Here is a 72089-nt window from a genome sequence, read left to right as displayed (position 1 = left end):
GTCTTTTGCATCCTATATTCGCCTAATCAAATTTTAGGGTTCAGTTTAGAAGTTTGCATTCATCCCGTTGGTCTTAGCCCATTTGTCTTGTCACTCAGTGGAGCTGAGTGAAAGTGGCTTGCTGAGACCATAACCCAAGGCACTCCTGGAAGTGAGCTAAGAAAGGAAGAGCTTTTCCTCCTTTTATCTTTTATTTTCCTTATTGGTCAGGAAATGACTGGTCATTGTACAAAATGTGGAAATCACCAAAAGTACAAAAAAAAAAGCAATAAATAAATTAATTCCACCAGACCCTCAATCAATTTCTATGAACGATTTTATTTTCTTCCAGTCTTTTTCTCCAGGCACATTTTCTCACATAACCTCAACTTCGCATTTTCCCCCAGTATAGTTTCACATTAAAAACTCTTTCTAATCATCTTTTTAATGACCGCACAACATCTCATCATATGGATGCGCCGTCGTTTATTTCATGATTATCATTGAACATGTGGATCGTTTCTAATTTCTCAATTTTAGATGATTCTGTTATAAACATCTTTGTGAATACAGCTTTCACATGTCAGGTTATTTCCTTAAAACAGATCCTAAAAGTGAAATTGCAGAGTGAAAAGTTATGACTATTTCAAAGCTATTGCTACATATAGCCAAGTTACTTTCCAAAAAGACTATACCAAATTATAGTGGCTGTTCCAATGTTCCGGTCTTTATTTGGGAGAAAGAAGTTTTTGCTTAAGGATTGGCAATGTGAGTGTATTTCCATGTGCATGAATATATGTGTATACATGGGTGTGTGCATGTGCGCATTATGCACATGTATGTACATGAATGCATGTATATGTACATGTATGTGTATGTGTGTGTTGAGGTCTTGAGGGGAGCAGCTACTACATATTTGACATATTTGTCTAACTTTAAGAAAGGGAGAGATCCCCATATACCCAGCCAACTCCACTCTGGGCAGGCAGAAGTTTACTCAAAGTCTTAGCTTAGTCAAACCTGTATAAAAATCAGATGTCAGTTGCCTGCTTCCCCCACTCCTACCTCAAACCCTTCTGTACCCCTCAGCCATCTAGTTAAACTTAGCTCAAACCCTCTTGTGACAGCCCAGCCCCGGCTTCCCCTGCATCTCTTTGGGCCCTTCCCCACTGAGGTCTGGGTCTCTTTTGTTCCACAACACCTGCCACACTGGGTTCAGATCCTGGCTCTCAGACATGGAAACAACCTAAGTGCCCCTAGAGGGATGGATGGATAAAAAGAAAATGCAAGGTATACATACAATGGAATATTAATGAGCCATAAAAATAAAGAAATCTTACCATTTGTGACAACATAAATGGAACTTGAAGGCATTATGCTAAGTAAAATAAGCCAGAGAGAGAAAGACAAATATGGTATGATCTCACTTACATGTGGAATCCTTAAAAAAACAAACAAACCCAAACTCATAGAAAAAGAGATCAGACTTGTGGTTACCAGAGGCAGGGGTGGGGAGAGGAGGAATTAGAGGAAAGTGGTTAAAAAGTACAGACTTCTAGTTATGAGATAATAAATGCAAGAATATAATGTGCAAAAAGATAACTGTAGCCAACACTGTGGCATGATATATGAGAAAGTTGTTAAGTGAGTAAATCTTGAGTTCTTATTAGGAGAATTTTTTCCTTTTTTCTTCTTCCTTTTCTTTTTATTGTATCTGAATAATAGATATTAATTGAACTTGTTATATATGTTTCACAATATGTGTAAATCAAACCATTATGCTGTACATCTTCAACTTATACAGTTATGTATGTCAATCATTTCTCAATAAAACTGGGGAGAAAATCCTGGTTTTCCTCCTCCCCCACTTCTTGTGTGACATGGACTAGTTATTTCATTTCCCCATGCCTCAGTTTTTCATCTGTAAGTGGGGATAAAAACCATTTTGACTTCATAGGGCTGTTGCAAGCATTAAATGAGTTAAATGTATATAAAATGCCCAGCTCCGAGTCTGGCACAAAGTAGGTGCCAACTGGTGTTCAACCTATCTGTTTACATCAAGTGAATTTTCATAGACTTTGGTAAAGGTTCGGGTTTTGTTGTGGAGCAAGTGGGTTATCCCCCATTACTCTTTGTGTTATCAGGGATGGAGCCACACCTTTCTACAGTGACTCAGCCTCTGACATTTAGATGGATTACGCAAGCTGTCTGCTACCTCCTGTCTTTCTGAATGAAAGAGTGGCCGCTTAGCCTCACCCAAGGTAGGCTTTGGGGAAGTGGATGGCAGTCAGATGCTCTAGGGAGGCTTCCTGCTTCCTCTAGGCAGAGAGGAAACAGGCTTCTACTGCCTTGAGCTGCCCAGGGAGCAGCCGCTGAGCACTCCCGCCTAGGGTACCAGCACTGTTGTCCTGGCCCTTGCTGAAAGTGGCCTGAAGGCAGGGGCTGCGTTAACTGGATCTGTCCAAGGGATTCAGGTACTCAGGGAATAATGCTCAAGGGTGAGCAATCCCCCAAGCCCTTCAAATGCTCCAGATGGAAGCCAGCCCTTCCCAACCTCCCTTGTATCTCACCTAGAATCAGCCCTCACCTGTCAGGGTTATGACTCTTTTCAGTATCCAAGAAGAAAGGATTTCATATAGGAGATTAAGTAACCGTAACCCTGCTGGCAGAGTCAGAGGATCGGCTCTCCCCTGGACCTGCAGGAGTGACCCTCGTACTTACCGCAGAACTGACCTGGCTGAGGGCCTGCTTCTTTGGCCATCACCTGGAAGGAGACATCAGAATGCCAGCTCTGGAGGCTGGTTCTTAGAACCCGCTTGTTCCTGCTAGACCCACACCAACAGCAACTGGGAGCACTGCACACCGCCTCTCAACACCCACAGAGCCAGTGACTGAAAGCACGAGGTGAGACATTGGACACAGGAAAGGTCCTGCCAGTCACCATGACATTGGGTTTTCTGCTACAGAAAAAGCAGAGCTTCAGGGGCTGAAACACAAATCACACCAGAACTCTAGCTGCAAGGACATCTGAGAAATGTTGAGCTCACAATCTGGCTTCTACAGCATGGGGAGGCCGGAAAGGGTGCCCTTCCCCACACACTTTAACCAGTAAGTTCCATGACCCCCACTGCAGTCTGGCTGAGTTGAACCATGGTGTCCTCTCTGTCTTAGCACATGGGCTATTGGATGTTCAGACTAGCACTTGCTCACGGGGTGGGTGAGATGGTCTTAGGCTCCGGGATGGGGTCTGTACAAGGCATGGTCTTCTTTGCTGAACTCAGGGCAATATTTCTCCCTTTTTCCCATAAAGCACCTTCCCCATATCCAGGCCCCTTAGACTCTTACTTTCAAGACCCAATGCTTTCAAAAACATTTTTTTCCAAATAGAGACAGTGCCATCCCCAAGAGGAATTCTGGAAATGAAAAGATTTTTCCATCTTATTATAGGTATAATTGCTCTTTTCTCCATTTTTTTTTTGGTTTGTTTGCAAGTAGTAAAAATTCACACAGAATGGTTTAAACAAGGAAAGAAAATTATTGGTTCGTAAAACTAAAAAGTCCATTGTAGACTTCAGACATGGCTGGATCCAGGTGCTCCAATGATGTCATGAGATTTTTTTCTTTTCTCTGTTTCTCTACTTTCCTTTGTATTGTTCAGAGAAATATTTTGGCCTTAAGTCGGGGCTGCTATAGCAAAAATACCATAGACTAGATGGCTTATACAACAAATGTTTATTTGTCATAGTTCTAGAGGTTGGCAAGCCCAAGATTAGGGTGCTGGCAGATCTGGTGTTTGGTGGGAGCCTGTTTCCTGGTTTGCAAATGTCCATCTCATATCTTCACATGGTGGAGAGCAGAGAGAAAAGCAAGGTCGCATGTCTTTTCTTATCACGACCCCTGCCTTACAGGTTGTTGTGGGCAGCTCAGCAAATGTGAGGTACAGCCCCCAAGACCCTTTATGGACTTATGTCCCAGATCATGCCTTACTTTCTGCCCTCTCCTCGGTGTTACCTTTGCTGTTCTCCCATAACAGCTAGAGAGACACCTGGTTACCACATCGGAGGCAGGAGCCTTGGCGCCACCATGTAGGGGCTCCACTTGTCATGGCTTTGCTTACACATGGCTTCCTCTGAAAACCTCTCTTTGCATCCAAGCAGTGGTCTGGAGGAAATTTACCAACATTTTTGGCTCTTCCTCACTCTCCTTCACACAGTGCAGAATGCTTTGTCCAAAATGTAGGCATGACCTCATTCTGGGCTAGCACTTTTCCAGGTCTCTCTAGTGTCATGCATCCCAGACCAGCTGTGTTCTGAATCCATCCCTTAGACACTAGCCACTTGCTGAAAATACAGCAAGTCAGGCCCTTCCTGCCTCTGGGCCTTTGCACATCCTGCACCTTCACCTGGGAGGCCCTGGCAAAAGTCTGCTCCTCCTTTAGGGTTCAGTAGAGCCTCCCTGACTTCTCTCCCTCTTGGTCACTTGCTCAGCACTTGCTCTTGTTTCACTGAGAATCACATTTTCTTTGTCTCTCTGTCCCTCTCTCTTGATGATGGTGTTTTAGTTACTGTTGCTGGGTGACAAAACACCCTCAAAATTAGTGGCTTATGACGATAGCAATCATTTTATTATCTTTTATGAGCAGTACCTAGTGGGCAGCTCTAGCTCAAAGTTTCTTATGCAGTTGCTGTCAGATGGAGACGCAAGAGCTGGTGGGGAGACCAGAGGAGCAGGGGGCTGGCGTGTTTCTCTGTGTGGACTCAGGGCCTCTCCACGTGTCTCTGCGCCAGTGTTACCTGGGCTTCCTGTCAGCACAGTGGTCTTGGGAAACCGGACTGCCTATCTAGGGGCTCAGGGTTCCAAGATGCCAGGCAGATGGCGTAGCACCTTAGAAGTCACAGAACACATCACTTCTGCTGTACCTGTTGGTTAAAGTAGCGGCAAAAACCCAAATCGCAGTCACTTGCAGGGAGAGCTTGTAGAACAGGAGATCTTGTAGGATACACCTGCACAAGTGAGAGAGAGGGGACCCATCTCTGGGGCCTCCAGCAGCATCCAGCACAGAGTCAGGCCCAGGTGTGCTCAGGGGATTCTGTTTTTTTCCATAAGGAAATCACAGTTTCACCTCAGTCAAATGTACCTTTTATGAACCCCTCTGTCCCTCCCTGACCTCCCACTAGAGCTGGTTCTTTGCAGCCCTAAGGAGCAGAGCTGGAGGGAGTTTCCTTAATGTCATTCCAGTGTGGCTATTCCTGCCCCCCAGGAGATCAGAGAGAGCTGTGTGGCCCTAAGCACAGTGGGAGCACAGAGTACTTGGCCTTGTCCTGTGTGGATCTTGGCCTCACTGCTTTGGAGCTGGGAGACCCTGACACACAATTTAACCCAAGTCTCCATTTCTGCACTTGGAAAATGGAGATAATAATCTCCTCTCAGAGCCAAGGCCAGGATCGATGGAAATAATAGATGAGAAAATGCTTAGCTAGAGAGAAATTGCAGTAACATAAGAGGAGTTCTTACCTAGAGTTCCTCCCACCTCCTTGTAGGATTAAATGAGAGCTGGCTGCTCCCTGGGATCTTTAATTAATTGTCCCGGTCCCACAGCCCCAGTGCCAGCAGATTAAACCCTTCCTCCAAGGAAGTAGGCTGTAGATTGATTTGGATGCAAATGCCTAAAGGGGAGGATTTCTGCTAGTCGAAGGGCTTACTGGGTGATTTCAGAGCAGCTGCATTCCAGCTGTCCCAGGGGTAAGAGCCTCCACACCATCAGCGATCCTCAGCAGAATTAGCCGTAGCCAGGGGGTGCGCTAGCCATCTCAAATTCTCTGGGGGTAAGTTGGGGATGGATACTGCCTGCCAGCCCCGCCTGCCCAGTCACCTCCAGCCCAAGCAGAAAGATGAAAACAGTTCAGTTCCACAGTGGGCTAGGCTGGGCCATCCCAGGCCAGGTCCGTAGCCAGCAAGCTTTCTTCAGGTATGCCTCCAGATAACCCTCCAGGTACATGCTAGGGACCCCTCCTGGTGCCATCCAGGTACCCTTCATGTACCCCTCCAGGTACCCTCCAGATAATCCTCTAGGTACACTCCAGTTAACCCTCCAGTTACCACTCAGGTATTCTTCAGGTAATTCTCCAAGTATCTCTCCAGGTTAGGTACACTCCAAGTACCCCTCTCTAGGTACCTTACAGGCACTCCGGTGGCTTTGTTCCTGAAGACTGAGGCCTGGACCACTGTGCCCTTCAGTTCTGGCTGCTTTGGGTCCTGGGCTTTGCTGTCCCTCTTCTGGGATGCTCTCTCCTGGCTGTTACATCAGGGTAGTTTGCTCTCCAGCTTCTGGGTCTCCATTTAAGTGTTTTCTCCTTTGTCCCCCTTAGGCTGCCCCTCCATGCCCCTTGGCCTCCAGCACCCTAATCCTGTCCTCCACAACCCTCAGTGTGGGAAGCTATCTGGGCTCAGGGCTTTTCTGGATCTCTCTAGTGCCATGCACCATAGGCCAGCTCCTGGGCCTGAATCTATGTTGCTTGGCCTTGCTCATTAATGGTCCGCCAAGTGGAGGTGTGGCCACAAAACATGCAGCAGGCTCCTCAGGAGGGCTCTGGCCCAGGACTGCAGCAGGGAGGGCGGAAACAGGAATGGGCAGAGGAGATGCCAAGTGGCTCGGGGCCTGGATTCAGGGCAGGCCCCAGAGCTTTCCTGAGTCAGAGTGGCCAGGACTTGAGGCACCTGCATGAGTGACAGAACCTGGGAAGACCTGTGGGGTCTGAAGCTGAGGTGACACTATGGTCAACTGTGGACAACCCTCGGCAACTGGGGCAGCACATCCATTAAAGAGGGAGTTTGGGGGCACATTCCTGTGGCCACTGCAGGAGGTAAGTAGGACACCTGAACCTGTAAATAGGACAGAGTGCTTGTCACATGGTGAGAGCTTGGTAACTATTTGGCAAATAAACTACTGAATCAGATATGGTCCCCATGAAGCATCCCAACTCTGAAACCCTTTTGCTGCCCATGTCCTCGACTGAGGTCTGATCCAGATCTCTTTGGTCTGGCACTGATGAGCTGGATTTGGGGATTCTTTCCTTAGCCCCCGGCCTGAGCTCAGCTGGGCACCCCTTGGGTGCACTATCTCCCCAGGACTCTTGTGCTTGTGCCTGGGGCAGACAGTAGACAGTATCATCTTTAGTATTTGCATCTTCAGTGACGGTTCAAACCTCCAGGAAACCCCATGCCCCTCCTTGGGCCACTGTGAGTCACACCAAGAAATAATTACAGAGGTACCATCACACATTTTTGAGCACTTACTGTATGTCAGCTTCACTCTTTACACACAGGGATGTGTGCAGCCCTCACAATAGCATTGACAGGGCCTACTGGTGCTAAGCCTGCATTCTTCACCAGTCACCACCAAAGCACAGCACTGCCTAGTCCCTTGCTCTGCAGCAGCAAAGGGTACCTGGGAGCTTTAGACCCCAGAATCACCATCACTCCTCAGACTTTCCCAGATGCCAGCCTCACACTCCTGCCTGGCCGTTCTGGAGCCACCAACGCTGAGAACACCAACATGGCTGAAACACCATCTTTGACATTCAGAAGTTCACACCCAGAGTTGTTTTCTGTAAAAAACAAAGTCAGAATCTCTGTCTCCATGTAAACGTTTTACTAACGTTTGAGGACAGATCGACTATACTAGGGTTCTCCCTCACAAGTGCTTTAAAGTACTTTTATTAATATAGAATTCATATACTACAAAATTCACCTTTTTAAAGTATATAGTCAGTGGCTTTTTTGCAACCATCCCGATATCCAATCTCAGAACATTCTGTCATCTCAAAAGAGAAACCCTGCACCTATCAGCAGCCACTCTCCACTCCCTCTTTCTCCCAGCCCCTGGCAACTACCAAGGTACTTTCTATCTCCGTAGATTCACTATTCTGGACATTTCGTGTAAAAGGGATTCATTTCACACAATTTTCCTTTAGCCATCACATTGCTTTCAAGCTTCTCCCATGTGTGGTGTATATCAGCACTTCATTCCTTTTTATGGCTGAGTAACATTCCATTGTATGAGTATGCGACACTGTATTCATCAGTTATCTATTCATCAGTTAATAAACACTTAGGATGTTTTCACTGTTTTCACTTATATGTCCTTACAAGCTTTTTAATGGATCTCTGCATGAGCATTTTCCCCCAATACCTCTCATTTGAAACACTATAATGTGTGTGTATATATATATCTATATATGTATATATAGATATAGATATAGATATATACAGATATAAAGATAGATTCTTTACTTATCTATACATAAAATATCTATAAATACACACATACACACATGGTCATATATTCTTTAAACATTTGCCTTTTTTCACAATCTCTTCAGGTCACAAGAATGCACAGCTCAGTGAGAAATCATTGCTATGAGATCCACCCAGGATTTGCCACCAGGGGTGGTACTCAAGGGACCAGAGGAAGGCGTGCTAATTCCCTAAGCATCTGACTGGTGTTCTCCTCCACCAGTGCCTGAGCCCTAGATCTCATAAGTTCAGTGGACTTGGGCCCCAGCAGCCCCTGCGCAGCTCACCCTGGCCGTGAAGAGGAGGGAGAGGGACCAGTGAGGAAACACACTCACCTGAGAAGCATTTCCATTCCTTAGGCTGGAGCTTTCAGGACAACAGCTGTATTCACAATTCCAACATAGTTGAGGCACAAGAATATTGATGCTAGTTTTGCAGATGGGGAAATTGAGACCAAGGCAGATCCAGAGGTAGCAAGAGGCAGAGCTGAGATGTGCCTCCAGGACTTCCTGGTTGCTTCCTCCTGTGTGAGGCTGCCTCATGCAAAGCTTCACAGCCTGGCTCTTGTAGGAAGGTTATAAATGGACCCTCAGCCTTGAAGGAGAATCAGCTAATAAACATACATCTCCTCTTCTCCACCTCCCCTCACTGAGGGAAAAAACTGAATCTTCAGACATAAAGACAACTTAAGGACAGGCTAATAAAAAGCGTTTAGCTGCAATAGATGGGGGACTGAGAGCGATTTCCCAATTCACACTCTTCTATGGTCCCAGGTCTGGAGAGGAAGGGGTGTATGTGAGGAGGATGTGGAGCAGGGTACAACCACTGCCCCCATGGAGACTCAGGGGCTTGAGAGCCGAATGCCATTTACACTCAGAGGTGGGAGTGGAAGTGAGTACATCATCATCACCGCCTTCATTTCCATTATGATTCTGTGGGTGTGTTCCACTGTACAGTGTTTACACTCTTAATCTTCTTGACAATTCCAGAGGACAGGCATTATCATCCTCAGTCACAAATGAGGAAACTGAGCCTTCGATGTTAGACACCTCCATTGCTTTTGACCGTCGGTCTTGAGGGTAGGGAAAGTCTAGCGTGTCTCATGCCCAGCACAGACCTGCACCCAGAAGGGGCTGTACCAATCTTCTTGAGTGCAGGAATGACAGAATGAGCGAAGAACGAATGCATGAAAGTTCAAGAACAGCCTACGACTAAGACTTGGGTTGCTAGACACCCAAGCTAGTGCTCAGAGGAGCAGATAGAAGGGGCTTTCCTTTGGCTGGATCCACTTCAGCACCTATCAAGTCCATGAGGTCCTTCTGGGGACCCAGAAGGTACATACGGGCTCAGGCGTGGCCTCCAAAAGTTTACACTGTTTCTGGGAAGTCAGGCAGGTGGGACGTGGAATCAAGGATCTTCATCAGAGCAGATGGGAAGGGGTGGTGATGATGCCTACCACGCTCCCCAGCCCAGACTAGACTAGGAAGCACTGTTCTGAAGAAGGGCTAGCTACAGGACAAACCTTCCCCTGGGGTTTGTCTGAATCTTAGGCTCTTGGGTTTTGTCAAAGGTCATCAGAAAACTGATGACACGAAAAATGTCTTCACATTTTCTATTAAACAGCATCAAAAACACTATCCATTCTGTGTTACCCATGAGAAATGGATTTTAATTTACTGACAGGAAAAATAATATTACCCCATTGAGATTTTATGTTTTCTTTTAGTTAGCAAGTACTGTGCTGCTTAATAAAGAACCAAGCAAATAAATGTATTCGTTTACCAAACATTTGTTAAAGAACCGCTTGGGCTAGAATTAGGCCCAACACTGAGAACACCAACATGGCTGAAACACCATCTTTGACATCCAGAAGTTCAGAGTCTAGTTTCACACTTTACTCTGGCCACTAGGCTGAAAATGTCTAAGCCTCAGAATTGAAACATTTTCCCCTTTTTCTTTTGTCAGTCCTGACTTTCTACTTATATTTTAATTGTATTCTATATATATCATTTGTTATTAGCTATTATAACATATTTTTAACATAGGGGTAAAAAAGGAAAAGATATAGATGACAAATAGATTAAGTACATACTGTCCCTCCCCCCGACATCATTCCAAAACCCTGGAAATGACAGATATCTTTCTCTGTCTCTCTCATTCCCTATCTTCCCCACTTTTGCATGAGTCTAGAATAGCTCTAAAAAAAAAATGACAAAAAAAGTAAGTGGAGAAATATTTTGAGGAAGTCCTGAGAGTCAGAATTCAGAGGGGCTGGATTGATGAAGGACGTTAAACATGCTGCCCCAGATGTAAGATATCTTGAGGTCACCTCAACTCAGGGGCCATAGACACATGAGGTGGGGTGCTGTGAATTTTGCTAAGGCGCCTGGCTGCAAAACCAGATTCTGAGTAATTGGCAGAACTCCCCATGTCCCCTGCCTTCCAACATGGGTCAAGAAGAGCCCCGCGGAGGTTCACTTCATGATGGAGCAGAGGAGTGGCTGTTTAAAAGCACTCAGATGATAGGTGGGTGTAGGAGAAAAGGGAAACAAGTCATAGTCACCCCAGAAGGTCACCTGTCCTGTACCCTAGTTGCCACAGTAAACAGAAGCAGCATCTACCAGTTGGTATCTTGTATCCGAATATGAGCAGCCATCCAAGAATCATGGAAGCTGTGAAGAAAACTCATCCTAACAAAGGAGCACTGCACTCAACAGATGGAAAACAACCCCCAAGAGATGCAGTTAGTAGAGCAAAGAGGAAAACTTAAAAAATAGAATTCTTATCTTCAGAGGGATAAGGACAGAATTATATTAATATGAAAAAACACAGTCGTAGATCTTGAAACTATAATCATTAAGATTAAAGTTTAGTAGATGGGCTGAATGGCAAATGGATTCCTCTGAAGGTGACTTGATGAACAGGAAGATGGAGGTGAAGACTATTTGCATAAAGAGATGGCAAGAATGGAAGGAAAGTTGCTGGGCCTTTTCCTTTTTCTAAGTGCATTAATAAGCATTCTACATAGAATGTGTTTGTGATTCAGGATATCTGGTCAAACTATGGGTCATATCTACAACATACTTAAAGGACTGTGTATTGCTCAGAGACTTGGGATTTGGGGTGGCAGGCAATATCTCAATGTGACTTTGGGTCTCCCTTTGGGGAGAGGAGTATATTTTAAATTTATGTGGGATAAAAGCATAATTTAAGCAAGGGGCAATTGGGGATTTAATGTATACTGGGAAGCATGTGTTTCTCTTCTGAGCAACCTAGGAGTGGATTGTAGTGGGCTGCTGCAGCTCTGGTTTTTCTCCTTTGAGACTGCTTGCTGTCTCTCTCTTTTTTTTTTTGGTAGTAATAGCATTTCTTGTCTTGGGAACTCTTCCTCTGTTCCATGTGGTCCAGATGAACCTGCCAATCTATGTCCACTCCTTAACAACTGCCACATACACAGGCACTGTTATAGTCACATGACCCTGGCTAGAAGCTCATGACAACCTGTGGCTTGGTATGTAACTGATCCTGCAGTTGAAATGCAATCCAAAGTGGACCATCAAATATTCTCTCTGGAAAAACTGTGTGAGTATGGTGAGATAAAAGTACTTTTTCTGATGAAATTGTATGTTTGGGGCTGCCAGTGGCCATTTTCCCTGATACTTATAAAATTCCTGTCTGGAGAATAGAGCCAGACAAAGACAGGCAGAGACACAGATGGACAGGAAAATTAAAAGATGTTTTGGTATCATTGGAGGCCCTGGAGCTAGCTGTGCTGAACGTAGAACCATCTGCAAGGCTGTCTAGTTAATGTAGGAAAACTAAACAAAACTTTTAGCTTTAAACCATTTTGAGTTGTGTGACCCTTATACCTGGCATTCTGACTTATATAGGATCTTTGGCAATCATGATATATTTTTACATTAATAGTATATCAATATCTTCTGATTGTTCTTCTTAAATTTTCTAGAGAAGATTGTAGTTTTAAAACTGCAGAGATTACAGTTTTATTTTTTTTCTTTCCAATGTTTATATCTTATGTCTTTTTCCTATTTATTGCTATGTCTGAAATCCCCAGGACAATGTTGAATAATAATATTAAGAGTGGGCATTATTGATTTATTTCTGTTATTAACTCACTCATTATTTATTCAACATTTGCTGTGTGGAGGAAATCCCTTTGCTCCATGGAAATGCAGATGTGACCAAGATGGACAAAGTCCATCAGAAAGTTTTGAACAGAAATAAGGGTGGAGTGAAAGTGTTATCAAAGAAACTGAATGCAGCTCTGCCTTCGAGAACCATATAAATCGTTCCTAAAGAACATTTCAATAAAATGCCCTTTGTCTTTTATGATGAAATTAGATCTTTGCTATTTATTTTAATATATTTTATTTTATAATTATAGTTGACATATAATATTACATTAGTTTCAGGTGTACAACATAGTAATTAGATATTTATATAACTAATGAAGCGATCCCCCAATAATTCTAGTACCCACCTGACACCATACGTAGTTATTACAATATTATTGACTATTTTTCCTATGCTGTACTTTATATCACCATAACTGGTTTTATCACTGTCAGTTTGTACATCTGAATCCCTTCCCCATTGTCACCCACCCCCCAATTCCCCTTTCATCAGTCAACCTCAAAATGTTCTTTATATAATGAGTTTGTTACTGTTTTGTTATCTTATTTTGTTTTTTAGATATCACATATGAGTGAAATCATATATTTGTCTTTCTCTGACTTATTTCACTTAGCATAATACCCTCTAGGTTCATCTATGGTATTGCAGATGGCAAGATTTTATTTCTTTTTTTTTTTTTATGTCCGAGTACTATTTCATTGTATATGTGTACCACATCTTCTTTCTCTGTTTGTCTACCAATGGACACTTAGGGAGCTTCCATATCTTGGCTATTGTCAATAATGTTGAAATGAACATAAGGATGCATATGTCTTTATGAATTAGTATTTTAGATTTCTTCAGATAAATACTCAAAAGTGGAATTGCTAGGTCATATGGTGGTCTTCTTTTTAATTTTTCTGAGGAATCTCCACTCTGTTTTCTAGAGTGGCTGTATCACTTTACAATCCCACTAATAGTACATGAGGGTTTCTTTTCCTCCACATCATCACCAACACTTGTTATTTGTTGTTTATTGTTGATAGCCATTCTGATGGGTGTAAGGTGATATCACACTGTAGGTTTAATGTGCATTTCCCTGATAATTAGTGATGTTTAACATCCTTTCATATGTCTATTGGCTGTGCGTATGTCCTCTTTGGAGAAATGCCTATTCAGGTACTCTGCCTATATTTTAATCAGATTGTTTGCTTTCGCTGTTAAGTTGTATGAGTTTCTTATATATTTTGGATATTAATCCCTTATGAAATGTATCATTGGTGAACATCTTCTCTCATTCGGTAGGTTGTTTTTCATTTTATTGATGGTTTACATCACTGTGCAGAAATTCTATAGTTTGGTGTAGTCTCATTTATATATTTTTTCTTTTGCTTCCCTTGCCTGAGGAGACATGTCTAAAAAATATTACTAAGAATGATGTCAGAATTTAATAACTATGTTTTCTTTTATGAGTTTATGGTTTGGGGACTTACATTTAAGTATTTATTTAATTCATTGTGAATTTATTTTTGTATATGATGTAAAAAAGTGATAGTTTCATTTTTTTTGCATGTGTCTGTCTCGTTTTCCACTTATTGAAGAGATTATTTTTACCCCATTGTATATTCCTGCTTTATTTGTCATAGACTAATTGACCATATACAAGTGGGTTTATTTCTGAAATTTCTATTCTGTTCCATTGATCTATATGTCTGTTTTTAAGTCACTACCATGATGTTTTGATTACTATAGCCTTGTAGTATAGTTTGATATCAGGTAACATGAGACCTCCAATTTTATTATTCTTTCTCAAGATTGGTTTGGTTATTTGGGGTCTTTTCTGGTTCCATATAAATTTTAGAATTATCTGTCCTAGTTCTGTGAAAAATGTTGTTGGTGTTTTGAGAGGGATGGCATTGAATCTGTGGATTGCTTCGGGTAGTATGAACATTTTAATGAAGTTAAGTCTTCCTGCTCAAGACTACAAAATATTCTTCCACTTATTTGCATCTAATTCAATTTCTCTTGTCAATGTTTTATAATTTTCCAAGTATAGGTCTTTTACCTCCTTGATTAAATTTATTTCTGGGTATTTTATTTTTTGATGCAATTGTAAATAGTATTGTTTTTAATTTCTCTCACAAATAGTTCATTATTGATGTATAAAAATTTCTGAATTTTAATTTGTACGTTGCCATTTTACTGAATTTATTTATCAGTTCTAATAGTTTTTGGTGGAATATTTAGCATTCTCTATATGTAGTATCATCTTATATGCAAATAATGACAGTTTTGTCTTCCTTTCTAATTTGGTTGCCTTTTATTTCTGTTTCTTCTCTAATTGCTGTGGCTTGAACTTCCAATACTCTGTTGAATAGAAGTGGTGAATGTGGACATCCTTGTTTTGTTCCTTATCTTAATTAAAATGACTTTAGTTTTTCAATTTTGACTATAATGTTAGCTGTGGATTTGTCATATATGGCCTTTATTATGTTGAGATATGGTCCCTCTATTCTCACTTTGCTGAGAGCTTTTATCATAAATGGATGCTGAATTTTGTTCAATGCTTTTTCTGCTGTAATTTATATGATCATATGATTTTCATTCTTCATTTTGTTTAAGTGGTATATCACATTAATTGTTTGCAGATATTGAACCAATATTGAATCACGGAAATAAATCCAGCTTGATCATGCTGTATTGTCTTTTTAATGTCTTTTTGAATTTTATTTGCTAATATTTTGTTGAGAATTTTTGCATCTTTGTAATGTCCTTGTCCAGTTTTGGAATCATGGTAACTTTGGCCTTGTGAAATGAAATTAGGTGTCTTCCTTCCGCGTCAATCTTTTTGGACTTTTTTTTTTAATAATAGGTCTTAATTTTATAAGTGTTTGTTGATGAAATTCACCTGCGAATCCATTCAGTTCAGTACTTTTGTTTATTGGAAATTTTTTGATTATTCATTCAATTTTATTACTAGTTATTCATATGTTTAGGTTTATGTTTTTTCTTGATTCAGTCCTGGAAGATTGTATGTTTCTAGGAATTTATCTATTCAGTTCAGGTTGTTCAATTGGTTAACATGTAATGGTCATTTTTTATTATTATTATTATTATTATTATTATTATTATATAATCCTTTGTATTTCTGTGGTGTCATTTGTCACTTCTTTTTCATTTCTGATTTTACTTATTTGGGTCTTCTGTCTTTTTTTTGATGAGTCTGCTTAAAGGTTTATTAATTTTGTTTATCTTTTCAAAGAACTATCTCTTGGTTTCATGGCTCTTTTGTAAATTTTTAGACTTTATTTCATTTATTTCCACTTTGATCTTTATTATTTCCTTCTTTCTATTTGCTCTGAACTTTGTTTTACTTTTTTTATTTCCTTAAGTTGTCAGGTTAGATTGTTTATTTGAGATTTTTCTATTTTTTGAAATAGGCCTATATTATTATGAATTTCCCTTTTAAAATTGCTTTGGCTTTGTCCCATAGATCTGAGGTCATTGTGTTTTCATTTTCTTTTGTATCAGGTATATTTTGATTTCTTCCTTGATCTCATGTAATCCTTTCATTATTTAGTAGCATGTAATTTAGCCTCCATGTGTTTGTGCATTTTTCAGTTTTTTTTTTTGTAATTGATTTCTAGTTTTATATTGTTGTGGTCAGAGAAGATGCTTGGTGTGATTTCAATCTTCTTAAATATATTGAGACTTGTTTTGTGACTTAACATGTGGTGTATCCTGTAAATTGTATCTTGCGTGCTTGAAAAGAGTGTATATTTTGCTCCTTTGGGTGCAATCCTCTAAAACTATCAATCACATTCATCTGGTCTAATGTGTCATTCATTTAAGGCCAAAGTTTACTTATTTATTTTCTATTTGGAATATCTATCCATTAATGTCAATGGGTGCTAAAGTCCTCTACTATGACTGTATTATTTCAGTCTCTCTCTTTAGGTCCCTCAATATTTGCTTTATATATTTAGTTGCTCCTATGTTGGAGGCACAAATATTTACAAGGATTATATCCTTGTTGGATTGATCCCTTTATCATTATGAAATTGTCCTTCTCTGTTTCTTGCTATAGCCTCTATTTTAAAGTTCATTTTGTCTGATATAATTGTTGTTATGCTAGCTCTCTTTTTTCATTTCTTTTTACATGAAATATCTTTTTCTATTTCTTTATTTTCAATCTCTGTGTGTCTTTTGATTTGAAGTGGGTTTCTTATAGGCAGAGTATGTATAGGTCTTGTTTTCTTATCCACTTAGCCACGCTATGTCTTTTGATTGAAGTATTTAATCCATTTATATTTAACGTGATTATCAATAGGTATGTAGCTATTACCATTTCATTATTCATATTTTTTTCTTCTTGTAAAAGAAGTTCCTTTAATGTTTCTTATAATACTGCTTTTGTGGTGCCAAACTCCTTTAGCTTTTTCTTGTCTGGGAAGTTCTTTATTCTAAAGTTTTTGATTCTAAATGACAGTCATGCTAGGTAGAGTAATCCTGATTATAAGTCTTTGCTTTTCTTCACTTTGAATGTTTTATGCCAATCTCTTCTAATCTACAATGTTTCTGTTGACAAATCAGCTGATAGTCTTATGGTAGCTCTAATGTAGGTAACTAATTGTTTTCTCTTGTTGCTTTTAAGACTTTCTTTAACCTTTGGTATTTTAATTATGATGTGTCTTGGTGTGGGCCTGTTTAAGATCATTTTGTTTAGGACTTTATGTACTTCCTGGACTTGTATCTCTATTTCCTAAGAAGATTAGAGAAGTATTCCATCATTATTTCTTCAAATCAGTTTCAATTCCTTGCTCTCTCTTCTCCTCCTGGCATCCCTATGATGTAAATGTTGTATACTCGATGTTGTTCCAGAGGTCCCTAAAACTATACTCATTACAAACAATTTTCATTGTTGTTCTGATTGGGTCTCTTATCTTCCAAATTGCTGATTAATTTTTCTCCCTCATCTAATCTGTTGTTAATTCCATCTAATGTATTCTTCATTTGTTATTGTATTCTTCATTTCTGACTGGTCCCCTTTTATGTTTGCAATCTCTTTTTGATGTTTTTTCTATCTCATTGTTAAAATTATCATTGAGTTTATCTGTTCTTCCCCTAAATTCATTGAGCATCATTATAAGCAATATTTTGAACTAGGCATTTGGTAGATTGTCTTAATTTCATTTAGTTCTTTTTCTGAAGTTTTGTGCTCTTCTTTCACTTGAACATGTTTCTTTGTCTCCTCATTTTGGGTGACTCCCTGTGTTTGTTTCTATGTATTAGGTAAATCTGCTACATCTCTCAGTTTTGGTAAAGTGGTTTTATGTAGTAGGAGTCCTGTGGGTCTTAGTGGCACGGTCTCTCTGGTCACCTGATCCGGATGCTCCAGAGGTGTCTTTTCTGTGAGTTGTGTGTGCCCTCCTGTTGTATTTGAGCCTTATTGCTATTGGCACATTAGTGGTAGAGATTGACCCTCAGGCTGACTGGTTTGGAGGATTGTCCATGACTATATTGGACACGCTGTTGTTCAGGGATTGAACTTATGGAGTAGGCTTCCCTTTAATGGAGCCCTGGTGCCTATTGAGTCTTCCCTTTGGTGTATTATTTGTAGTGGTGGTTGGGTACTGTTCTTTTGTTGTCTAAATATGGGCTTTGGGCATATTGGTTCTGGGACCTCTTGACGTGGACTTTGGTGCAGGTCAACTTCAGTGACTTCCTCTGCCCAGCCAGGGGCCACCTGGTAGGAGCTATGAATTGATCTACACTTGGTAGCTTCCTCTGTTGGGCTTGGAGGTATCTGGGAGAGGCTTAACTTGGAACTGAGTTTGGCTGCCACTTGTGCTGGGGTTGGAGCTGCTTAGCAAGAAGTACAGGGCATACCGAGGTCTGCTCTTGCTTTTGGTGGGGTTTGTGGTCCTTTGACAGATGTTCGGAAAGCTTGTGGTGTAGGTTGAGTCTAGGAGCTTGTCTAGAACAGCTACTGAAAGAGGTTCTTGACAGGTTCATGTTTGGTGAGGTGGGTCTCAGGGAATTACTGAGTGGAGCGAGCAGTTTTAGTCCAGTTGATGGTGACTGAGATTTGGTGCTGTCCTGTGCCTATAGGCTGGGCTGGGAAAGAGCTCCGCAAAGAAATAATGGCACTTGTCTATACTTCCACTTGCATTTGCTGGTCAGATGGGGATGGACCCAATAAAGAACAATGGTGTCTGCCAACATTTTCATCCCCAGAGAGAGCTGCACTGACCCGCCACTCTAGCCCTTGCCCTGAAGCCAGACAATGTAGTCCCTTTCCATATGTCCTTCAAACAGCTGTTCCTTCCCTGGAAGTTAGGGTGAGTCTTTCTGAGTGAGTGAGTCTGTATTTAGGCCCTTTAAGATGATATTTGGGTCTACCATCTCACCGAGATAGAATCTCCCCTGATTTTCACAGCCAGAAGTTATGGGGACTCCTCTTCCTGGCACCAGTACTCTGTGATCCTGGTGTGGGGATGAGACCCCTTGTTCCTCAGGAGGTACCTCTACAGCCAAGATATCCCTCCTGACTCTAAACCACCACATGTGGATGTGGGACCAGCCTGCTTTGTGCCTCTGCCCATCCTACCAGTCTCAACGTGGCTTCTTCTTTATATTCTTACCTGTAGAAGTTCTGTTTAGCTAGTCTTCAGGTGGTTCTGAAGGATGATTGTTCAATAATTTACTCGTACTTTTTGATGTGGTTGTGAGAGGAGACAAGCACAAAGTTTACTAATTTCGTATTCTGACCAGAACTTCCCCACTGTGCTGTATCTTGATTGTGATGCTGGTTATAGGAATGTATACATTTGTCGAAACTTCTAGAACCACATACTAAAAAAGGTGCTGCTGTACGGAAGTTAGACCTTAATAAGCCTGACTTAAACAAAAAGACTCTTAAATAAGACTGGGGTCAATGATTTGTTGAATGACTACATACAAATGTAATATGTGAAAACATGAAAATTGGATGATAAAATGAATAAATGTGGTTTTTGGTTTAAGCTTGATTTGAACAAAAAAAGTAACCTTATGCCAAGTGGAAGAAGTGAAATGCAAAAGGCCACATACTATATGATTTCACTTATATGACCTTCTGGAAAAGGCAAAATCATAGAAACAGGAATCAGATTGGTGGCTGCCAGAAGCTAGGGGTGGCAGACACACTTGATGACAGAGGAGCACAGGGACATTTTAGGGGGTGGGTGATGGCACTGTTCTATGTCTTGATCATATTGGTAGTTAAACAATTTTTGTACTTGTCAAAGCTCACCGAACTATATGGTTAAAGGGGTCGACTTTTACTGTATGTAAGTTGTATCTCTAATTATGTAAATTACATACACCTGACTCTTTCAGAAATGAAGCTAAATGAAAGAAAATTTTTAGAGAAATAACCATACAAGTAGTATGCAGATACAGCAAAAAATGTAGAGGCAGGATAAGAATGAATACATTTTGAAGAGATGTAGTCCCAATTATACCTGTCTAGAAAAAAGAAACCTAACTGAAGAAGGTGAATGGGAGTCCATTTTCTCTCATTTGATCTATATAATTTAGCTTTTTTGTGTGTGTGTGGTTTATCCTAGGATAACCTAATTAAAATATCAATGAAAAAGCCCTCTAGGGGAGAAGCAGAGACACTTTGACTTCTGACTTTCCCTGCCCCCAGGCCCTGCCATTGTCACTCATATTATTCATTCATTCAGCAAGCAGGAGGACATCAGAGTTGCTCTGAAGGGGCAATTGAAGAGTCTTTCAAGAGAGACAATTGACATTGTGTGGGCAGGGTAAACTAGGGAATAATGGTGAAGCACTTGGGACAGCCACAGAAGTCCTTACATGCCTTGACCTGAGAGGCAGCTGAGAAAGCAAATTCTGGAATCCAGAGAAAGAATCCAGGTGGTAAAGGGCACTCAGTAGGAGTGCCTCTGCAGGGGAACTTAGAGAACCTGCTGCCCAGTGGAGGGGTGGAGAGGTGGGGAAGAAATCCCCCACCTACTCTCCTTTTAGTCTTCTTCTGGTGCCTCCAGCCTGCAGATATCATCTGTCAATAGGTACAGGCTCCTGGGCACAGAGCAGGTGAAGGACAGTTGGCGGGTCTGCAGGGGCACCTGGAATAGGTCCAGCACACCACCTCATGGGACCGTTTTTTCATGTAGAGTTTTTTTAATCATTCAGGAGTGATGAGGCCAACAGATCAGAAGATAATCACATTCAAAAGATAGTTGGTTATATTCACAGATCCCTAGAAACATGCAGGGCCAAGTGGGGAAGCACCAGAATTGGTCTTGAGGAGGGAGAACTGTGAACAAGAGTCTTTATTGTGGTTTCTACAGGAAGGAACCGCCGGGGCAGGGTAAGCAGGCTTAGGATTGGCTGGTTTGGGGAATTTCAGTGGGCTTGGGGTTATAGGAGTTGTCCTAAGTTATCCGCTCCCTGGCCCTGGATGATTAGGGCTGGTGGAAAGTGTTCTTGACTGTTAAAGCTTCATAGAGGAGGCAGAAAGTGGGCTCTAGATTGATTGTTTTGCATATAAAAGGAGTGCTGGCAGGGGAGTATTTTACCCTTTCTAGGAATTGGCTACCCCAGGAAGGGCCATCTGTCCAGGATCAGCATGGAAACTAGATAATGTGACTATTATAGGCAGATACTACCTCATATTGGGAGGAGCATGGTCAGGGTAGATGGAAACTTAAAAAATTGCTGTCACTCTAGAACACAGAAAATCTCTGCAAAAAAGTTTCTACAACTCCAGGGTAGAGGGATTCCAGATGCCCAAAGAAGTCGTTAGCAGAATCAGTCTTAATTCACATTATTCAAGGAATCAGATGCTTCAGGTCCTAGTGGCTAAAAGGCCTGGGAAAGTGGTCAGCTCCTTCCTGTTTATCTTTCCAGGGCCTCCCACAGGCCACACAACTCTTCAGTGGCACTCTCCTGACAGTACAACACATACCACCCTCTTTCTCCCACCTGCAGCCTCCACAGAGGACTGAGCTCTTGGGCTGAATCTTTCTCCCACTCCTGTCTCTGGTCCCAATTCCCTTCCACCACATACAGTGAGCTCTTTGGGGCCATGATCACATCTCCCTTTAGACCAACTCAGCAGGGATCCAGCCTCAGTGATTCAGCCTCTAATATTGTGGGAAACACACCTGAGACCCATGGGCAGCTTCAGCTGGTATTTGGAACGGTTGAAGGCAGGGCTTGATTATATAGAGAAGCTTGCACCTTAAGAAGGAGATACCACATGGGGTCAGAAGCAAACAGTGACAATGTCACCACCATCTAGGCCCCTGTTCCCCCATGTCTACTTGCGCTATCACCACCACAGCCTAGCATGGGCAGGATGATAGGAAGAGATGGTGTCAAAGTAAATGGGGTAATGTGGCCAAGGACGAACCTGGGATGCCCAGAGAAAAGGAGGAAAGCTGGGATGGTAATGGGAGAAGACTTTTGTGAGCATCCATTTGGGTTAGTTTCTGCACTGAGCTGGCTCCCTGCGGACTTTGTAGAAGCAGATGGCTGGGGCAAGGCCAAAACCGTCAATGTGGTGTGCTCTTCAGCTGCTAGGGGACAGGTAAGTGATCAAGGCTCTCTCTGCTTACACCTCCTGGGAGCTCCCCTGCCCTTATCTGCCCCAGGCCTGCCTCAATCTAGCCTCTACACCACTCTGCAGCCTGACTTGCCCTCCTCTCCAAGCCCTTCACTCATCATCCACCCCATAAAATACATGCTCAGCTCGGAGGTCAACTGGGAAGCCTTCCCTGCTCCCCTTTCCAATCCCAACCTCATGGGAAGGGGCTGCTGTTTCTGTGCCCCTTGCTTCCTGTGTTTCCCCAATCATTAAACTTTCATTTCTGTATTGTAGCGGCTGAATTCCTAATGCCTTCATCTATAAAACAGGATTAATAATAGTACCTACCTCAAAGTTTTGCTGTGCTGACTAAATGGATAAAGGCACATCAGATTTTAGAACAATAAATGTAGTTAATAATGTCTACTTGTTATGATGACTAATAAAGATCTCTATTATAGCTGTTTGCTCATTTCTGTCCTACACAAGTCCGACTCTTGCTCATAGAATAAGTAAATGCTCACACTACAATGGCAATCCCAAAAACAGATGGTCAAGTCCAGTCCAAACTCACAGGATTCTTGGCCTGGCTACTGGACAGCAAGGACTAGTGTGCTAGGAACTGTGCAGGTATCATGTCTGTTAATCCCCATGACAACTAAATCTGGGCTAGGCAGAAGAGAGTAGAGGGATGCTTTTGTAAAACTGCTTGGGGAGAGCTGGGCTCTGCACCAGGTCTTAAATGGCCAGAGTTTGGTCTCTTCTATTTATGTCTTGTCTTCAGCCCCTGGCCTCAGATAAAAGGCTGGCAGATGGCCTAATGTCCTGTGTGTGGCCTCAAGGCTCACCTAGCGCCCAGCTATGGTGGTCTAGGCTGAGGAGGGCCTGGAATTTCCCAAGGGCTGAACAACCAGAGCCGGCCATGAGCGATGCCAGTAGTAGTGTCTGATAAATGACTCCAGGCCCCCTAATAACCCACTCTTAGAATCTGGCCATTAATTCCCTCCAAGCACAGGAGGGGGAGCTGAACCCTTCTCGCCTGTCGTTTAGTCCAGCACAATTAGGACTCATTATTTCTGTCGTGTTGATTCTTGAAAAATCATTTTAAATTGTTGCTCTTTTTTATGCTTGGAAAAAGGAAAGCACCAAAGAAAATGAAAACAGAAAAGCATACCCACACCCCCTGCCTAGCTCCTGGTCCCCCCCCCCCCCCACCATTCCTCCATTTCTTCTGATCTGTTCCCTTGGCAACCGGCAACTCACTCCTGCAGTATTCAAAGGGAATCTCACAACTTCACATCAAATGAGACACGGGGGGTATTTGCAGTTTTCTGAGATCGACCAACAGACAGACATTCAGACACCCAGGGAAGACACAGACATAGAGAGACACAGATGGACAGAGAGATAGTAAAAGAAAAACAAGGCCCACCACACAGAGACAAAGACACCTAGAGAGATAGAGACATAGGACCAGAGATACCAGAGCTGACAGGCAAAATGATACAGAGACAGACAAGACATACAGGGTGTGTGTGTGTGTGTGTGTGTGTGTGTGTGTGTGTGTGTGTGTGGTGTGTATGTGGTATGTGTGTGTGTGTGAGAGAGAGAGAGAGAGAGAGAGAGAGAGAGAGAGAGAGAGAGAGAGAGAGAGAGGAGATACCAATCCATAGAGATGGAGAGAAAAGACAGACACACACTGAGATGAAATGCAGGCAGAATGAAGAGACAGAGATCCAGGCTGGGTGGGGGCAGGGTAATGGAAGGAGAGAAGAAAGAAAGCACAGAAACAGGAGATGGCTGACAGGAGACTAGAGGAGGCAGAGTAAGAGAGCCGATTGTACCTGATCCTGTCTGGGATGCTCAGGGGCCCCTCCAAGCCCAGTGTGTCTTCCCTCCTCCCTCCTTGCTCCCTCTCCTCTTGTTCCCACTTTTCCTCCTGATCAGGCTCCTCACCTCACTCAGACAGGTCCCTCTGCCCCTCTTTCTTCTGTTAACACTTCTTCACAACTTGCCTTGGGCCAGGGCAAGTCCTTCCTGATGGCTAACCCTGACTCCCTGGCCCTATTATGACTTCCTAAAAGTGAGAATGATTTTTCTATAGATTCTAATGGTAAAATTCTAGACACCTTGGCAGACACTTGGGAAGGGAGTCCTTGAGGCATCCTTTAAAGCACATTGTGGGGGCGCTTGTCTGCATAGGGAACTCTGAAGAGAGCCTAGGAATTCCTCCTTAAGGTTAAGGATTAGGATCAGTGTGTAGGCTAATGCAGCAGCCACTTGGGGAGGGGCCTCAGGTTGTTGGCTGCCTCTATGCACTTGACACATCACCTGACACTCTTACCTTTCCTAAGCCCCTTCCCCTCTCCCTGGACCAAGATCCTTGGTTTTCAACATCTTGCGTGAGCCCAACTGCAGGAGAGTTGTCAACAAGAAGGCTGAGAGAAGAAACTAGAGAAGTTAAGATGCTAAGCTCAGAGATCAGGGGGCCGAGTGTAAGGGCAAAACCAGGGTCCTTCTTGAAAGGAACATGACAGACAAACCTAGATCTAAATACCAGCTCCACCACTGACCAGCCAGGCCACCATGGGAATGTTGTTCATCCACTCCGGACCTCAGTTTCCTCATCTATAAAATGGATAAATAGCTCAGAGTGATTGCCTAGTGAAGAGTCAAAAGTGTATACATGTAATGAGCCCTGATAAATGACAATGATAACAATAACTCATAACTTCTTGGCAGAGACATAGCTGGATGGTTTAGTGGGGATCCCAAACTCAGAGGCCAACAGCAAGGAATGTGAAGAGCAAGGTGGGACCTTAGGGGAGGTAAGATGGTGGAACTCGAGGACCCATCTACCATGTGAACCCAGCATAATAAACTGCCAGTTTTGAAAAGGAGCTGGAAACATAGGTTTTTAAATAGGAAATCTTTGAGTTTTACATGTTGGATAGCATTTTCATCTGTAAAACACTCTGCAGGGCCAAATAAAGCATTCATGTGCTAAGTTGGTTGTGGGCCTTAGTTTGCATCCTGGGTCACAACAAACTGCAGGCACAGGAGCCCAATCCACCAGCAGGGAGTGTCTTATTAAGGCTTCTGGTAGCTCCTCAAAGTGACAGAGCAGGAGATTCCATGCCTTAGGGGCAGGAGAGGCTGTGTTGCAGACCCAACCCCATTCCCCAGTCCAGTAAGTCTTGATGGGTACAGGGCTCAGGACCTCAGTCAGACATCGGGGAGGAGAGCAGTTCTGCTACAGCCCCACCCACACCTGCCCCAGATGCTGCCCTGCTGTGAGACACCTTGGAGCACATAGAGGACAACAAGCCCTGCTCCCAGGTACACTGAGACAAGGCCCCAAGATTTGGGCTCCACTGTGGGCTCTTGAAGGGGTGGGTCAAATATCATGTTTCTGACATTGTGTGTTGGGGGGTGTCATTGCTCTGAGGAACTTGATTCAAGTGCAGCTTCCTGGGGCCATCCCTAGAGTAAGCTATGGTGAGGCTGGGTGGGCCTGGAATGTACATCTTAAGAAATATCCCAGGCGATTCCCATAGGTGCACTGCGGACCCACTGGGAAGCATTGGGCTGGGGTGGTGTCTTGCTCCACTCTGGGGCAGCCCTCATGGGCCTGAGGAGCTGCCAAGTTCCTCCTCTAGAGCCCGGGCTCCCCTGCTGCTGGCCAGCAAGAACCCTGCAGCCCGCCGCAGTTCCTGCTCTACTGAATCTGAGAAAAATATAAGGATCCCTGTGGCTTGGTGGCTCACAGGGAGGACCGACTGCAAGGAGTGTGAGGAGGAGGCTACAAAGGTGCCCATAGACCCCCTCCCTTTGCGCTGCTTGTGCTCCTCTCAGCCAAGACCCTAATAAGGGACAGGGAAGGGAGAGGGGCTTCTTCTCCAGGAGCGGCCAGGGGCCACACTTGAGGCTGGTTGGGAAATGTTGTCTTGGGAGGCTTGGTAGACACCAGGGGCCCCAGCAGTGCCCTCTATGGAAGGTCCAATCCCCAGGCAAAGGCTACACTTGCTGCGACACACCTATGTCAGGACAGTGGCACTAGAACCGGGTGAAGAGTGAGTCAATCCCTGTCACTGGGGGATGTCTTGGAGCCCCCATGTCTCAGAGTTAAGAAAAGCAGACAAGAATCGCTGGGAGAACTCAGGGTCTCTAGACCAACTACTCTTGCACACCAGCCTTTTTGCAGTTACAGAAGCCTCTGCCCCCGTAGATTCAATTCCCTTTTGCCTTAGCTAGCAGGCTTTCTGTCACCTGCAACCAAATATATCACCCAAAACCTACTGACTCAGAAGTTTTGTATTTTTAACAAATTCCCAGGTGATTCGCAGGCTGAATTGTGCTTGAGAAGCACAGATGTACAGCACTGCCAATTAGGCTGCAGTGTTCCGGGACTCAGTGTGCCTCCATGTTGAAATCTGTCATTTCCAATTGGAACCTGCTCTATCCTAAGCAGCGTCCATTCATCAAACTTTTTAATATAATTCTGCCAGCCTGGAGAGGGAAGAGGCCCCTGCCACTGTGCCAATCACTGAACAGTGAAGCTGAGAGGGAAAGCCCCTGGAAGCCTTCTCTGGAGATCATAAAAGACACAGAATGTGGAGCATGGCACTTTCTATTGCAAAGCCTTGAAGAGAGGAGAATAAATCTCTCCTATGTGCTACCTGTTGTCTGCCAGACACTGTGCTAGGCACAGGGATTGCAAGATGGAGTTCCCTGCTCTCCAGAAGGCTTCGATTTAAGGGGATAGGATACACATTCATCAATTCTAAAGAACATATGACTGCAGATTGTGCAGAAAAGGAACAGGGTCTTGGAACACATTGTTTTTGATCCCCATTATGTGTTCTTTCCTTCCTCTCAGCTGGGTTCATGCCACCATGAATATTCCCCAGCCTCCTTTGCAGCTACATGTGGCCATACGACAAAGGGTAGAAGTAAGTGTGACTTTCTTAGAAGTATCTTGGGGTTAGACAGGTGAGCTTTTCCTTGTTCTTCCTTCTTCCTTCTCATTGGAATGGGGATGTGATAGCCAGGGCTGGAACAGCCCATTTGGTCTATGAAAGATATGCTACATGTAGAGAACCATAGAGTAAGAAAGAAGAAACCTAAGTTTCTGAGGACTGTAGAACCCCACAGAAATCCAGAACTGCTTACCTCTAGACTTTATTTATGAGAGAGAGAGAGAGAGAGAGAGAGAGAGAGAGAGAGAGAGAGAGAGAGAGAGCGCCCTTTTTCTTGCTCAGCCACGGTGGTCCTGATACAATGGTGTTCTGAGAAGTTATAACTGGGGAGAAGTTATAACTCATTTGGATGAGGGTGAGACCTCTTTTAGGAAATCTCTTTGACCTGTGAGATGAATAGAAGTTGGCTGAGAGCAAAAGGGGAGAAGCTCTCAAATCGGGAGGACAGCTACTCAAGAACTAAGGAGGCCATGGGGGTTAGAGTGAAAAGAAAAGAGAAGAGGTTGGCAAGGGGCAGGCCACGTGGAGCCTGTGGTCCAAGTGAGGGGTCTGGGGGCACTAGGAAAGGTTTTCAAGGAGGAAAACAACATGGATGGATTTTCAAGTGTAGAACACCCCCTATTCCTTATACTGGGAACATCACAGATCCCCAATTCTGTTGAATACCTGCGGCCCTTGTTAGTGGGCATCATTGCTCTCCTTTTACAGGTGAAGAATCAAGGAAAGTAAATGACATGTTCAGAGCAATTCAGCTCAGAAGAGTCCCAGCTTGGATTTGAGCCCAGATTCATCTACCTCTTGAACCCTGAGATGTCCCCTGTATTATAGTCTTGATCACTCCTAAGTAACCCAGGTTTCTGGTAGTTCAGATCCACCAAGAGAAGGACAGGCCACCTAACTCCTGGCTCTAAGCACTTGAGATTTTCTGACTGTTCCAGGGCCTCAGAAATCACTGGCCCCAAATGAGCTCTGTACAGATGGAGAATTGAAGACCGGGGAGAGGCTGGGCCCTGGCCAAGAACACATAAGTGATCTGTGCAGACCAAGAATTGGGGTCAGACTGTGCTGGTTCCCAGGAGAAGCCAGCATGGGCCAGGAAGAAGGTCTGCAAAATTGCTTCGTTATTCAAACCCACATGGTTATCCCTGGCTTCCCACAGACAAGTGCCGTCCTTACACAGACTACATATCCACTGTCCCTTCTCCCCTGAGCCTCATTTCCTCAGAACCACCTATTGAGATGAAAGTACTTTTTTAAATTAGAAAATGTTCTTCTAATACAGAGGCTGGATATAATCAGACATAGCAAGAGTTGATACCTTCATGGTGCTTTGAATATAAATTTTTTTTTTCTGCATCTCCCTCCAGTCATTCCTCTAATTACAGTATTGACAATTTTGAATCCCGTCTGGGAAACTCAAATCCCTGTTAAGAATAATAAAACATTGTTTTATAAATCATTTATACTTTAGTATAAATGAGTTTTTGCCTATCCTGTCTCTGAGGGGAGGCTCAAGCAGGAAAGGGAAGTTTATTGAGCAAAGGGTGATGGGAAGGAATAATTACAGAGCCAAGGGCAGGCTCGTTGGGGTATCGCTTCCAGAAGGTGAGGTAAGACTGGACACAGCTGTGACACCTGGCCTCTTAATACCTGGGGGTGAAGGAAGACCCATTATGGGGGCCTTCTGAGGGAAGGCCAAAAATTCTTGAGGGCAATGAATATGTCTTGTTTACTTTTAGGTTATTTGCTGGGAGATGTTATGACATAGCCCTCCTCAATCTTCTTAAATCTTCAACCAATTTTACAACATACCCATTTGCCTGGTATATGGAAAAAAGAATGTGTCATACATCAAAAGCAATTGAAAGCAGAACAGAGACAGCCCATATGGGTGAGAGTGAGAATCCAAAAATGGACTATATCAGAGGCAACAGAAACTCAGAGCTAAGAATCATACTGAAAAATGTCATCACCTCCGGAAAACCTAGAGAGTCTGAGAGGGAACTGGTTATACCTATATTACCTAAACTATTTCAGAGTATAGAAATAAAGGAAACTTTTCCAACCTCATTTTGTAATACTTGACAAAACATATATGAAACTAATTTTTAAATATAAAAAGACCCAAAAATCCTGCATAAAATATGGTAGAATGAATCCAGTAAGCCAGGAAGAGAATGATATACCAATATGACATAAGAATAAAAGAATGCAAGGCTGGTTTAATATTAGTACATCCATTGGTATTATTCACAACATTAATACCCTAAAAAAGAGAAGCTTTGGTGATCTACATGGCTACTAAAAAGGAATTTAATAATAGTCAGCATTCATTTTTGATGTTTACAAAAAAAGCTTTCAATAAACAAAGTATACTGAAAAGGGGCTCCAGATGGTGGTGTAGAAAGATTTTGTGTATCTCGGAAAAGACCTGAAAACTAGCAAAACAGCTCTGTCACAACAAAGGATTAAAAGGCCACATCGATATGGATGGGAGAGGCAGAGATCACCACTCCCAGGGAAGAGATGCACAAGTGGAAGAAATATCACAAACATGGAACTCCTCCCTGAGGAGCGAGGGTTTCAAGCCCCACATTAGTCACCCAATCTTTGAGATATGCACAGGAAAGACTAGCTTCTAAAACACCTTGCTTTGAAAATCAGTGGGGTTTACATCCAGGAGACCCAAAAGACTGTTGAAAACCGAAACTCTGCTCTTACAGGGCTAGCGCATAGATTCACACATTCTGAGACAAGAGTTTGAAAAGTGCCTAGATCATACATGAAGGAAACTCAATAACTAATCTTAAAGGATATGCCAGAGGGATAGAGATCTGTTGGAACTCTCTCCAAGGATTGAGGCACTGGCAGTCTCCATTTATTCACTCTCCTTTTACTTAGCCAACTTGGTGTCTGTTGATGACATTTTTGGTGCTTGTCTCTACCCTACACAGCCATATGCTCTTCTACCACAACTCAATTTCCTCCATTGTTCTAACCAGTGGGTGGGTTTGCCCCAGCCTGGGGCTCTTTCACAACTGCCCCTACCCTGCTGTTCCAAGAGAGTGTACATTGTCTACACAAGGAACACCTCTTGAACTCTTGGCACTGGAGGCCATGGGGGCTTGTGTTTTTGAGCCTCAGGAAACTTAAACAATCAGAGAAACAGTTCTTGGCAGGTTACAAACCCCAGCGCATTGTGTAGGCATCAGACTAAAACATACCTCCAGTCTTCCAATGATTACTCTTTATTTTATTTTATTTTTTTTTAGGCGAGGCAACCCTTGGTTGACCTCACAGACTGCAAGGACCTTGTCAGCTTACAATCCTTTATTTTTTATTTTTTACACCTACAGCACTGGTCTTCCTAGGTGGTCTCCCATCCAAGTGCTAACTAGGCTTGACCCTGCTTAGCTTCCGAGATCAGATGGGATCGGGCTTGTTCAGGGTGGCATGGCCATAGACAGTAATCACTCTTTTAAGACTGAGAGACATAGTTGTTTTGCCTAATATATAGACAAATACAGAGAGTCAAGGAAAATGAGGAAACAAAGAAATATGTTCCAAGTGAAAAAGCAAGATAAAACCCCAGAAATAAACTTTAATGAAATCCCTGTTTCATTAAGTAAGTAATTTACCTGATAAAGAGTTCAAAGTAATGCTCATAAAGATGCTCACCAATCTTGGGAAAGGAATGGCTGAATGCAGAATGTCAACAAAGAGATACAAAATACAAGAAAGTACCAAACAGTAGTCACAGAGCTGAATAATAGAATAACTGCACTGAGAAATACACTAGAGAGAATCAATATCAGACTAGATGAAGCAGAAGATAGAATCAGTGACCTGGAAAGTAGGACATTGAAACTCACAAACAGAGCAAGAAAAAAAAAGTTATAAAATATGGCATCAAAACATAAAATGCGAGGGGGTATACAAATTAGAGAGGAAGAAAGAAAACTGTCACTATTTGCAGAAGACATAATACTATATATGGAAAATCCTAAGGATGTCACCAAAAAAAGTATTAGAACAATAAATGAATTTGGTAAAGGTGGAGAATACAAAATCAACGTACACAAATATTTTATGTTTCTATACACCAATAAAGAATGGCGAGAAGAGGAAATTAAGAAAACAATCCCATTTACAATTCATCAAAAAGTTAAAATACCTAGAAATAAATTTAACCAAAGAGATCAATGACCCATACTCTGAAAACTATAAGACATTGAAGAAAGAAACTGAACAAGATACAAACAAATGGAAGGATATACCTTGCTCTTGGATAAAAAGGTTAACATCATGAAAATGTCCATATTAACCAAAGCAATCTATAGAGTCAATGCAAACCCTATCAAAACATCAATGACACTTTTCAAAGAACTATAACAATTTTAAAATTTATATAAAACCACAAAAGACCCCAAATAGCCAAAGACATTTTGAGAATAAAGAACACATTTGGAGGCAACATGCTAACTTTTATTAAATCATACTATAAGGTTATAATAATCAGAATAGCATGGTACCAGCATAAAAACCTACACATAGATTGATGGCACAGAATAGAGCCCAGAAATAAATCCATGCCTATATGGTCATTTAAAATATGAAAAAGGAGGAAGAAATATACAATGGGATAAAGACAGTATCTTCCACAAATACTGTTGGTAAAACTGGACAGATACATGCAAAAAAAAAATGAAAAACAAAAAACAAACAAAAACTAGACCACCTTCCTACATCATATTCAAGAATAAATTCAAAATGGATTAAAAACTTAAATGTAAGATCTAAAACCATAAAACTCTTAGAAGAAAACATAGAAGACAGTAAACTCTCTGACATTACTCTTAGTAATTTTTTTTTTTAGATATGTCTCCTCAGGCAAGGGAAACAAAAGGAAAAAACAAATTGAGCTGCATCAAACTAAAAAGGTTTTGCATAGCAAAGGAAACCATTGACAAATGAAAAGACAACCTATTGAATAGAAGAAGATATTTACCAGTATTACGTCTGATATAAGTTTAATGTCACTAATCATCACAGAAATGTAAATTGATACCTGAGATATCACTTCGCACCTGTCAGAATGCTCATCATCAATAAATCAACAAACAAGCATTGGCAAAGATGTGGAGGAAAAGGAAGCATGTGCACTGTTGGAATTGTGAATTGGTACAGCCATTATGGAAAACAGAATGGAAGTTTCTCGAAAAATTAAAAATAAAATAACCCCATGAACCAGCAATTTCACCTCTGGCTATTTATCTGAGGAAATCCAAAACACTAATTCAAAAGGATATATGCATTCCTCTGCTCATTGCAGCATTATTTACAAAAGCTAAGATGTGAAATCAACCTAAGTGTCCATTGATGGAGCAATAGAAAAAGAAGATGTGGCACATATATGCAACGAAATATTACTCGGCTATGAAAAAGAATGAAATCTTACCTTTTGTGACAACATGAATGGACCTAGAAGTATCAACCTAAGTGAAAGAAATCAGACAGAGAAAGAAAAATATATGATTTCACTTATATGTTGAATCTAGAAAACAAAACAAACTCATAGATACAGAAAACAAACTGGTGGTTGCCGATGGGAGGGGGTTTGAGGATCTGGGTGAAAAAGGTGACAGGATTAAGATGTACAAATTGGCAGTTACAAGATAGCATGGAGATGTAAAGCACAAATAGGGAATATAGTCAATAATATTTTTATAACTGTGTATGGTGCCAGGTCAGTACTATACTTACTTGAGAGAGCACTTTATAAGTTATATAGATGTCTAACTGCTATGCTGTACACCTGAAACTAATAAAATGTTGAATGTCAAGTGTAATTAAAGCTAAAATATTAAAAATAAATAAGTAAATAAATAAATAATACAGAAAAGTGCTGTCACCCCAAAATTTCTCCTGTGCCCCTTTCTAGTTGATCACTTTCCCCACCCACCCCCTGCAGCCACCAAGTTGATTTGTGTCACATAGCTTTGCCTTTTCAAGAATTTCATATAAATGGACTCATCTAATGTAGCCTTTTGAGTATGGCATTTTTCACTAAGCATATTTTTGAGACTTATCCACAGTGCTGCATGTATTCATATTTGATTTCTTTTTATTGCTGAGTAATATTCTATTGCATGGATGTGCTACTGTTTCTTAATCCAGTTACCAGTCAAGGAAAACTTGGGTTGTTTCCAGTGACCATATTATGAATAAAGCTTCTATAAATATTTGTACACAGGTCTTTAGCCATATGTGTTCATTTTTTTCATCTAGGAGTGGAATTGCTGGCTACATGGCAAATGAATGTGTGACTTTTAAGAAACTGCCAAACTGTTTTCCAGTGAGGCGGTCCTATTTTGCATTCCTACCAGCAACAGGTGAACATTCCAGTTGCGCTCAGCCTCATCATCACTTGGGAGTATGAGGTTTTAAATTTTAGCCAATCTGGTAGGTGCAAAGTTGTAGCTCATTATTGTTTTAATTTGCATTTCCCTAATGATGTCAAGCATTGTTTCAGATGCTTATTTACCATCTGTAGTCTTTCTTTGTTGAAATGTTTGTTTAAATCTTTTGTCAACTTGGGGGTGGGTATCATTTGTCTTATTGAGTTGCAAGAATTCAATTTATAGTCTAGATATTAGCCTCTGATTAGATATATGTTTGGCAAATATTTTTTTTCCTAGTTTTGGCAGCTTTTCATTCTCTTAACAGTGTCTTTTGAAGAGCAGTATTTAATTTTGATGATGACTTCAGTTCTATTTTTAAAACAAAAATATGATTTTACAGCTTTGAATGGAAAGCTCATAATACTTGCCATAAATTGATACACAATAGTCCCACTTATCCGTGGTTTCACTTTCTATGATTTCAGTTCCCTGCAGTCAGCCACAGTCTAAAAATATTAAATGGTAAATTACAGAAAAAAACAATTTATGTCTTAAGTTATACCTTTCTGAGTATCATGATGAATCTTGTGCCATCCCTCTCCATCTCTCCTGGGGAATGAATTATTTCTTTGTCTACCATACCCATGTTATATATGTTAGCTGCTTGTTAGTCATTTAGTAGCCACTTCACTTATCAGATTGCCTGTTGCCATATTACAGTGCTTGTGTTCAAGTAACTATTATTTTACTTAATAAGAGCCCCAAAGCACAAGAGTAGTGATGGTGGCAATTCGGATATGCCAAAGAGAAGCTGTAAAGTGCTTCATTTAAGTGAAAAGGTATATACGTATACCCAAAAAACATAACATATATAGGATTTAGTGCTACCCATGGTTTCAGGCATTTACTGGGGTTCTTCTAATGTATAGCCTCTGGAAAAGGGGAGTGACTTGTCAGAAGTGCTTTTGGAAGAACGTAACTGAAAACCTATTTTTCAGGGGCTTCATGCACTATCTTAATAAACATGTGATTATCCTATAGAACAAGAACATGAAAAAGGCGGCCCTACAACATGCCAGACTTTCCCCATCTTTGTAGCATGGAGACCTTTGCCCTTAATCTGTTGCCTTGCATCACCAGAAAGCTGTTTGACTCTGGGCATCACATCCAGGGTTAAGAGAAAGAAGAGCAAGGAGCAGACGAAACAGGATTAGGATGAGGACAAGGCAAGACAAGTGACCACATTTAAGGAAACAGTTATTCTCAGGTGCTATGCCCTTGCATGGCCCTGCAACCCAATGCCTCCATAGATCTGACACCCTGGGCAATTCTCTTGCCTCACCCAAACTGCAGGCCAGTTGCAGAGCTGGAAATTCTTCTGCTATTTCTTTTTTTTCCTTAGTTATATTTTATATTAGTTTCAGGCATAGAGTACAATGGTTAGACGTCTATGTAACTTGCGACATGATCCCCCTAATTACTCTAGCACCCATCTGGCACTACACACAACCATTACAATAATATCAACTATATTCCTATGCTGCATTCTACGTCCCCGTAGTTACTAGTAGGTACTGTTTTGTAACTACTAATTTGTAGTTCTTCATCCCTTCACCAGTTTGTTCTCTGTATCTGTGAGTTTGCTTTTGTTTAGTTTGTTTGCTTTTGTTCTACATGTGAGTAAAATCATGTGGCATTTATCTTTCTTTGTCTGACTTCTTTCACTCAGTATACCTTCTAGTCCATCTATGTCGTTGCAAATGATAAGATTTCATATTTTATAGCTAAGTAATATTTCATTATATGTGTATCGTAATTTCTTTATCCAATCATCTATTGACGGGCAGTTAAGTTGCTTCCATATCTTAGCTATTGTGAATAGCACTGCAGTGAACATAGGGGTGCATAGGTCTTTATGAATTAGTGTTTTGATTTTCTTAGGTTAAGTACTCAGAAGTACAATTGCTGGGTCAAAATGTAGTTCTGTTTTTAATTTTTTGAGGAAATTTCAAACTTTTTCATAGTGGCTGTACCAATTTGCAATCCCACGAACAGTATACAACATCCTCACCAACACTTGTTTTTTGATTTATTGATAATAGCCAATCTGACAGGTGTGAGGTGATATCCCATGGTTTTAATTTGCATTTCTCTGATGGTTAGCGACCTTGAGCATCTTTTCACACGTGTATGGGCCACTTGTATGTCCTCTTTGGAGAAATAGCTATTCGGGTCCTCTGCTCATTTTTTAATTGGATTGTTTGTTTTTTTGCTGTTGAGTTGCATGAATTCTTTATAAATTTTGAATATTAATCCCTTTTCAGATATACCATAGGGAGGTATCTTCTCTTATTCAGTAGGTTGTCTTTTCATGTTGTTGATGGTTTCCTCTGCATTGCAAAAACTTTTCGTTTGATACAGTCCCATTTGTTTATTTTTTCTTTTGTTTCCCTTGCCTTAGGAGATATATCAGAAAAAAAATTACCAATAGTAATGTCAGAGAGTTTACTGCCTATGTTTTCCTCTAGAAGTTTTATGGTTTCGGGTCTTACATTTAAGTCTTTAACCTATTTTAAGTTTATTCTTGTATATGGTATAAGAAGGTGGTCAAGTTTTATTATTTTACATGTCTCTGCCCAGTTTTTCCAACACCATTTGTGGAAGATACTGTCTTTATCCCATTGTATATTCCTGCCTCCTTTGTCATAGATTAAATGACCATATAGGCATGGATTTATTTCTGGGCTCTCTATTCTGTGCCATTGATCTCTGTGTATATTTTTATGCCTGCCCCATGCTGTTTTGATTACTAAAGCCTTTTAGTATAGTTTGATGTCATGTAATGGGATACCTCCAACTTTGTTCTTTCTCGGAATTGCTGTGGCTATTCGGGACCTTTTATAGTTCCATATAAATTTTATGATTATTTGTTCTAGTTCCCTGAAAAATGCCATTATTATTTTGACAGGGATTGGATTGAACCTATGAACCTAAAGTAATTTAGGTAGTATGGCCATTTTAATGGTGTTGATTCCAACAATGTTGGATCTATGCATAGAATCATGCCATCTGCAAATAATGAGTTTTACTTCTTTCCAATTTGGATGCCTTTTATTTTTCCTTGTCTGATTGCTGTAGTTAGGACTTCGTATAGTAGGTTAAATAAAAGTGATGAAAGTGGACATCCTTGTCTCGTATTTTATCTTAAAGAAAATGTTTTTAGCTTTTTCCTATTGAGTGCGATATTAGCTGTTGGTTTGTCATATATGGCCTTTATTATGTTGAAGTATATTCTCTTTATTCCCACTTTGCAGAGAGTTTTTATCATAAACAGATGCTAGATTTTGTCAAATGCTTTTTCTGCAACTATTGATATGATCATATAACTTTTATCTTTTAATTTGCTATTGTGGCACATCACATTAATTGATTTGCAGATATTGAATCAACCTTGCATTCCATGAATAAATCCCACTTGACCATGGTGTATGATATTTTTAATGTGTTGCTGAATTCGGTGTGCTCATATCTTGTTGAGGATTTTTGCATCTATGTTCATCAGGGATATTAGCCTACAGTTTTCTTTTTTGCAATGTCTCTGTCTGGTTTTAGAATCAGGGTAATGGTGACCTTGTAAGAAGAGTTAGGGAGCCTTCCCTCCTTTTGAATTTTTTTGGAATAGTTTGAACAAAATAGGTGCTAATTCTTTGAATGTTTAGTAAAATTCACCTATTAAGCCATCCAGTCCAGGAGTTTTTGGTAATTGGTCAGTTCAGATTTTATGTTTCTTCTCATCTCAGTCTTGGGAGATTGTATGTTTCTAGGAATGTATTAATTTTGTCCAGATTGTCCCATAGTATTTTCTTATTATCATTTGTATCTCTGTGGTTTCAGTTGTCATTTCTCCTTCATTTCTGATTATTTGGATCATCTCTCTTCCATTGAAGAGTTTGGTTAAAATTTATCAATATTGTTTATCTTTTCAAAGAACTAGCTCTTATTTTCATTGACCTTTTGTATTGCTTTTTGGGCTTTGCTTGCTATTCTCTTTCTAGTTCTTTTAAATTTAAGGTTAGATTGTTAATTTGGTTTATTTGAGCTTTTTCTTGTTTCTTGAGGTAGGCCTATTCTACCATGTATTTCCCTCTTAGGGGAAATCTGCGTCCCATAGATTTGGAGTCATTGTGTTTTCATTTTTATTTGTCTCAAGGTATCTTCTAATTTCTTCCTTAATATCACTGTTAACCCATTCATTGTTTACTAGCATGGAATTTAGCCTCCGGGTGTTTGTGCGTTTATTCAGTTTTTTTCTTATAGTTGATTTCTAATTTCACACCATTGTGATTAGAGAAGACGCTTGGTATGATTTCAGTTTTTTTACATTTATCGATACTTGTTTTGTGGCCTAACATGTGGTCTATTCCTGAAAATGTTTCATGTGTACTTGAGAGGAATGTATATTATATTGCTTTTTGGTGAAAAGCTCTGAATGTATCAATTAAATCTATCTGGTCTAGTGTGTCTTTTAAGGCTGCTTTTTCCTTGTTGATTTTTTGTTGGGAAGATCTATCCGGTGGTGTCAATGGGGTGTTAATGACACCTACTATGAATGTACTACTATCAATCTCTCCTTTTATGTCAGTGAATAATTGCTTTATATATGTAGGTGCTCCTGTATTAGGTGTGTATATGTTTACTAGGGTTATGTCTCTTGTATTGATCACTTTATCATTATGTAATGCCCCTCTTTGTCTCTTATTATAGCCTTTGTTTTAAAGTCTATTGCGTCTGATACAAGTATTGCACCCTCAGATTTTTTTCATTTTCATGTTTTTATTTATTATTTTTATTTTTATCAATAATAATTTTATATTATTTTATTTTTTATTTTGATTTTTTTATTTTTAACATTTTATTTTTTTACTTTTTTCCCCCTCCCTGGTGACCACTAGTCCATCGTCCACGTCCATGAGTTTCTGTTTGTTTGTCCTGCTCATTTGCTGGTTTTAGGTTTATATCTCACATATAAGTGATATCATGTGATTTTCAACCTTTTTCTGTCTGGCTTATTTCATTTGTATGATTATTTCAAGGTCCATCCATGTTGTCGCAAATGGCAGTATTTCATCTCTTCTTATGGCTGAGTAATATTCCATTGTATATATGTACCGCAGTTTCTTTAGCCAATCATCTATCATAGGACATTTTAGTTGCTTCCATGTCCTGGTCACTGTGAATAATGCTGCTATAAACATCGGTGTGCAAATATCTTTTCGAATATGAGTTTTCAAGTCTTTGGGGCAAATACCTAGTAGAGGGATTGCTGGATCATATGTAGATCAATTCTTAGTTTTTGAGGAACCTCCATACTGTTTTCCAGAGTGGCTGTACCAATTTGCAGTCCCACTAGCAGTGTAGGAGGGGTCCTTTTTCTCTGCATCCTCTCCGACATTTGTTATTACTTGTCCTATTGATTATAGCTATCCTAGCACGTGTGAGATGGTACCTAATTGTGGCATTGATTTGCATTTCCCTAATCGCTAGCGATGTTGAACATCTTTTCAAATATTCGTTGGCCACTTGCATGTCCTCTATGGAGAAGTGTCTGTTCAGATCCTCTGCTCATTTTTTAATTGGATCTTTTGTTTTTTGTTGTTGTTATTGAGTCGATGAGTTCTTTGTATATTTTGGATATTAGGCCCTTATCAGAGGTCTTTCTTGCAAATATATTTTCCCATTTGAATGGTTGTCTCTTTACCTTGTTGACAACTTCTTTTGTTGAGCAGAAGCTTTTTAGTTCGATGTGGTTCCATTCCTTTATTTTAGCTTTTACTTCCCTTGCTATTGAGGTCAAATTCATAAAATTTTCTTTAAGTCCAAGGACCTTGAGTTTAGTTCCTATGATTTCTTCTGTGCATTTTATTGTTTCAGGTCTTATATTCAGATCCATAATCCATTTTGAGTTAATTTTGGTGTGTGGTGATAGACATCAGTCTAGTTTCATTCTTTTGCAGGTGGCTTTCCAGTTTTCCCAGCACCATTTGTTGAAGAGGCTTTCCTTTCTCCACTGGATGTTTTTGGCTCTTTTGTCAAAAATTATTTGCCTGTATTAATATGGGTTTACTTCTGGACTCTAGATTTTGTTCCACTGGTCAGTGTGTCTGTTTCTCTACCAATATCATGTTGTTTGGATGACTGTCGCTTTGTAGTATAATTTGAAGTTTGGCCTCCAGCCTCGTTCTTTTTTTTTCAGGCTGAGTTTGGCAATTCGGGGTCTTTTGTGCTTCCATACGAATCTGATGATTTTTTGTTCTATTTCTTTAAAAAATGCTGATGAGATTTTGATAGGGATTGCATTATTTCTGTATAATGCTTTAGGTAATATGGTCATTTTAACTATGTTGATTCTTCCAATCCAAGAACACAAAATATCATTCCATTTCTTTGTATCTTCTTCGATTTCTTTTAATAGGGTCTTATAGTTTTCATTATATAGGCCCTTCATTTGTTTCCTTAAATTTATTTCTAGGTATTTTTTCTTTTTGTTGAAATTGTAAAAGGAATTATTTCTTCCACTTCTTTTTCTGAGGCTTTGTCATTAGAGTATAGGAATGCTATGGATTTTTGAATGTTGATTTTGTATCCAGAAAATTTAGTGTATTTGCTTTAGTTTTTAGTAGTGTTCTTGTGGAGTCTTTAGGATTTTCTATATAGAGAATCATGTCATCTGCAATCAGTGACAGTTTGACTTCTTCATTTCCTATTAGGATATGTTTTATATCTTTCTCTTCTTTGATTGCACTTGCTAGGACCTCCAATATTATATTGAATAGCAGTGGTGATAGTGGACAGCCTTGCTTTGTTCCTAATCTTAGAAGGAAATTATTAGATTTTCACTATTCAATATAATGTTGGCTGAGGGTTTGTCATATATGGCCTGTATTATGTTGAGGTACTTTCCTTCTATTCTAATTTTGTTAAGTGTTTTGATCATAAATGGCTGCTGTATCTTGTCAAAGGCTTTTCTTGCATCTATGGATATGATCATATGATTCTTACTCTTTAATTTGTTTATTTGGTTTATAATATTAATTAATTTGCATATGTTGAACCATCCATGTCACTCTGGGATGAAGTTCATTTGATCATGTTATATTATCTTTTTAATACGTTACTGTACTAGGTTCACAGTAGTATCTTAGTTAGGATTTTTGCATCTGTGTTCATGAGAGATATTGGTCTGTAATTTTCTTTTTTTGTGTTATCTTTACCAGGTACTGATATCAGGGTAATATTGTCCTCAGAACATGAGTTAGGAAGTATTGCCTCCTCTTTGATTCTTTGGAAGATTTTGAGGTATTAAATCTTCTTTGAATATTTGGTAGAATTCACTGGTAAAGCCATCCAGTCCTGGACTTTTACTTTTTGCTAGGTTTTTGATGATTGTTTCCATTTACCTACTGCTGATCAGTTTTTTAGATTTTCCAGATCTTCTTGATTCAGTCTAGAAAGGTTGTATTTTCTAAGTACTGGTCCATTTTTTCTAGGTTATTAAATTTGGTGTTATATACTTTTTCATAGTATTCTTGTATGATCCTTTGTATTTCTGCAGTGTCTGCCAAAATTTCCCCTCTTTCATCCTGATTTTGTTTATTTGTGTCCTTTCTCTTTTTTTCTTTAGTGAGTCTAGCCAGGGGTTTGTCAATATTATGAACCTTGTCAAAGAAGCAGCTCTTTGTTGCATTTTTTTCATTGTTTTTTGTTGTTGTTGCTGCTTTCAATTTCATTTATTTCTGCTCTAATTTTGATTATTTATTTCCTTCTGCTGACTTTAGGCTTCATTTGTTCTTCTTTTTCTAGTTCTTTTTAAGTTGAAGTGTTAGGTTGTTTATTTGGGCTGGTTCTTGTTTTTGGACATAGGCCTGCAATGATATGAACTTTCCTCTTATGACCGTTTTTGCCATGTTGTACTGTCATTATCATTTGTTTCTATGTATCTCTTGATCTCTCTTTTTATTTCTTCTCTTATCCAGTTATTCTTCAGTAGTAGTATATTGTTTAATATCCATGTATTTGTGGTTCTTCCTGCTTTCTATTTGCAGTTGCTTTCTAGTTTCAAATCATTATGATCAGAGAATATGGTTTGTATGATTTCCACCATCTTATATTTGTAGAGGCTATCTGTATGTCCCAGTATGTGGTCATTCCTTGAGAATGTTCCATTTGCACTAGATGAGAATATATGAGCAGCTATTTTGGAATGAAAGGCTCTGTAAATGTCCAGTTTGTCTAATGTACTATTTAAGATGTTATTTCCTTATTAATTTTCTGTTTGGATGATCTGTCCATATCCAACAGTGGGGTATTTAGGTCCCCTACTATGATAGTGTTTTGTTCTGTTTCTCTCTTTAGTTTTATTAGTAATTGCTTCACATATTTCAGGGCTCCCTAATTGAGAGCATAGATATTAATAAATGTTATGTCTTCTCGGTGCATGATTCCCTTTATCATTATGAAGTGTCCCTCAGTATCTTTCTTTACCTTTTTTATTTTGAAGTCTATTTCATCTGGTATTAGTACTGCTACTCCTGCTTTTTTCTGAATTCCATTTGCTTGAAATATCATTCTGTACCTTTTCACTTTGAATCTATATTTGTCTTTGGAACTGAGATGTCTCCTGGAGGCAGCATATGGTTGGATTTTGTTTTTTGATCCATTCTGCCTTTTTATTGATGAGTTCAATCCATTTATATTTAGGGTGATTACTGAAATATGAGGTCTTCTTATAGCCACTTAATCTTTTGCTCTCTTGTAGCTCAGCATTTTCATTGCTTCCTTGTCCTTGTGTTTCTGTTTTCTTGATTTTGGTTGTCTTTTGTGGGTTTTGTCTCTGGTTCCTCTTGTTTTACATTATATACTTCAGTTGTGAATCTTTGGCATGTAGTTACCATTACGAATATGTAAAGGAAAGTTATATATGCAGTCGTCCATTTTCTTCTGCACGTGCCTTATCTCCGTTCCCCATTGCAAATCTGGATCTTTGAATCCTCCCTTTTTTAGTTATTGTTGTCCCAGTTTGTCCCTATGTATGCTGAATGTTCATTACTATCTTGCTGTATCAAATCTCTTCTTATTTTAAGCTTATAATGCCTTACTCCTTACTCCTCTGATTTATCAGCCTGCTAGTCACCTCACTCCTAATAATGATTTGTTTTTGTCATTTTGTTTTAGATGAGCCAACCTCTTTCAGTATTTCCTGTAGTGCAGGCCTCGTAGTGGAGAATTCTGTCAATTTTTGTATATCTGGAAAGGTCTTAATTTCTCCTTCATCTCTAAAGGACAGCTTCACTGGATACATCATTCTAGGCTGGTAGTTCCTTTCATTTAATAGTTCGAATATTTGATTCCACTCCTTTCTGGCTTTTGAGGTTTGTGCTGAGAAGTCCAACAATAATCTTATGGTTTGTCCTTTATAGGTTACTGTCTTCCTTTCCATGGTTACTCTGAGAATTCTGTCTTTGTCGTTGACTTTTGATAACTTTAATACAATATGTCTTGGTGAAGGTCTTTTTGGGTTGAGATAATTGGGTGTTCTGTTGACTTCTTCAATTCCAAGCTCCAGCTCATTCCTTGGATTTGAGAAATTCTCATCCACTACTTGTCTGAAAATGCTTTCTAGTCTCTGCTCCTTTTCCTCACTTATGGTAATGCCCATTATTCATATGTTTCCTCTCTTTATGGTATCAGCTAGTTCTGTATTTCTGTTTTATTATTTTTCATTCTTCAGTTTCTCTCTTCTTCCTTCTGATATATTTCTAGATTTCTGTCTTCGATATCACTGATCCCTTCCCCCAGTTGGTCGACTCTATTTCCCAAGCTTGCTATTTCATTTTTCAACTCTTGCAGTGTGCTCTTCATCTCCAGAAGGTCTTTTCATTTTTTTTTAAGGTTTCAATCTCTTTGCTAAAGAACTTAATTTGCTCATCTGGCTGTTTTTTCAATTCCTGAAATTGCTGATATGATTTGTTTTGAATCTCATTGAGTTTTTTCAGAAGTACCATCCCGAATTCTCTGTCATTTAAGTCACATATTTCTATGTTTGTAAGCTTATTTCTAGGCATTAATGGAAGTGTGTTCTGCTTTTTTTTTCCATAAAGAAGATTTATTATATAATGGTCCCTAGCCTGTTGCAAAGAAGGAGTTTTTCTTTTGGTTTCCTGTAGGTGGCATCTAAGTCTTTTGGATCTCTTTATATAAAGTCTTAATAATGCCTTTTTTCCCCTTATAGATATTTAATCACACTCGCTACCCTCAGTCTTAGTTCCTGTCAGTGTCAGCACAGTTTCAGTAGCATTTACTTAGATCCCCCTGATGCTCTGCTGTGTTCCATCTGGAGGGTCTGGAGGAGGGGCTCTCGGGGTTGGGGTGTGGGGTCTGCGGCTCAGCCTGGGTTTTGTAATAGCGGCCAGTATAAATCAAATGTTGTTTCTCTGCCATCGCTGCTTTTCTGTCATCCCCAGGAACTCTAACAACTCAACAAGAAAAAGATGAATAGCCCAATTAAAAAATGGACAAAGGATTTGAATAGACATTTTTCTAAAGAATTTATACAAATGCTTAATAAACACATAAGTAGATACCCAGCATTACTAATCAGTAGGGACATGCAAAGCAAAACCACAAGGAGACATAACTTCACACCCATCAGGAGGGCTGCAATAAGGAAAAAAGGAAAGAAATAACAAATGTTGGCAAAGATATGGAGAAATTAAATCCTTGGTACCTTCTTGGTGGGAATATAAATGGCATAGCCACTATGGAAAACAATTTGTTTATTTTTCAAAAAGTTAAACAGAATTAGCATTTGATTAGCAATTCCATTTCTGGGTATACACCCAAGAGAATTGGAAACATATGTTCACACAAAGACTTTATAGCAGCATTACCCATAATATCCATAAAGTGGAAACAACTCAAATGTCCTTCGATGTGGCATATCCATACAATGGAATATTATTCAACTATAAAAAAAGAATGAAGTAAAGGTTCATGCTACAACATTGTTGAACTTTGAAAACATGCTCAGTGAAACGAGCCAGTAAGAAAGAGTCACATATTGTATGATTCCATTTATATGAAATGTCCAGAACAAGCATTCGCAAAGACAAAAGTACAATAGAAGGGAGCAGGGGATGAAGAGGAAATTGAAACTTACTCTAAGAAGTAAGGTTTTTTGGGGGGAGGGTGAGGGTGATGAAAATGTTTGGGAATTAGTGGTAATGGTTGCACAATATGAACATATGATGGACCACTGAAATGTCCATTTATAAATGGTGACTCTTATGTTGTGTGAATTATATCTTAATTTCAAATAATAGTAAGAGGAAAAAAAACCTATTTACTTGCAGACATTCTAGTCAGAAAGCTAAGGAGGGTGACTGTTCTACTTGAGAGTGTAGCATCTTCTTTGGCAGAGGAGCTTGTGGTGGCACCAGACTAGAAGGGAACAGAGACAGAAGTGGCTCTTAAGCCTGGGAGGGCAGGAATTTGCCGCCTTCAGAATGTAGCAGAGGCCTGCTCTGGTTTCAGAAAGTTGCTGCAGTCTCCGGCTCAGGGCCAGCATCCCCAGCCACCAAGACAAATATCACCTGGGGAGGTTCCAAGCTAGCTTGGCATAGGTTATTTTTGAAACATGTACTTGGAGCCTCAGAGACACCTGGGGTGCCAACTGCTGGGCCACCGCGCCTAGAGACAGACAACCTGTCATCTTCCCTTCCTCTGTTTGCACAGCCTGGCTTCATTAGTGAGGAGGTGATGATCTAATTCCCTCCAAACAAATGTTTGGGATGTGGAGTTTTTCCTTCAACAATGAGCAGTGGCAGACGGTAAGAAATCTGCTTGCACCTTCTGGGGATGGGGTGGGGGGAGACACCCTGGCATGCCTGCCAGCATGAAGAGCTCTGTCTCCATGGCTGAGAGCTTCCTGACATCCTGGGCTGGGACACGATGTGCTGAAGCTGCAGAATAGAAGATAATGCTGGTCCATTTGCATTGAAGTAAACATATGGCAGTCAGACTGGTGGCTGCCCCTTAAACAGCCCCCAACCAGGTTGCAGTTAGAGAGCGCTGGACTCCTGCATCCTCTAAGTGACCTGTAAAGGGGAGTTTGAGACAAAACTCTGTGAGTAGCATGTCTATTGAGGAGGCTCCTTGGGGATCAATGCAAAGGAGAGAGGAAGCTGAGGCAGGTAGAAGAGAACGCAACACTGAGCTAAGTGCAGGCACAATAACAACTCCAGAGAGCCCACAGGCCCCAGAGCTGTCCTAAATTGGGGGAGGGGGATGGCTCTGGCCTTGATGCACATGCATGGGTGCTACTCCTGGAAAGGTGGAATCTGCAGCTGGGGGTTACCACTGAGAAGGCTGACTGCCAAGGCTTTTTGGCCACAGCACTGCTGGCCTCTGGGGGACTTTGCTCTTGCTGAAGGGGGATATGGGCAGCCTGTCATGGTGCCTATCATTCTGGTCTTTAAAAGCAGGCATCAAGCTTGGGAGACCCTAAGGAGGGACCTAAAGGATTTTAGGAACTAAAGGAGTTTAGTTTGCATTTCTACTACACTCTATGGATAGGATGGCTGTGATTGGGGTGAGGAGGCAGGGAGGAGCAGAGAGGGAGCTCATGCTGAAGTGATACTGTTTTGCAGGCCTTGTGCCAAGCCATTGCTCATGTCCTCAGTCATCGCAGGGAGCTTGTCATCTCTACTGGCTGCGTCTAAGGTATTCATTAGATGGGAATGATATCCCCAGGGCTAATTTGTTTCTATGTGCCTGGTCGCAGCATAGGGTTTGCCTGTCACAAAGTGGGCATTCAAAATCTGTCAATTGGAAGGAGGAATGAGCATTGGTCCTCAACAAGCCTTCACTCTTCTGTTCAGTGGCTGCATCCTCCACTGCCATGTTTTCCTTAGCATTAACTTCCTTTTTGCCAAATACCCTATGGCATCAGTGTGTGCCAGATCCAATATTTAAGTCTACTGCCTTTTATGAAAATTACACTGTATTTTCTTAATAAATCCAATGAATAAAACTATTTTTGTCTTAGTAGAATTGATAATTCAAAATGTATTCATAGAAACACTGTCATTTCTCCACACTTTACCTACTTTGAGGCCTGACTGGAATTTCCAATTAATATTTTTGAGCCTCAATTAAGTAACTGTGGGTAACTAAAACTGGAAAACAAAACCATGAATAATCAGGGACTATTATATATACAAATACTGAATCATTGTGTTGTACACTTGAAGCTAATATGTTGTATGTCCATTATAACTCAATAAAGATAAAATCTACCATCTCCAGGAAGCCATCCTGCTTCCCTCTCCCATTTTCCCAGGCCACTTAGCACTCACACAGCTCCTTGCACGGTTGTTGACTGGCCTGTACACCTGTGCCATGGTAATGGTGGATAGAAGGTCTGAGGGTCCAACTGTCCAATGGTGTCTGACTCCTTTACTTGTCTCCAGCCTGAAGCACAACCAGGCACAGAGAGTTCGTGTGCATCTTCCAAGTGTGTAAACTGGACTGTCAGACCCATGCAGTGATAACTGTGGGGCAGACGTGGGGTTTAAGCTGAGGGGAGAATCCTGGGCTAGTGGATGCAATCTCTGCAGCATCACAGGGACAGCCACACTGGAAATTCACACCTGGAATTCCGGAGGGTGGGGCACAGCTGAGGAACATATTGAGTAAAGGAAAAGGATAGGCAGGGCTCTGGGACTGCCACTTTCACACTTCCTAAACAAATACTTTGCATGTCCAACCACATCCTGTTTCCTCCTCTAGCTCCTGTTTGCTCATTCTTTGCCCTCCACAGCCTGGGGTATCTTTGCAATTTCTTTTGAATTAACTTAGTGGTGGCTAAAAGTGAGGTGGTGGGAGCTTATGGGCCTTTCCTTTCTTATTAACTTGTATGTTTATGTGAGTAGATTGTTGGGGGGGGGGGGGACGTTGGAGATTATGGAAGAGAGAGCAAGGCAAACTTCTAGAAAGTGTTTCTATATTCAGTGTACAGTTCCATTTATCACTCCTCAACCCATTTCAGCTGGATTCTACCCTCCCAACACTCCTAAAACTGTTCTATCTACGGCCATTTTTATGAGCTATTGAACACTCATATATTCATGGATCTATTTCTGGATTCTCTATCCTCTTCCATTGATGTATCTGTTCATATTTTGAACACTTTTGTCAAGTTCAATTGAGTTTTTTGTCAAAAAAATTCAATTAGAATTTTGATTTAGAGGACTGATGTCTTTACTACTTTGAGTCTTCCTAGTTAATGAAAAGGTATGTCTCTTCAATTATCCTTCCTTATTTTATGTCTTCTAGTCAAGCTTTATAGTTTTCTTCATGTAAATTCTTCACATTTCTTAATTTTTTAGGCATTTCATATTTTCAGTTGTTATTGAGAAAGAACTATTTTCTGTATTATATTTTAGCTATATATGTTTTATATAAAAGGTATTGATTTTGATATGTTAATTTTATAACTGACAACCTAAGTGAATACACTTAATATTTCTAATATTTTTGTATCCTCAGCCAATGACATCATACTAATATTTCCAATGACAAATTTTTCTCTTCCTTTCTAGTCTGTATGTACCTTATTTTGTTTACTATTTAATTGCACTAATTCCTTAGAATGGTAACTCAGTTACTATTTGCTCTAAGAGAATGTGAGCTTGAACCAACTCTTAGCACTGAACTTCTTTCTCCTTCCTCCTGAGGGGAATGTGGGAGAGGAACAAGTCAGAGGGCTTTCTTAGCAGTGCAGGAGATGAGTTTCAGGCAAACTGGTCCCAGTACTTTTCTCTTCTCCTTTCAGCCAGGGTTTTGGTTTATTGCTTGAGATACCTTGTTCCAGATCTGCACTTTCTGATTTAGTAGCTATTAGTCACACATCAGTATTTAAATTTAAATTAAAGTTAATTGCAGTAAAATAAAATTTAAAATTCAGTTCCTCATTTGCATTAACCATATTTCAAGGGCTTAGTAGCCAGATGTGGCTCATGGCTCCTATGCTGGATACGGCAAACATGGGACATATCTATATAGGCAAAATGTTCTCCTTGAGAGCATTGCAGCAGACATTTATTTTTAGCACCCAGACAGCACACCCCTGCCCTGAGCAGTATTAATAATGTCTCTAGGGCTTCCATGTTATTTTTCTGGGCTAGGGTGGGGGCGGGAATTCTTAAAGTTCTTAAAAATACATTCCATGTTTCTTCCCCAAGAATTGCACTTGCCTTCAATTATCAAACTCGAAAATGTTGGTGATTTGTTTGTTTTTCAACATTCACTTCATCAGCATCTTCCCAGTTCTACTCTTCTCTCCTAGGATGAAGGTAGTGTGGCCACAACAGCTTTCCTGTTTCATGTGTTGCCACTGCCTCATCAAGTGGTAGAGTCTCATCTCCCTCTTCTTGTGACTCACTTGTAACCAGTAGAATGTGGTAGAAGTGATGCTACATGACTGGAGGAGCACTTACCCCAGAGCCCCAGGCACAGTCAGCACTTAGACTGTCCTGAGGCAGCCATATTGGGAGGAAGTCCAAGCTAGTCCACCTAGGGAGACTGCATGAGGAGTCTCCCAGGCTACAGAAATAAGACCCCCAGCCAGACATCACTGTAATATCAGCAGAGATACCCAACCAGAACTTCTTGGCCAAGCACCTCCTCAATTCCTGATAATAAGATGATAGTTGTTGTTTAAAGCCACTAAATTTAGAGAATTGGAACAGAAAGAAGATAGACGTGGGCAGTGATGTGTGTTGGGGGAACTGGATGTCAGTTCCAGAGGGTGGTAACTGTTCTGCCTCTGGAGAGCATTTTTGAATGTTGTGGTACAATACTGGGCTCCTTTCCCTATTTTTCCACTCCTGTTTACATGATTCTGTTATTGTTACTGGTAGAATAGATGTCGCACTTTTATGTGAAGGAATGTTTGGCTCCTATCTGTAGCTGGCATTCGGCACCTACCTATTACCATGACAGTAGTGATTAGCCTTACCTTCACCATCCAGAAACCTAGATCCACTTTAAGTAGATTCTTTCTGACCCTCCAGTCTCTACTCACCTCACTAATTCTCAGCTGCTAGAATGCGTATGTCTTCTCCATTTCCTTTATTATTTCAAAAAGAAAATCTTTTAGCTCTTCTTCCGAGACTATATGCATTAATATCAACATCACATTTGATTTTCATTTAGCTGCCAAGACTATAACTTCTCTTCAGGCTAATACCCTTTCTCTGCAGCTTCTTTTGAAGCACAGTTAAAGTTTACATTTTAGTCTCTCTCTCTCAACCATACAAAGGGCTTCTCAGGGAGGGCAGGAAGAGAAAGCAGCCTCACTTCTCAGGCTAGGCCCTCAGTTTTCTGTCCCTCAGCATTGATGTGCCCCTGACCAAGACTTTGGCAGTTGTGGATATAGAAGAAGGAGCAAGTTGTCCTGGGAGGGTTTAGAGAAGACTAGGAAGACAATAGAGAAGCCAGGATTAGAAATAGATCAGACACGAGAATGTAAATTGGTGTAGCCATTATGAAAAATAGTATGGAGTTTCCTCAAGAGATTAAAAATAAAACTACCAAATGATCCAAAAACCCTACTTCTTGGTATTTATCTGAAGAAAACAAAACTGCTATTTTGAAAAGATATCAGCACCCCAGTGTTTATTATAGCATTATTCATAGCAGCCAAGATATAAAAGCAATCTAAATGTTCATTGACAAATGAATAGTTAAGGAGATGTGAGATATATATGCGCATGTGTGCGTGCGTGCATGCGTATGTGTGTATGGAAATCCCGTCATTTATAACAACATGGGTAGAACTTGAGGGCATTATGCTAGTTAAAATAAGTGAGACAGAGAAATACAAATACTGTGTTATTACTTATATGTGGAACTGAAAAAAAGAAAACCAAACTCAGAAACAGAGAATAGATTGGCGGTTGTCAGACATAGGGGGTGAGGAAAATGAGTGATGCTTTAAAAAAATCTGCCAGAGAGAGACAAAGCATGTGCCAAGGAGAGGTGAGTGAGGGTAGAAAGGAGGCAGATACTCAGCCTGGGGACAGGGACAACTTGTCTGTCCAATCATCTATTGATAAACTGATCAATCTCCAATGTTCATTCATGCTCATTTATTGAGCACCTACTGTGTACAAGGCTTTTTTCTAGATGCAGGAAGATAGACAAAATGCCTGTTCTGGTGGAACTTGTAGTTTGGTAAAGCAATAAATAAAACTGACATATAGAAATAGAAGGTTGTTGGAGTGGGCCTCATCATAAAGGTAGAGCAGATGAGGGAGCCCTGTGAGTATCTAGTGAGAACATGCATGTGAAATGAAGGGAACAGCATTTGCAAAGGTCCTGAGATAGGGCATGCCTGGCTTCTTCAAAAAAACAACAAGGGGGCCAGTGAGGCAGGCAGAGAGAAGTAACAGGTGGGGAGGCCAGAGCAGTCTGGGCCAGACTTGGGCTTTTATGGGTAATGAAATGGGGGTGGAGCAGGGGAGCAGCACAAAGGTGCAGGGGATTTCGGTTTGGTGGTTTTTGTGTTCCCTCCACTTATAAGGCCTCCAGTGTTGGCTGGAGAAAGCTCTGGGGAGTTTGCATTTGCAGAGTCTCCATTGATCTGTGCTCTTTACTGACCAGTCTCCTGGTAAATGAGTCAACTGTGGCCGGAGGACCTGCAGGGCCCTGACAACTAGCAAGCTCTCTTTAATGCCAAAAATCTGGGCATTGTCAAGGGAATCCTAACAGGAGGGACCTTCATACAGTGGGGGCATCAGGCTGCTATAGCCCTTTGTGTGCACATCTGGCCAGATGTGAAACAACTGTAGTCCTTGGTGTTTGTCAGGAGACCATAAAGGAGAGAGACAGAGACAGAGACAAAGAGAGACAGGGATAAAAAAGAGAATGAGAGAGCATAATTAAGGGCTACATGGGATGGTTTGTGTTTCCAGAATAACTTCTGGCTATGGTGCTTGTCTTCCCTTATACCCAGACTGAGCCACACACCCTCCTTTGAGCCTGTCTGCTTTTTCTGACCTGGCCAGCAGCACAAAGTGTGGGATGGACTTCTCCATGGCCTACCTTAGTTCAGGGCAATCCTGGGCCTTTTGGTCATGTAGATCAGAGTGGGAAGGTCCCACACACTCTTCAACCTGGTAGGAGACAAGTTTTATGCAGCAAGTTCACCTTCACAGTGACAATACCCTCTCAACCCTTAGATGGTCCACTGAGGCCAGCTCCCCACAAATATCTCTCTAAGCCTTACCTCCAGCAGTGTGCTGAGTAAGCACAGGAGGGCTGACATCCCCCCACCAAAGGCATGAGGAGGATGCAAGAGGTTTAGGGGTATGGATGAAGAATGGCAGACACCTTTTGTTGGGGGAGGGAGGCAGCTGTCCACAGCCTGTGCCCAGAAATGAGTGGAACAGACTTGGACTCCACAGATTGACTGCTGGGGACACTGACTGGGTAGGATTACATGCCCAGGAGAGGAATGCCACCTGCCCCAGGCCTGCCTCACCATCAGAAGCACCCCCTGGACTTCACAACATGGCTGAGGAGCAGGGACTCCAGCCCCGTGACAAATGAAGTTGTTTTTTTTGAGGGCAATTTCTCCCATCATAAGAGCCACAAACTGACGGGAAGAAAAGAAATGGCATAGCTCTGGGGTTCCCAGACCAAGGGTTCTTTTCCCAGTCCTCCCACTGACTCACTGTGCCAACTTTAGCTCCTTTCTGGGCCTCAATTTCCTTAGCTCCAAGATGGAGATGATGGTGGCCTGTTCCAGGGTCCTCCTTCTCTCATAGCATATGACAGGAGCTCAGAGGGCAGCCTGACCCCTGAGTGGACATCACACTTGGGTCTCTCCTTCCATTACTTGACCTTTATATTTTATTCCATGTTCTCTCTTTGGTCTAACCAGACTACACTATCATCTGTATATTGTTAAACATTTCATGTCATTTTATTTTAGATGTTTTGCTTTAAAATAGCATTATCTTTGGATTTTTTTGACCATTATTTTTTAATGAAGGGCTTATCCTATTTATGTTACACAGTCAAAACAGCTTGGTCTTACTTCTGCTGTTTTATGCTTTCTAGCTTTGTTTGCTTGCTTGCTGTCTTTTTTTTTTAAACCATTTTAACTTCACTTTCTTTGATTTTCCCTTGAATGTTTAATTTTGCTAGTTTGCCTTTGTTTTTAAGTGGAAATTTATTGTAAAAATGAGCATCAAGAATAAATTGATAACTATTGATTCCCTCCATGTAGAAAGAAATTAGCCTATTTTGATTTCTTCCTTTTCACAATTTTTATAAGTATAATCTAGGATGTTAGATCCAATTTTCATTTTTAATTTCTTTATTTATTTTATCATTATGTACCTTCTCTTTCAAAAATAATTATCCCTACTTAGAATCCCCCTTTTTTCTAACTTAGCTTTCTTATTTCTGAATCTTGATGAGGTGGAATATTTTTTCTACTGAGTTACAGGAAGGTTGTCACTTGTGAACTCATGCATGTCTGGGGTGATCTTTCTGTTGCTGTCATGCATATAAACAATGGTTTGGCTGGACATCGACTTATTTTTTAAAATTTACTTTTAATTGTTTAAATCTATGTTGTAAGCATACATACTTAAAGAGTCACAGATCATTTTTGCAAAGTTTGATGTGAAAAATGGCAGTTATCCTTTCATCTCTCATTTCCTACCTTTCAGAGGAAAATAATTCAAACCCTCTTCACTGATCCTTTGGAATTTATCTCCTTATCTCTGTAAAACATGCTTATATTATTATTTTTGATTTTATGTTCTGTTTCAGGCATTGTGTGTTGACCTTTTATTATAAAATGAGGGTTTAGCATCTTGCACACAGACCTGGTTCCCTCCTGCTCCCTGGCAGGCATGCATATTCCATCATTGTTTTTGCAATGTGTGTCAGATCATATTTTTACTCTACATAACTTTTTGGTGCTAAACCATCATCTATGATAATTGTCCTTTCTTGCACAATGTTTCTATTCCATGGCTTTAATATTTGTCTTTGCTTAATTTTCTATGACCTATTCTATTAATTTTCTATTCACTTGTGTCAGGTTCATGTCCAGTCTTCAGTTGAGCCAATCTCTCTCTGTATCTTCAAATCATCAGCTATTCTGTCATGTATTCCTAAACCATTTCCTAGACCTCTGAGTGTTCACTGTGGCTCCTGCCCTCTTCTTATGGACAGTACTTTGTTTCCTTGGTTTCTAACTCCCAGGGCTGCTTGGGCAAGTCAAGTGCCATTGTGATCTTTGGCAATTTGTATAGTTTTTATACTTGTTTTGTTTTGCTTTATTCTCCCCTTGGGAGCTTTTGGGGTCTTCTTTGCCTTCGGTGCTTTGAAGTTTCACACCATATTTTGATAAAGGTCTATGTCCCTCCGGTTTTCTGGCCCTTTTGACCTAGAACCCCCAGACCTTCCACTCTGCGATATTTCTGTGGATTGTTTCCCTATGGTAATTCCTTCTCCTCTGTTTTCTGGAACTCCAGTTATTCAGATGTCGGGTTTCCTGAATCGGTCCTCTAACTTTCTGATCCTTTTCCTCTTTTTTCCCCCCTCTACTTTATGGCTTTACTGAACTGTATTGCCTAAAGTTTTTTAGAGTTTCGTTTCTATTATTATATTTTTAATTTCCAAGGGCTCTTTCCTTCTGTGTTCCTTTTGTTTAATAATACTCTATTCTTGTTTCATCATCAGAATATCATCTCTTATCCCTGTGAGTATGTTATTGATAATTAGTTTAAAGTTTTCTTTTCCTTGCATAATCTTTGTTTCCTTTAAATTGCTTTTTTCACTTTTTTGTTTTGACTTCTGCGTCTCTTATCAAAAGTTTCCTCAGATGTCTGTGATTCTTGATTGTCTGTTTAAATTTAAAAGTAGGGCACTAAAACACTGATGGAAATTTCTGTGTGCATGTGTATATATGTGTATGTATATACACATAAGTGCCATATGGGCCTGTATGTACGTGTGTGCATGTGTGGCAAGAGAGGGATGGTTATTGTCTGTGGGTTTCTTTGTATGATGATCTGCCTGGGACATTTCCTGAGGGAGTCTTCAAAGTCTTTCTTCAGATTCTATGGAGTAACTCAAATTTCTCCCTGGAGAGAGAACCTGGGTACCAGAGTCAGGCATGGTCAGGGTAGAGTGCTGGAGGTCTTGGCATTCAGTTTGTTAAGTTCACTTATTAATCCATTCCTTCTTGTTAGGTAGTTAAGCAGGCATTAGAGTGCAGGCCCAGCTCTATAACCATGAAACTTTCCTTGAAGACCTTAAGGACCTCCCAGAAACATTATTCCCTATAGAGTTATAAATTAACCCAAATCCTAGGATACAAAGGCCATAAAATCTGCTGGCTTAACTAGCCACAAATGCCTGCACAGAAAGTACTACTTCAACCTGCCCATAACCTCAGCCTAATTATACCACACCCCCTCTCTCCATTTCTTTCCCTGTCTCTAACACTGATTATTGCTTTTTCCTGTTCTCAATGTCTTTATGAGCATATTCCCCATCACCACCCTTTAAATATACTTTCACTGAAATTTTAGTGGAAATTCAGGATGAAGGTGAGGTTAGTACACAGTTTCAATCAGCTACATTTAACCAGGAGTCAACATTGAAATCCAAGTAACCAAATGAGTAAGAGACCTGCTCTTTCCTGGTAACATCCTACCTCACCCCGAGTGTCGGCAGCCCTATTCTCAGTGTAGGTCCTGGGTAGGCTGTGGGGATGAAAAAAATTTCCCTTTCATGTGAGCTTCCAGAAGTTCTGAGACAAATGTATGCTCTAAATATTTGTGTTAGTGATTCTACATATTATCTCCAGTTTCAGGTCTTGCCTTTGGCTACAACTTTTCCGTATCCTGATTTGCTCATCTTCTTTAGTAACACCTTCCAATGATGCCTTCTTAGTGTCTATAACATCTACATTGCAGAGTTCATTTTGCAACCACCAATATTAAGTGACTCAGGTGAAGACCACAAAGAATGGGAAGACTATCAGGTGAAAGTTTGTTAGGAAGCTGGAGAGTCACAGAAGCTTAAAGTATCACTCCACAGACCAAATGTTAATTTAAAAAAAAATAAGAAAAGTTGACAAGATGAAGAGGTTTGATGGACACCACCTTAACCAAGTGATAATAATTAGCATCCCTAATAATGGAACAGAATGACATCAGGTACTTTCTGAAGTGAGATAGTAGGAAACACACCCTGTCTCCTGTGGAGTACCCTTGAACAAATGTCTAACCTGGATCTGATCCAAGCCATCAATGTCACAGAAGAAAAAAAGAAAAATCATGAGAAGTGTTTTAGATTAAAGGAGGCTAAAAAACAATCCCATGCAGTCTATATTAGATCTTGGGTCAAAAAACAATATATGAAAAAAATTGAGGGAACTACTGGAGATTTGAATATGCACTATATACTACATAATATTAGTGTTTAATGTTAAATTTATTGGGCATAATTATAGTGTTGGAGTTTTTAATCTAGCCTCTAATCTGGAAGTTCAAATAGCTTTTATTTACTTTATATATGTTTACAGTCACATTTACTTCATCTATGGACTGAATTGTGTCCTCCCCCAAAATTTATGTATTAAAATCCTGTACTTCATTATGTGACTTATTTAGAGACAAGGCATTAAAGAGGTAAATAAGTTAAAATGAGGTCACTGGGATGAGCCCTAGTCCATAGGACTGGTGTCCTTCTAAGTAAAAGAAATTAAGACAGACATAGAGAGGAAAGACCATGTGAAGACACAAGGAGAAGATGGCCATCCTTAGAAGGAACCAACCATGCTGACACCTCAATCTCAAACTTCTAGTTTTCAGAATTGTGATAGAATAAATGTCTATTGCTTAAACAACCCTATTTTGTGGTATTTTCTGTGGCAGCCCAAATTGTCTGATACAATATGATTTTATCTCTCTATTGTTTTGAGCATTTTCTTGTTTCCCCATAGCCTTACTGAGATATCATTAACATAGAACATTGTGTAAGTTTAAGGTGTACAATGTGTTGATATGATACAATTACATATTGCAATATTATTACCTGGAAAGCATTAGCTAACACCTCTATCTTGTCACATAACTACCTTTTTGTGTGCATGGTGAGAAAATTTAAGATTTACTCTTTTAACTTTTAAGTATAAAGTATATAATACACTATTGTTAACTATAATTGTCATGTTGCATATTGGATATCCAGAACTTGTTAATCTGATAGCTGGAAGTTTAACCAACATCTCCCCATCCTCTCTATCTCGCCAGTCCCTAGTTACTACCACTCTACTCTCTGTTTTTCTGATTTTCGCTTTTTTAAGATTCCACATATAAGTGAGATATATAGTATTTGTCTTTATCTTACTTATCTCACTCAGCATAATGCCCTCAATGTCCATCCGACTTGTCACAAATATCAGGATTTCTTTCTTTTTCAGCTCTGAATAATATTCCATTTAATACAGGCATACCCCACTTTATTGTGCTTTGCAGATATACATTTTTACGAACTGAATGTTTGTGCTAACCCTGTGTTGAGCAAGTGTATCAGTACCATTTTTCTAATAGCATTTGCTCACTTTGTGTCTCTGTGTCACATTTTGGTAATTTCCCCAATACTTCAAACTTTATTATTATTATTATTATTATTAATTATTATTATTATATTTGTGATATATGATAGGTCTTTGATATTGTTATTGTAATTGTTTTGGGGCACCATGAACTATGTCCATATAAGACAGGACACTTTATACATAAATGTGTGTTCTCACTGCTCCACTGACTGGCCATTCCCCCATCTCTCCCTCTTTTATTCCCTGAGACATAACAATATTAAAATTAGGCCAATTAATAGCCCTACAATAACCTCTAACTGTTCAAGTGAAGGCAAGAGTTGCATGTCCCTCACTTTAAATAAAATGCTAGAAATGATTAAGCTTAGTGAGGAAGGCATGTTGAAAGTTGAGATGGGCTGAAATTCTTGCATTGAATAGTTAGTCAAGTTGTAAATGCAAGGAACAGGTTCTTGAAGGAAATTAAAAGTGCTACTCCAGTGAACACATACATGATAAGTAAGCAAAACAGACTCATTGCCGGTGTAGAGAAAATTTTGGTGATCTGGACTGAAGATCAAACCAGTTACAAACATTCCCTTAAGCCAAAGCCTAATCCAAAGCAAGGCCATAACTTTCTTCAATTCTATGAAAGCTGAGAGAGGTAAGGATGCTGCAGAAAAAAGTTTGAAGGTAGCAGAGGTTGATTGATGAAGTTTAAGGGAAGACGCCATCTCTAATTATAAGGTGCAGCAGCAAACGCTCATGTATAAGCTACAGAAAGTAATCCAGAAGATCTAACTAAAATAATTAATGAAGATGGCTACACTAAACACTGGGTTTTCAATATCATCGAAACAAACTTATACTCAAAGAAGATGCCATCTAGGGCTTTCACAGCTAGGGAAAAGTCAATGTCTGGCTTTAAAGCTTCAAAGGACAGGCTGACTCTCTTGATAGGGGCTAATGCAGCTGAAGACATTAAGTTGAAGCCAATGCTCATTTGCCATTCTGAAATTCTGGGGCTCCTTAAGAATTATGCTAAATCTACTCTGCCTGTGTTCTATAAACAAAATGCAACCTGGATGAAAGCACATCTGTTTACAATATGGTTTACTGAATATTTTAATCCCACTGTTGAGACTTAATGCTCAAAAAATAAGATTCCTTTTAAAATATTACTGATCACTGACAATGGACCTAGTCACCCATGAGCTCTGATAGAGATGTGCAATGAGATTAATGTTGTTTTCATGCCTACTAACATAACATCCATTCTGCAACACATGGGTCAATCAATGAATAATTTTAACTTTCAAGTCTTATTATTTAGCAAATATATTTCACAAGGCTATGGCTGCCACAGATAGTGATTCCTCTGAAGGTATGGGCAAAGTAAATTGAAAACCTTCCAGAAAGGAGTCACAATTCTAGATTTCATTAAATATATTTGTGACTCATGGGAAGAGGTCAAGTATCAACAGGGGTTTGGAAGAAGACTTTGAAAAGTTCAAGACTTCATGAAGGAAGTAACTGCAAATATAATGGAAATAGCAAGAAAACTAGAATTACAACTGGAGCCTGAAGATGTGACTAAATCGTTGCAATCTCATGATAAAATTTGAATGGATGAGTTACTTCTTATGGATCAACAAAGAAAGTGGTTTCTTGAGATGGAAGTTACTTCTGGTGAAGATGCTGTGAAGATTGTTGAAATTACAACAAATGATTTAGAATATTACATAAACTTAGTTGATAAAGCAGTGGCAAGACTTGAGAGAACAGAATCCAATTTTGAAAGTAGTTTTACTGTGGGTGAACATGTATACTCTGTGAAACCAAAAACTTTGTGACTCACTTTATTGTGATAGTCTAGAACCAAACCTGCAATATCTCCAAGGTATGCCTGTAAATATATGTATTTATTAATTTTCTTCAATTACAGTTAACATTAAATATTGTTTCATATATGTTTTGGGTGTACAGCATAGTGGTTAGACATTGATCTAATTTCTGTCAACCATCAGTTTATTCTCTATATCTATGTGTCTGTTTCTGTTTTGTTATTTCATTTATTTTGTTCTTTAGGTTCCATATATATGAGTGAGATTACATGGTATTTTTCTTTCTCTGTCTGACTTCTTTCTCTGTCTGACTCTCTAGGTCTATCCATGTTATCACAAATGGCAATAGTTCATTTTTTTTTATGGGTAAATAATACCCCATTGTGTGTGTGTGTGTGTGTGTGTGTGTGTGTGTGTGTGTGTGTGTGTGCACACACCACATCTTTATCTAGTCATCTGTTGATGCACAATTAGATTAGTTCCATGTCTCGATTACTGTAAATAGTGCTGCAGTGAACATAAGAGTGTCTGTGTCTTTTTGAATTAGTGTTTTGGATTTCTTCAAGTAAATACCCAGAGTGTAATTGCTGCGTCATATAGTAGTTCTATTTTTAATTTTTTGAGGAATCTTCATACTGTTTTCCATAGTGCCTGCACCAATTTACAATCACATCAACAATGCACCCTTTTCATGACACTTGTTTATTGATTTTTCGATGACATACATCTGGCAGCTGTGAGGTGCTATCTCATTGTGGGTCTAATTTGCATTTTTCTGATGATTAGTGATGCTGAGTATTTTTTCACATCTATTGGCCATCTGTATATCTTCTTTGGAGAGATGTCTATTTAGATCTTCTGTCCATTTTCCAATTGAGTTTTTTGCCTTTATGGTGTTAAGCTGTATAAATTCTTTATCTATTTTGGATAATCTCTTATCGAATGTATCATTAGCAAATATCTTCTCCTAATCAGTAGGTTATCTTTTCATTTTGTTGATGGTTTCCTTTGCTATGCAAAACTTTTTAGTTTTATGTGGTACCATTTGTACATTTTTTTTCTTTTGCTTCTCTTGCCTGAGGAGATGTATCTAAAAAATAATTACCAAGAGCAATGTCAGAGAGTTTATTGTCTATTTTTCTTTTAGGAGTTTTGTAGTTTTGGGTCTTACATTTAAGACTTTGATCCATTTTGAGTTTATTTTCGTATATGATATAAGAAAGTGGTCCAGTTTCATTTTTTTGCATGTATCTGTCCAGTTTTCCTAACACTATTTATTAAAGAGACTATTTTTACCCCATTGTATATTCTTTCCTTTTTTGTCATAGAATAATTGACCCTATAGGCATGGATTTATTTCTGGGCTCTCTATTTTGTTCCATTGATTAATGTGTCTGTTTTTATACTGGTATTGTGCTGTTTTGATTACTATAGGCTTGTAGTACAATCTGATATCTGGTAGCATGATGCCTCTAACTTTGTTCTTTATTCTTGAGATGGCTTTGGATAATTGAGGTCTTTTGTGGTTTCATATAAATTTTAGGGTTATTTGTTCTAGGTCTGTGAAAAATTCCATTGGCATTTTGATAGGATTCCATTGCATCTGTAGATTGCTTTTGGTAGTATGAACATTTTAATGATGTTAATTCTTTCCATCCATGCACATGGTATATATTTCCATTTATTTGTATCTTCTTTGCTTTCTTTCTTTCTTCGTTGTCTTATAATTTTCCTAGTACAAGTCTCTTACCACTTTGGTTAAATTTATTCCTAGGCATTTATACTTTTCAATGCAATTCCAAATGGGATTATTTTCTTAATTTCTGTTTCTGATATTTTATTGTTGGTGTATAGAAAAGCAATTGACTTCTGAATATTAATTTTGTATCCTGTTACTTTACTGAATTTATTCATTAGTTTTAAAATTTTTTGGTAGAATCTTTAGGGTTCTCTGTATATATGCCATCTGCAAATAATGACAGTTTTACCTCTTTCTTTCCAATTTGGATGCCTTTTATTTCTTTTTCTTGTCTGATTACTGTGGTGAGGACTTTCAATAGTATGTTGAATAAAAATGGTGAAAGTGGAAAACATTGTCTTATTCCTGATCTTAAGAAAAATGCTTTTAGCTTTTTCCCATTGAATATGAGGTTAGCTGTGGTGTGTCATATATGGCCTCTATTATGTTGAGATATGTTCCTTCTATTTCCACTTTGCTGAGAGTTTTTATCATAAATGGATGCTGGATTTTGTCAAAGGCTTTTTTTTTTTTTGGACCAATTGATATAATTACATGGTTATTATCCTTCATTTTGTTTATGTGGTGTATCATGTTAATTGATTTGAGGATATTGAACCAGCCTGGCATCCCAGGAATCAATCTCACTTCATCATGGTATATAAACTTTTTGATGTATTTCTGAATTCGATTTGCTAATATTTTGTTAAAGATTTTTGCACCTCTGTTCATTAGGGACATCGGCCTATAATTTTCTTTATGTGTAATGTCTTTGTCTGATTTGGAAATATGGGTAATGGTGGCTTCATAAAATGAGCTTGGGAGCCTTACATCTTCTTGAATTTTTTTGAAATGGCTTGAGAATAGGAGTTAATTCTTTTTTGAATGTTTGATAAAATTTACCTGTGAATCTATCCAGTCCAGGACTTTTGTTTGTTGAAAATTTTTTGTTTACTGATTCAATTTTGTTAGTAGTAATTGGTCTATTTAGATTTTCCCTGTTTTTCTAAATTGGAAGATTGTGTGTTTCTAAAAATTTATGCATTTCTTCCACATAGTCAGATTTGTGGCATAATTGTTCATAGCGTTTTCTAATAATCTTATGTATGTCAGTTGTCACTTCTCCTCTTTCATTCTGATTTTATTTATTTGAGTCCTCTCTTTTTCTTGGTGATTCTCGTTAAAGAATTATGAATTTTATGTATCTTTTCAAAGGTCCAGCTCTTGGTTTTATTGATCTTTGTATTTTTTTTTAGATTTTATTTTGTTTATTTCCCCTTTAATCTTTATTATTTCCTTACTTCTACTCGCATTGAGCATTGTTTGCTGTTATTTTATAGTTTCCTTAGGTGTAAGTTTAGGCTATTTAATTGAGATTTTTCTTGTTTGTTGAAATAGGCCTGTATTGCTATGAACCTTTATCCTAGAACTACTTTTCTCTTGTTCCATAGATTTTGGGTCATTTTGTTTTCATTTTCATTTATCTCAAGGCATCTTTTGATTTCTCCTTTGATCTTATTGTTAACCCATTCGTTGTTTATTAGCATGTGATTTAACCTCCATGTGTTTTTCAGTTTTTTTTTTTTTCTTATGTGTTGTCTGGTTTTATACTATTATAGTCAGAGAAAATGCTTGATATGATTTCAGTCTTCCTATAGCCACTGAGACATTTTCTGTGGCTTAACATGTGGCCTATCTTAGAAAAATGTCACATGTGCACTCGAAAAGAATGTATTTCTGCTGCTTTCGGGAAAAATCCTCAAAGACCATCAATTAAATCTGTCTGCTTTAATGTGTCATTTAAGGCCACAGCTTCCTTGTTGATTTTCTGTTTGAAAGATTTATCCCTTGATGTCAATGAGGTTATAAAGTCTCCCACTACAACAGTATTACTGTCAATCTCTCCCTTTATATCTTAATATATTCTTTATATATTTAGGTGGTTCTATTTGCATGCATAAATATTTACAAGGGTTATACTCTTTTGTTAGATTGATCCCTTTACTATTATTAAATGTCTTTATTTGCCTCTGATTTAAAGTTTATTTTGTATGATTGCTACCCTAGCTTTTTTTTTCATTTTTATTTGAATGAAATATATTTTTCCATTCATTTGTTTTTAGTCTGTGTGTGTCTTTAGATCTGTAGTGAGTCTCTTGTAGACAGTATATGTAAGGTCTTGTTTATTTATCCATTCAGCCACCCTATATCTTTTGATCGAAGGATTTAATCCATTTATATTTAAGGTAATTATTAATAATTTCATAGTTGTTGCCATTTTCATATTCGTATTTATATTCCCCCCAACCCTTTTTCTTTTAAAAATTTTCTTTAACATTTCTTGTAATATTGGTTAGATGGTGATAATTTCGTTTTTGGCTTTTCCTTGTCTGGGGAGCTCTTTATCTCTCCTTCGATTTTAAATGATAACCTTGGTGGGTAGAGTAATCTTGGTTGTAGCTCTCTGCTTTGAATCACTTTGAATGTTTTATGCAAATCCCTTCTGGTCTGCAATGTTTCTGTTGAAAAATTAGCGGATAGTCTTATAGAGTTCTCTTGTAGGCAACTGACTGCCTTTCTTCTGCTGCTTTTAGGATTCTCTCATTAACTTTAACCTTTGGCATTTTAATTATGATGTGTCTTGGTGTGGGCCTCTTTGGGTTTATCTTGTTTGGAACTCTCTGTACTTCCTGAACTTGTATGCCTATTTCCTTTGCCATGTTAAGGAAGTTTGCAGTCATTATTTTTTGAAATAGGTTCTCAATCTCTTATCCTTTCTTGTCTCCTTCTGGTACTCCATATACAAATGTTTTTACACTTGATGTTGTCCCAGAGGTCCCTTAACTATCATCATTTTTTTAAAATTCTTTTTTCTTGCTGCCGTTATTCCAAATTGTTGATTTGATTTTGATTTTCTACTTCACCTATTCTGTTATGATTACTCCTAGTGTAGTCTTTATTTCAGTTATTATATTATTCATTTCTGACTGGTTGTTTTAATAGTTTTTATGTTCTTTTTTATGCTTGCCATCTCTTTATTGAAATTCCCATTAATAACCAGTGGTTTTAACTGTGTATCTGGTAGATTGTTGACCTCCATTCTATTTCATTCTTTTTCTGGAGTTTTGTCCTGTTCTTTCATTTTGGACATTTTTTGTCTCTTCACTTTGGCTGCCTCTCTGTGTTTGTTTCCATATATTAAACAGATCTACTACATCTCTCAGTCTTGGTATGGTAACTTTATGTAGCAGGTGTCATATGGGACCTAGTGGCACAATCTCTTTGAACACCTGAGCCAGGGGCTCCAGAAGTGTCCCTTGTATGTGTTGTGTGTGCTTTCCTGTTGTATTGAGCCTCGATTGCTGTTGGCACATCAATAGGTGGGATTGATTCTCAGACTGACTGGCTATGAGAATTTGTCACCAACCACAGTGTAAGAGTTGCTTTGTGGGGGCTGACCCCAAGCGGGAGAATTCACCCTAGCAGGCTTTGGTGCTTGCTGAGATCACCATTTTGGTGTGCTGCTTGTGGGGTTAATGGTTGGTGTTCTGTTGTGATCTGAAGCCAGTCACTGGGTGTGTTGTTTTAGGGCATCTTAGGAAGGGCTTCTGTGCAAGCCAAGGTCAGCCATTGCCTGTGACCAGACTGGAGTACCTGCTAGGAGTGACAAAGTGATCTATGATTGGATACTGCCTGTGCTGGCCTGGAAGCATGTGGGAGAGACTACTCTGTAAATCAAAACTGGCTGCCACCAGTATCAGCCTTGGGGAAGCTCAGTTAAAGGCTCAGGACATTCTTAAGTCTACCCCTGCTTTCCAGCTGCCCATAAGCCTCAGCCACTGAAAGAGCCTTAGGCAATATGCAAATTGGGTGTGGTGGTATCTCAGAGAATCACCAAGGTGGGGTGAGTGGTGTCCACCAGGTTAATGAAGATTCAGATTTGGCATCAGTGTTGAGCCTTGGGCTACTCAGAAAATTTCACAGAGGATACCAAGGCCAGCTACCACTTTTTGGGGCATGCTAACCCCTGATAGTTGTCCAAGAAAGACTACAGCATGGGTCAATGCCAGCTGTCTGGCTTTCCATCTGAAAGAGCTTCTGGCAGTATGATAGTTAAGTGGGACATGGTCTGAGGGGGTCACCAGGGTGGAGCCAGTGGAATTTACCAGGCTAATGTAGGTTCAGATTTGGCTGTGGTAGGAAGGCTCAATACAAGAAAGATGGTGCCTGCCCTCTGGCTACATGAGAGGAGGGCTCTCAACACAAGGACAATGGGGGCTGTCCCTCCTGCTTTTGTCCTCAAGCCACACAACTCGGTCTCCTCCTATATGTCTCTGGTGTCTCCTGAGCCACCATCCCTTCGCTTAGCCCAGGGTGAGTGCCTGGGAATGAGACACTCACCTTGTGTGAGGCCTTTAAGAGGATGCCTTGATCTACAGCATCCCTCTGTCTCACTGGGACAGAATCCCTGTGATTTTCATAGCCAAATGTTGTGGGAGCTCCTCTTCTTGGCACTGGTGCTCTGAGCTGGGGAGCCTGGTATGGGGCTAGGACCCCTCGCTCCTCCTTGAAGGGGACCTTTACTACTGAGATATCCCTCCTGATTCTCAACTGCCACATATGAGTGCAAGGCCAGCCAGTTTCATGTCTTCATCCTTCTTACCAATCTCGATGTGGCTTCCCTTATATATTCTTAGGACTTCTGTTGTAGGACTTCTGTTCAGCTAGCCTTCAGATGGCTTTACAAGTCGATTGTTCTATAATTTAGTTGTAGTTTTAATGTGGTCATAAGAGGAGGCAAGCACAGCACTTACCTACTCTGCTATCTTGACCAGAAACTACTGAACAATATATTTTAAAAAATTGACGCTCATATGTCATCAGGATGTTGAGCAAGCACAATTCAAAGGGTGTGATGATGAAAACATGTGCTTGTTCTGTGCCTTCTCTGATATGCCTTAGATGATTTAAAAATATCCTGTGATTACTTTAAGTCATGTTTCAGCAAGAATGTCCAGGCTCAGGTAATAATGAAAAGGTTTTCCCTCCTCAAAGGGCTGATGGCTGAAGGTCTGTGGCAGGAGAGGCAGCACAGTCCTTCTCTGGTGACATTTCTCTCTTCTTCCCCTGTTTGGAGTGAAGAAGATGTAGAGTTACAGGTGCTGTTATTGTAAGGTGGCATTTTCACAGTGTCTGGACTGGCCAGTGTTGAATGGAGGCTCTTTTCCCACAAAGGCTTTTATGTGTTCTTTGAAGCCCTCTCCTTTGGCTGTTCATTCTCCCTCAGGATGGACCTTGTCATCCTGTTGGGTTGGATTTAAAATAGCTTCTAGCTGTTTCTCTCTCCCATGTAGCTTACATTTAATTCGCAAGAAACACTCACTGATTCTTGTTCCCTCTTTGTTTCGAGTGTGTCCACCACACAGTGAGAGGCAGATATGCCTGGAGGAAATGAGGCCTAAGTGGCAAAGCAATCACATACATGTGCCTTGCCAAGAAGAGAGAGGAGCCCAGCAAGGCACTCCATGGGAATCTGATTCCCTCTTCCTCACAGAAGGTCTCTAACGTGTGCAAACTTCAGGCTCCCAAGCACCTATGCTGCCCTTGCTCTCAATGTGGCTTTCCCCCCCCACCCTGGGTATCATATATACACAACTTCCTGCCTTCATACTCCTCAGATATGTATCACAGACCAGCCATTGTGTTCCCCAAGCTGAGAAACATTCATCAACCTCTCCTGAAGGTTATTCTTAAAGTCCCATTCACTAAGTAAGAGGAAAGAGCATATGCACTTCTTGTCAAACCTCTCGGTTACCTCCCAGCACAGAAGACACTCTGTCCCCAACACCTCTCTTCAGAAATCATCTCTTTCCACTCTTGATCCTTTAAATTTGACTATGCCTCTTGTTTCAAGTCATCTCATTTGTGAATTCTGTCCCCAGCCTCATATCATCTTTGGGGAACAGCATCTATTGCATTTGGATATATCCACTGAAATTTACAATTTAGCATCTAGTGCATTTAAATTTATTTTAAATTAAAACATTACATCATAGAATGCTTGAGCTAAATAAATTTTATTTGAATATCTCAGAATAAATACACTAGTAGATTACAATAATAAATAAAACGATTAGAATTTAAAATGCTTGTCCCTGTACTACTGAAAATCATTGTTGGTGTCACCAGTGGTGACAGCACCATCCTTTGGAGATGACTGGGTTAACAGAACACTGAGGTAAACTTTTGCATAAAAGTATACCCCAGGGCATGACATGGTTAGCTAGGACAAAGACAACTCTCATGCTCAGCATAATTAAGCCAGAATATTGCTGAGACTTCACTAACAGACCAGGAAGGAATGTGTGTGGGGTTTCCCAGAATGTAGAAAAGCTGAGATAATTGGGAGAGGCATGGGAGAGAGGGAGGAGCTGAGCAAGGACAGGCATGTCTTATTTTTAATGTTAACCTGCATTCTGTGATATTGTGTACTCTTTCAGCTTCATTTCTTGTCATCTCAGCTTCAGGATAGGGAGGCTAGATCTTAACTTTCCACAGGGTTCTCAGGAGCTGTCCAGACTGGTTGGAATGAGGTATGCACATCATTAGAACAAACTAACAGAGTCCTTACCTTCTTTTTTAGTTCCTCTAAGGGGAGATAGGCATACTTTTAGTATCAGCTACTGCTATATAACAAACACATCATACTGTAACATACTGTAACTTAGTTTCTTTTGAGTCTGTGGTTTGACAAACATTATTTCTTATGAGTTTATGTGTTGACTGGGCAATTCTGCTGATCTTGAGTGGGCTCACTCATGTGTCTGGGGCCAGCGATGGTCAGGTAGGCAGCTCTGTTGACCTAGGTGAAGGTCTCTTACATAATGGAAGGTTGGCTGGATGCAGACTGATGTTGGATGCCTAGGCCTACTCTTCTGGGTCCTCCATCAAGTTAGCATGAACTTGTTCACATAGCAGGTGTTATGTTCCAAAAGATCTAGTGGAAGCTGTGAGGTTTCTTGAGACCCACTCTGAGTTGAAACAATGTTACTTTCAAGCCAATTCTATTGGCCAAAGCAAGTCACAGGCCAGTCTGGTGGGGAAATGGACTCCACACATTGATATGAAGAGCTATGAAACCACTCTGCAAAGGGCATGGACAAAATGGTGGGGGAGAGGGGAGGGATAAAGAATTGGGCCCCAGCGTACATCCATTTATCACATCTTGCAACCCATAAACAAAAATATCTATGAAAACTTTCAACTGCTGCTGCTCAGGGCAAGAAGCCATTGCTTCTTCACTACCTATGGGTCCCTCTGTCAATGCAGTTTACAGGGTTGGAGGCACATTTCACCCCAGGTGAAGGACAAGACTTATGTGACTGACACTGTAAAGAAGACACAGAGCTGAGAAGTCAATAGTGCAATAGGCTGCCACTCCTGACAGAACAGCTGCGGGCAGGGCCAAGTAGCCATGGGGCTTTCTGGTTGGAGATAAAGAACCATTCACAATTTGGCAGAGAGCCTGCCTAGATTCTCAGGCCCATGCCAAAACAGTCATCCAGCGGGGAATGAGAATGCCAGTAGAAACTGGGAAATCATCTCCTGGCCTTGAGGCATCCTGGACAGGGAACTGAAGTACTCAGAGCCCAGATGGTGTTTTTTTATCTTGCATTCCAGTTGGCGGCTAAGGTTTTGGAAGAGAAAGGAACATATGGGAATTGAACAGCTGGCTAAGTAAATGCAATCAAAGAAGAAGATTTGGTTTTCTAGACTGTGGCTTAAGATGGGTTTTTGTCTAGGGCCTAATATTAACCATCTTAATATCATGCATTTGTACAGGATTTAACTGTTTATAAATCATTTTGGTGATATGCTATTTCATTCTCACTCTATATTAACTGGGGCGAAAGGTGGTGGATTTTCACACCATTTCATAGATGGAGTCAGATGGAGGTCCCCTGCCTGAGATTCCATGACTTGTAAGGGTCAGGGCCAGGTCTTGAATCTAAAATCAGTTTTTATTTTACTATATTAGAAGTGCAAATGTTTTGGAGCAATATTTTTCCACTTTTTTTTGTGACTCACAGAAATAAAAAATTTACATTGAGACTCAGGATATATATGTGTGTGTTGATCTTTTAGTATTTAATAGCATGGTTAGAAAGCATTTCGTGTGTGTGTGTGTGTGTGTGTGTGTGTGTGTGTGTGTGTGTACACTAATTGTGAAAAAGAATGTTAGAAGGCCAGAAGGAAATAATTGAAAAGACAGTCCACCATGTGCCTGCGACATCTATGTATCAAAGATGGACAATGAGGAATTGTTCTCTACATTCCCAGAATTTTTCATGTGCCACATCTGCCATTTCACCTCCTGTGTGACAGAGAAGCCCATATTCCAAGTGACCCCACACTATTTCTGTTTGCTATCCACTTACCTTCCTGCTCTTGTCTGCTCATTGGGTCCCCAGGCTGCTCACTCATGGTCAGATGGTCATCCTCTAGACTCTTTCGTAGGGATGGCTGCTGTAGCTGCCTCCTCACCATCCATTCTTTCCCTCCTACAACTTGTTCATTGATTTTGTGACCATTCAATGGCCTGGGGTCTACAGTGTGGTCAGGGAGAACTGCCTCATCTCACCTGATTGGATTGCCTTGCCCACCAGATTGGCTGACCAGAGTGTTAGTTTCCCACGGGCAGAGCTGGAATCCTTCCCCTCTCAAGGCCGGGTGAGTCCCCAAGATCTGATCTTTGAGTGTGAGTCTGTTGTCTGTGCCCATAAGAATCTGACACAAGGGACTCTATCTTGTCTGCTGCAGTACTCATAGATGCCCAAAATTATGTCAATTGACAGATTGCTTCCAAAATGAGGAATAAATGTAGGGATTTCAAGAGCAGTGTTCTGCCTAGAACTCTGATGAAGTCACTGCCTATCCCATGTGAGGGAGGACCAGGCAGCATTTGGAGTTGGTGCTTCCACCTGACTGCTCAGAGTTTATCACTTCTGACCCCTCCATTTGGCTTCAGTGTGGTCCTCTCTCCTGCCCTAGCTGGGTTGACATGCCTGAGCCTCCTGCCATGCAGCTGCAGAGCTAGGCTGAATGGTGTCAAAGTGGGAGTAAGACGGGGAGGCTGTCAGCCACATTCCCCCACTGAAGAAGCCCTTCCGCCACTGCCTCGGCCACCCCAGAGTATGTGGGAGAGAGCTGTGCCAGGTGTCTTTCATACCACATCTCCCTGCCCTCTTCCATCACTCTTCCAAGGGTCTGAGGATCCTCTAAGAAAGATAATGAAACGGGTCATGCAACCTACCCGGTCCTCAGCTCATCAGCTGAGCACTACTCCCTTTGACTTGGAATGAAGCTCTTCTATGTCGCTGGTGTCCCCCAAAGTGTGGTGGCACTCAAGAGATGCATTGAAGAGAGCCATGAACCCAACATCAAACTCCACAATGAGAAAGTTATTTCCCTGCAAATTATCTTTCAAGTCTTCTACTGGCTTTAATGAGAATGCCTTGATTTGGTGCTAGAATGTTTTAACACCTTTATAATAATTACTAATCTCTCTTACACTTAAAAAAGAAGTAATGGGCCTTGGGCTTAGAGTTTTGCTGGGCAATGGTATCAGACTAGAGTTTAATGACATTAGTTTGACTTCACTGTGTTTTCTTGTACTCATATTATGGAAAACGAGACTCCTTCATATATGAAGTGATATAAAGTTTAGTGTTAGGCATACACTGAATGTAAATAAAGAAATAGATAAATTTAAGAATTAGGTATAAATTAATTAACTAATATTTGAAAAAGTGTTACTTTTAGAAAGTCTGAAATAAAAGTGGAGGGAATAAATAAAGGGGCATTCGGCAGGTGAGTCAGAATTGGAAGGATGTGGTGACTGTAAGCCAGCACTCTGTCTCTTCTTGCAAGAAGAACAGGTGGGTATTCTGATATCATACCCAAAGCATCAACCAGCCCACTGCAGTGTGTCCTCAAGGCTTCTCGCCTCACCACTTTCCTGCAACCACACCACCGGGTATGAACACACCTTAGCTAGAGGGTTAAAATATGACCACTGGTTTCTGGGACCTCTAAGCTGCATATGTGATTGAGAACTGAGAGCCAGTGAAAGCATCTCCATCACCCACCTGCCAAAGGTCTCACCCTGGGAGTTGCCCATTTTCTCTGAGTCCCAGGGCACTGGCTATAGTCCTGGCACACCGTGCAGGTCTTGCCCAGCTCACTCCCTCAATCTGAATCTTGATAATTATGGAGGAGAACTGCCCTTCACACTTCTAAACATCTTCCCTCATGTTTGTGTTAATCAAGGCACTTTGGGTACTTAGACAAAGGTACTGGGATAGCTAATCTAACCAGGCTGGAGTGTACTTGTGTTTTACTCACACAAAGCCATCTCTTCCAGTATCACATCTTGTTTTCTGTATTGGTGGAGGCTCATACATGTCCGGGTGTCCACTTTCCTCCATAAAGCCCTGGGGAGGGGTGGGCCTTAATTAGTTAAAAACACATAAACTTTTTTCAAAAGTGGTTTTATGGCATGAGGTTTTTCTTATCCTTGTAGGTTACCACTCATCAATTTTTGACTGTTTTTTTAATGTCTACACTTTAATTTTTTTTCAATTATAGTCAACATACAATATTATATTAGTTTCAGGAGTACAACACAGTGATTAGACATTTACATAACTTACAAAGTGATCACCCATATTAATCCAGTACCCTTCTGACACCATACATAGTTATGAAACTATGACTGACTATATTCCCCATGCTATACTTTATGTCCTCATGATTATTGTGTAACTACCAATTTGTACCTCTTAATCTCCTCCCCACTTCACCCATCTCCCCACCCCCTATATGGCAAATATCAAAATGCTCTCTGTATCTATGAGCTTGTTTCTATTGTTTGTTTATCTTGTTCTCTAGATTCCACATATAAGTGAAATTATATCACAATTTTTTTTCTCTGTCTGACTTACTCCACTCAGAACAATACCCTTTGGGTCCATCTATATTGCTGTAGATGGCAAGATTTCATTCTTTTATATGACTGCATATGTGGACTACCTCTTCTTTACCCATTCATCCACTGATAGACACACGGTTGCCTTCATATCTTGACTATTATAAATAATGTTACAATAAATATGGATGCACATATCCCTTCAAAGTAGTATTTTGGGTTTCTTTCAATAAATACCCAGAAGTGGGATTACTGGGTCTTTTTTTGTCTCTTGTTATAGTCTTTATTTAAAAGTCTATTTTGTATGGTATAAGGATTACTACCCCAGATTTTTTTCATTTCCATTTCCATGAAACATCTTCTTCCATCCCTTTACTTTCAATCTCTGTGTGTCTTTTATTCTGAAGTGAGTTTTTTTTTTTTTTTGTAGGTGGCATATGTAACA

The 72089-nt window shown here is 40.1% G+C and overlaps 1 pseudogene; it reads right to left on the bottom strand.

Moving 5' to 3' along the window:
• Positions 1–30332: 30332 nt before the first annotated feature.
• On the bottom strand, positions 30333–30450 carry LOC118610603 (annotated as a pseudogene).
• Between the last annotated feature and the right edge of the window lie 41639 nt (positions 30451–72089).

This window comes from Rousettus aegyptiacus, unplaced genomic scaffold, assembly GCF_014176215.1.
Source record: "Rousettus aegyptiacus isolate mRouAeg1 unplaced genomic scaffold, mRouAeg1.p scaffold_m13_p_12, whole genome shotgun sequence".
NCBI classification, from domain to species: Eukaryota; Metazoa; Chordata; class Mammalia; order Chiroptera; family Pteropodidae; genus Rousettus; species Rousettus aegyptiacus.
The sequence above is the reverse complement of the archived record's forward strand: the minus strand, read 5'-3'. Positions and strand labels throughout refer to the sequence as shown.